At 47.0% G+C, this 72,089-nt stretch overlaps 1 protein-coding gene across 2 annotated transcripts; it reads right to left on the bottom strand.

Annotated features, from left to right (window-relative positions):
• Positions 1 to 5,540: 5,540 nt before the first annotated feature.
• On the bottom strand, positions 5,541 to 34,619 carry LOC137561132 (neuropeptide Y receptor type 1-like). 2 transcript variants are annotated; one of them, XM_068272394.1, is made up of 3 exons: positions 34,198 to 34,619; positions 13,146 to 13,215; positions 5,541 to 9,025 (listed from the first exon to the last, which is right to left on the bottom strand). In XM_068272394.1, exon 3 carries the CDS (start codon positions 8,991 to 8,993, stop codon positions 7,875 to 7,877), a length of 1,119 nt encoding a protein of 372 aa, XP_068128495.1. In that variant the 5' UTR covers positions 8,994 to 9,025; positions 13,146 to 13,215; positions 34,198 to 34,619; the 3' UTR covers positions 5,541 to 7,874. The 2 variants fall into 2 exon arrangements, with proteins under 2 accessions (XP_068128495.1, XP_068128496.1); XM_068272395.1 differs by lacking the exon at positions 34,198 to 34,619 and adding an exon at positions 23,714 to 23,754.
• Between the last annotated feature and the right edge of the window lie 37,470 nt (positions 34,620 to 72,089).

Genomic DNA, 72,089 nt, shown 5'->3' on the forward strand with positions numbered 1-72,089 from the left:
GCCCCGCGGCTTGCAGGAATCCGGCGTGTGTGTGCGCGCCTTAAGACCCATGTTTGTGCAGTATTGTCAACGCTTGCCAGCCCATGATACTCGGTGTGTAGGTATACATAAGTCCACATACAGCAGATTGCATTACCAGCTTTGTTCAGAGCTACAAGGTTAGTCAGCTTTCAGCCAAGCACAGTACGTTTTGTTTTTTAAAAACTATAGGCTATTTTTGTTTAATAACTAGGCCAAGATGTTGGCTTGATGTTTGAAATTAATCAGCAGCTTCCTAATTTGATTAGATCCCTGTAATGTTGCAGTTCAGCCCCCACAAATGTATGTGCCTGTTAACCACAATTTGCTGTTTTGTAGACTGAGATGATGCAGACCTCTCAAGTCTTGCCAGTGTGGACTTCCCCTAGCAGGGGGTTCATGCATTAAACATCCCCAATTTCCTTATAAGCACCTGTTTTAGCTCATATTTTCAGAATGTGACCGATTCCGATTTTTTTTCTCATGACTTCCTTGTATTAGACACATAGGAAAATAATGCTTATGTGCAAAACTGTATATAAACTATGATATTTGGTCTCACTGATTTAGGACAGCTTGTCAACTCCTGACAGCGTTTCACATACGAGGACTAACTTGAGACCTACAGGGAGAAAGTCCCAAACCTATACATTATTAGAACAGCCAAACTGTGCTAGATTTCTTTTTTTCTGTTGTTTGCAGTATATATATTTCTTTCCTTCTTCCTCTTCTCCTTTTACCTCTACACTTCACTATTGTGCTTATAGTTTGAAAGATAGGTATAGATTCCTAGAATTGGCTCAATTTTATGGACAAGGTCCTGTCAGTTTAGCCCCTTTCAGTCCAGAATTACGGTAAGTTCCAACCTAGCTGGAGATTGGACCTCACCAGCTCCCTGAAGCATTCTGAGTAAAATAACTCTATCCAACCGTAATTGTTCTAGTTAATGGGTAGTTGTCCTCACGAGTTCTGTTTTATAGTTGTATATGCAATGACCTTCCCTACATAAATTAATGATTCATTTACAATACAAAAGTTGTTTATAGGCCTAAAATGCTGCTATCCTATCTTTTCTTATTGAATCCTTACTGATGTGTCTGTATGCACCTGTATGTAACTAAAGATATTAAGGCTGTTTATATTCCTTATGTTATTATGAAATTGTGCCTTATGTTCTGTTGTTTTACTGCCTTTTTACTATTTGAAATCAATAAAAATTATTGAACATAAAAAAAGGAACAGTTAAGCAGGTCAGTAGCATGTGAATACACCATCTCCCATGTCTAAGCATAAAAGCTACCGGTAAGTGATCTGGAAGAAGAACATTGGGCCTGATTCACAAAGCTTTTCTGTTAAATTATCTCACCGTATTTATTAACTCACAATGTATTTCTCCTAAATGACTTAACTTAACTTGGTTTAGCTCTCCTTATGTGACATAACTCATGGTTTAGATCTCCTTATTTGACATAACTCATGGTTTAGCTTTCCTTATTTGACACAACTCATGGTTTAGCTCTCCTTATGTGACATAACTCATGGTTTAGCTCTCCTTATGTGACATAACTCATGGTTTAGCTCTCCTTATGTGACATAACTCATGGTTTAGCTCTCCTTATGTGACACAACTCATGGTTAAGCTCTCCTTATGTGACATAACTCATGGTTTAGCTCTCCTTATGTGACATAACTCATGGTTTAGCTCTCCTTATGTGACATAACTCATGGTTTAGCTCTCCTGATGTGACTTAACTCATGGTTTACCTCTCCTTATGTGACATAACTCATGGTTTAGCTCTCCTTTTTTTGACATAACTCCTGGTTTAGCTCTCCTTATCTATTTATCTCATGAATTATCTCTCATTATGTGTTTATCTCCTGCATTAGCACTCCTCACAGTTAAGGTGAAAAATAAGAAACCTTTGTGAATCAACCCCATTGTCTACAGTGGTGTGGGTAAAAGAGCTTATTTGAACAGTTTGTTATAGGAGTGATTGGATAGCACCGTTAACCCCAGCCCTTTATAACTGATACTCCCACTGGGCAAAGGAGCTGCTATTGGAGCTCCTGTGCCCAACAGCACTCAGCACAGTACTTTCCCATCCCCCTGCAAGCTCCCCTTTCTACTTCTGAAAGCATAGAAGGCTGGTAAACAGAGCTGCTTTCTCCCTACTACTTTCCAGACTCTCTGCATGGGCATGGGAGTTGATATAGGCTGGGCGGGCTACCTCCAAACTGTCACAGATGACAGAAACCCTGGAAAAAGCGCTCTCTCCATTGAGAAACTTGTCAAAACACACTTCACACAGGGCTATAGGTGTTACTTAATCCCAACAGTGCCTGGGACTGAAACCATACACCCTGTTGGAGGAACAAGATGCTAGGCACTTGGTAGAAGGCTCACATGGTCTCACAAACTATTGCCCTGCTCCCCACAAGATGCAAGAGGACATACTGAGTCTTGGACATATGTTAAATCATTAAATACCTATTAATTTTATCTTGTGAGCTTCTGTTGTCTCTCCACTGCTTCTGAAAGAGATATTGGCTATTAATGGCCACTTGCAATCCGCCTTTTGCCAAATTTTATGTCATATTGCAAGCCAACCCAGTCCATAATCTACATGTAGCATGGACCAATGCATGGAGCTGTATCCCTTTGTATACTGTGTTGTACATTGCTGCATTTGGAGTACATCCTACAGCTCATTGGGGTAAAAACTATAAGGAGACTTGCTATAGTTACAATTTAAAGCTCACTACCTCATCTGCTAACCCCTTTGTCTACTCCCCCAGTGTCTTTACCCCACTATCCTCTAGATCAGGGGTCTCAAACTCGCGGCCCGCGGGCCATTTGCGGCCCTCGATACAATATTTTGTGGCCCGCGCCGGCAAAAGCTTCCTTATAGTTCGCTTCAGCGCTCCCCAGTTATCCGCCGCATCCCCGCCACTAAACGAGGGCTGCAGAGCCCCCAAATCTCTCAGGGGGCATTCCGCCGGCATTTCCTGGAAGGGGCAGAGCTTTCAGCCTCAGCTCTGCCCCTCCTGACGTCAATCGCCGCACGGATCGCTGCCTCTCCCCGCCCCTCGAAGGGTGAGAGGGGCGGGCAGAGGCGGCGCCGCAATTGACGTCAGGAGGGGCAGAGCTGAAGCTGAAAGCTTGCCCCTTTCAGGAAATGCCGGCGGATTGCCCCCTGAGCGATTTGGGGGCTCTGCAGCCCTCGTATTGCGGCGGGGACACGGCGGATTACTCGTAATGGGAGCACTGAAGCGAACTATAAGGTAATAAAGACAAAATAGTTCGCTTCAGTGTGAATTTGATTTTGAAATAAAAATCAATGCAAGGGATGTGGGGGGGGGGAGCGTGAGCTGCTGATTTTGAAATCCCTTATGCGGCCCAGCCTCATCCTGCCTTTGCCTCCTGCGGCCCCCAGGTAAATTGAGTTTGAGACCCCTGCTCTAGATTGTAAGCTCACAAGAGCATTGTCCTCTCCCCTGTGTTTCCTGTTCCTGTGCATTTTATCAAATGAACATCTATCAGTATTTGTGATGTTTTTCAATTACACATCAATTGTATGTATCTGTTGATTGCCCTGATAGTACAGTAAGTTGAACTGCTCATGTATCTACGCTACCCATTATTGTATGTTTTTGTGCATTGTAAAGCACTACAGAAGAAGCTGGTGCTATGTAAATAAAAATAATCTTAATACTGTAATTGCATTCTGCTTTATATGACCTCATTATGTCTAAACCCTTATTGATGCGGTGGCTGACAAAATGCATTCATTTATCACAGTGTCCTCACTATGCAAACATATTTCTCAGCACAAGCTTTTTGGCTAACTGAATAGATTACAAAAGCAAGCTCAGAAAAAGCTGAGCAAAACAGATACAGTGTATAGGGCCGTACACACTCTCAACTGATGAGCTCAGGTCCTTTCCTCAGATAAGCCCCATACACACGCTCAACGGGCGTCTTTTACAGTGAGCGAAAATCAAACGTTTTGGGAAAATTGAACGACAGTCTTCACCTGTAGACGTGCGAATGACTGACCGAGAAAAGAGATAAGAAATGGCAAACGACAGATAACAAGAAGTTGAAACGTTCCGGTTGTCGGTTGAACGACGGGGAAAAGTCGTGGGAAAAGTCATTTGAAAAATGCAATGTGTACAGAAATCTAATCTAAAAAAAGACCTCTCCTTCGCATTAAGTGATATGTAAATAGTGTTTCTCAGCCAACAGTCACTCGTTTTATCGTGCAGTGTGTATGTCTGTCGTGTGCACGATAAGACGTATCTTGCCGCCATTTACAGTTGTTTAAATTTCGTCTTGTCGTTTTTACTGAGCGAGTTTGGCTGAACGTGTGTATGGGGCTATACATTGTATAGATCCGTAGACACTCTCAACTGATGAGCTAAGGTCTGTTCCTCAGATACAGTGTATGGGCCCATACACATCCTCAACTGATGTTGCCAAACGGGGACATCGCTAGGCCAACACATGCTACACGTTCTGTTGTAATGCGGGGGGGATGTTTGCAGCAGAGGGACAACGGAGCGGTGATGATGTCACTTCAAGCAGTGGGCGGGGTGAGTGTTGAGAACAGACCTATAAGCCGTCGCTTGGCCAAGTTGGTCCACCTAGTGGATCACTGGCCAAGCAGCGGGCGGGGGCTGCTGTACACCGGATTATCGGCAGAGGCTGTCGTTATCTGCTGCATCAACCGACTTTAATCTAGGGTGTGTACTGGGCTTAAAGTTTGAGAGAGATAGACCTGAGCTGTCTCAGGAGACTGCTGTTATGATATTACCAGTGGCTTACACAGTATAGAACACGCTACTACTCTGAGCAAGCTTTAAGTTTACAATCTGGTGTTGCTGAAAATAGTTTAGCACTCTCATATAAAATCACCTCTGGCAGCTGCCTGGCACTAACCTCTCAAACACTGCAAAGACATACATTTGTAGCCAGCACATGTACTACAAAGGCAGCATCAGGCTACCCAAGGCACGGAGATGACGGGACCTTGTACTGTATATAATGTGTACACTAAGATATTTCAGTTACAACATACATTTTAAACTCCAGATAGGGAATGAATAGTCTTGAATGGTAAAGTGCTAATCTAGCCTCCCCACACGTGTGCACAATCTATGATAAGACCCCTCTTGCAAGGTTCTCCCAATATTTAAAGCAATGGGAGCTGGTATTGGTTATGAAGCATTGCACCACACTTATGGCCTCAGCAGGTCACACAACTTGCATGATGGATCAGGATCAGTAAGGCTTAGGCTCCTTTAACACTTAATCCGCTGCGTTTGGCATGCGTTTGCGCTAGTAAGTGTTATTGCATTTTTTCCCCCAAATGTAATAAGAAAATATATTTGTTACAATCCCAACACACTGCCATCCACAAAAAAGAGTACTGTACTCTTTATTTTGCGGATGCCAGCGTGTGGGGATTGTAAGAAATAGGTTTTCTATTACATTTGGGGAAAAAACGCATACTAACACGTACCAACACGTACTAACGCAAACGCATGCTAAACGCAGCAGATCAGGTGTAAAAGGAGCCTTAGGAGGCAGAAGAGGGCAATGCTGTTTAATTGTCTAGTGTCCCTTTTAACAAACTGTGCATGCACGGTGTTCCAACAGGAGTGTTTGCCACTTGCCAGGCATCCCACTGCATAGCTGCCAATCTATTTCTGATAAATAGTGTGGGCTGCCTGCCACTGACACGCTCAGCTATCAACAGGTAAATGAGCGTATGCATTCACTTTTCATCTCTATGGAACGGTCTGCGGGTCATTTTATGCAGAGACATATCTGCCTGGGCAGGAGGCTGTGAATCATTACTGAACAGACAGACTAAATCACAGGATTAGTGATCCTTTGGCTTAGTAAATTAGGCCCAATATACTGATAGACATAATCACTGTCTAGGGGGGCAGCTGGTGACAAAACAAGCAGCCATGTAGTATGGCACAGGTGTGAGAATCACAAGATTGCATGAAAAGAAGGACAGGTAAAACGGTTCACTTGTATGCCTTGCATTGCACATTAGATGTCTTTTGCCTGCAGCAAAATCTCTTGACATGTTTTATTCACCATTTTTCCATTTTCTAGCTGCGTAGCTTGCAATATTCACGTTTCCCTTTTGAGTACGTTTAGTCCAAAAAATGACTAGCGGGGCCTCTACAAACCAATTCTTGTACAGCAAAATATAGACCTTCTCATGGACATGACGTAACGCACAGGTGTTGCACTCCAGTCCTGGAGGGACATATCCAGGCCAGTGGTAGGATGGACTGAGTAATGCGTTCTACCTGATGAATCGCACCTTTACTGATTCCGTCCCATCAATTAAAGTGGACTTGAACTCTTGCCCAGGACAGAAGAATAACATAGAGAAATGCACCCTGTGTGTTTTCAGAGAGAAGAGCCTGTCTAATTCCTCCTCATTTGTAAGTAACCACAAGTGTCATTTGATTTCTGAGCCGTGTCAGTACAGAGCTAATATGTAAACACATGATGTTAACTCTTTGTCTGCTTACATGAAAGCAGGAAGTAGACACACCACCGATTTATTGTAGGAGTTCTGTAAGCTGTAACAAAGAAATGTTTTGCTTTAAAGGTTATTATAGTGCTGCTCATCTTTTAGAGCAGAGAGGAGTTTCTGAGTTCAGGTCCACTTTAATTTGAGCTGTTGCAAAAGGGTTTTTAGGATCTCTGCCCTTGAGGACTGGAATTCGACATCCCTGATGTAGCAGAAAGCTTCATTTAGCCACCACAGACCACATTTGCCTGAATCTACAGTACCTCTTGTGTTGGATTACATGTTTGATAATATCAGTGGCAATACATACAAAAAGGTGAGGAATTCATTCAAAAATGGCTCATCTTTCCAGGCAAGTTTGGATGTACGCTGAAGTGGCCGAGGCCTGAAGTTAATAAAACATACCTGGAGGAGATGAGTCCATACATTCTCTATAGGAAATGAGGATATAAAAAAGGCATACAAACATATATTTGTGTATATGTAAACATCGATAGCAAAATTTGAAACTTTTGGATTAGTTAGCTGCTGTCTCGAAGCAGAATATGAAATTGTCAGAGCAGGTCCACACCGGAGGCGTGTGCAGATGATGGTAGACGGACTGAAGCATCTACTTGGTCTTCTTGATGCCCCCACATCAAGATCCATCCAAACAACTGATGCACCCCCTGTACTCGCCAGCTCTGTTACACTTCGTGGGTCTAGCAAAGTGTCTCCAGTCTAGTGCAAGCTGAGACAGAAATGGCTGCATTTGTGACATCAGGGAGAAATGTAGAAAACGAAAGATTTGGCACTACTGTCTTGTGAAAATTCAGACCGTCTTAGGGTCAAAGATTTGCAGCATTCTTCTCACTTTGCTTAAAAAGACTGTACGGTAATTAAAAGTGACCCTCCAATGAAAAGGCAAACAATAGCGACAGAAGACTAAACTATCATGAAGGTGGTAGATATTATAAAGATGATAGATTGTTATACCAGTTTTTTCTGACCAGAAATGTCTAAACCGTATGGAGAAGAACGTGATTGCAGACACCAGTGTGCATGGTGCTGGATGCTGACTCGAGACACCATAACATCATAGTGATAAAATACATTTCTTCCTTAGGTTAGGTCATCTATGTGTGGAGATGAGCAGAAACAGGAGTCATTGGCATGGTCTGAGCTCTGCATAATGAAAGAGAATTTCTTGAAAGCAGCATTTTGGCACATCTTCATATTTTAGAATCCTTATCTGATATATGGGGAAAGGTAAGATTCCTTCATAAGTCCAGCTGACCCACATATGGTGCCTGGCAGCTAGCCCAATACGTTGTTTCCATTGGTAACACTTTGTAGAGAAGCTTTGGAGATCTCAGTGCTAACGGTGGATAGAGGGAAACTTTCATATTTATCCTGTCCTCCTGTGCAGCGGCAACGGAGAAGCAAGGTCTTTACTTCTTTTTGGAAGTTACTGTTGAGGAAACCATACATGACGGGGTTGACACAAGTGGACGCCATAGCTGCCAAGTGGCAGAGGGAAAAAATGAGGTTGTGGTAGCAGGCAGAAATGCGCTCATGGTCCCAGTCAAAAAGGGCATTGAAAACAGTGAGGGGAAGCCAACATAGGCCGAAGGCTACCACAATGGAAAGCAGCATGATATTTACTCTGCGGTGGCCTCCCCTGCGTCCTACTGAATCCCCACCTCCGGCTCTCTCCACCACATCTCTCCTTCTACGCAGCCGTAGAAAGATGCGTAAGTAGCAGAGGAGGATAAGTAGAAGGGGTAGACAGTACTGGAAAAGCAAGAGGCAGGTGGTGTAAGCCAGGCGGTGATTCTCAGAAGGCCAGCTGTCGGTGCAAACAAAGTGGTCAATGAAAGGGTCAAAGGGCAATGAAAGGTTTTGGAAAGGGTGCTTGGTTAGAATACTGAACGAGAGGAATGGCAAGGAAATGAAACAGGAAATGGCCCAGGTTACTGCAACAGCGAGATAGGCATGCCATGGCAAAGGCTTCCAACCCGTTGGGTGAATGATGAGCTGATGTCTTTCAAGAGCGATAAGGACCAGCGACAGCACCGACACTGTGACAGAGATACACTGCACAAAAGGTGTGACTTTGCACAGTGCCTCCCCCAAGATCCATCGGTTCATAAGAGTGTAGATCACTGTGACGGGCAGACACACCAGAGCCATGAGTATGTCGGAGCAGGAAAGATTTGCAATGAAGATGTTGGTGACATTTCGCATCTCCCTCTGCCGAGCAATGACAAAGACCAGGCAAGAGTTTCCAATGAGTCCCACAGCTATGAGGGCACTGTACGCCACAACTAGGAAGGTTACATTGCCAACGGAGTCTGCACAAGGGTCCTCCCCTTCCCAGTTGGGGCCAAGACGTCCAGACAGGTTTAGGTAGAGGAGGCGCAGGTAATCCTCCATCTTCTTATACCACGTAGTTCCTCAGGACACACCTACAAAGCACAAAACTCATCTCATTCACAAATTCAAATTCATCACATCAACTCTTTATAAGTTAAATGGTTTTAGTGAATTAAACAGTCATTTAAAAGCAAACCTGAAGTGAAAATAAACTTATGAGACCATGAATTGTATGTGTAATACAGCTAAGAAACAGAACATTAGTAGCAAAGAAAAGAGTCTCATATTGTTTTTCAGTACATATTGTTTTCCCTTTAGATTGTAAGCCTCCGGCAGGGTCCGCCCCCCTAGAGTATCCAACCTGATCATGAACCCTCCTCATCGGGTACCCTTCCTGCGGACTGACTTGGACTTGAACTATGCAGTCTCTAAAGGTGGCCACTAACGGTCCAATTTCTAGCGAAAAATCATTAGAGCGATCAGAAATTCTGATCGGACGAAAAATCGTTCACTACACCATCAACTAACCAATCATTGCTTCCTATCTATCACGACCACCAAGAAAATCCAAATTTTCGTTCGACGAAAATTCATTCGGGCGACATTTTTTTCACTCATTCATAATCGATTGTGTCCACCAATGGAGATTATTTACAACCAATCCGATCAGAATTTCTGATCGCTCGAACGATTTTTCGCTAGAAATTGGACCGTTAGTGGTCAGCTTAATACTTAATCTCCGTTGCACGATCTTGTACCTTGTTGTCTCCATATTTATCTATTTTTCAGCTCTGGCTAATATGTTGGCGCTTTATAAATACAATAAATAATAATCAGGGGCATAACTACAAATTATGGGACCCACCAGCAAAACTTTGATGAGGCCCCCTTAAGTGCTCGTGACCTGTGGTCGGCACTTTAGCGCATTACACATCAGATGACGTGGATGCACGGCCACTTAGAAAAGCCGACCCTGCCGGCCGGTTGTGAGCATTACGGACGGCCAGCGGGGACACAGAGGACCACCGGAGCTGCGGCGAGGGACTGAGACGGCTGGTAGAGGCTGGAAGAAGCCTCAGCTGAGTAAAAATGGATTTTTGCCCCTCACCTTGGAAGTTCTTTAACCACTTAAGCCCACAGGCTTGTTTATTTTTTGCATCTGAGCAACTTTTACCTCCCATTCATTTGCCAATAACTTTATCACTACTCATCACAATGAATTGATCTATATCTTGGTTTTTCCAGCACCAATTAGGCTTTCTTTGGGTGGTACATTTTGCTAAGAATTAATTTATTCTAAATCCATTTTAACAGGTACTGTATATTAAGAAAGAAATGGAAAAAAAATCATTATTTCTCAGTTTTTGGCCATTGTAGTTTGAAATGAATACATGCTACCGTAATTAAAAACCATGTATTTTATTTGCCCATTTGTCCTGCTTATTACACCATTTAAATTATGTCCCTATCACAATGTATAAAACGATGTTGGAGGCTGGCACATCCAGTAGAAAAAAGCTCTTTATTGAAAAAACATTAAAAGCAGTGGTAATACACAATGTATGGCGCCAATATTTTATTTGGAAATAAAGGTGCATTTTTTCAATTTGTGTCCATCACTATTTACAAGCCCATAATTAAAAAAATTATATTAATACTAGTAGACTCAAGCCCATTTAAAAACGGGCTCTAGGGTCTTTTTCTCGCTGCCACATGTTACTGAGCGTGCAACCGACGCGCACGCGACTCACACGCTCGTGCACCCACCGGGTGCACACCCACCGCACACCCAGTCGCACGCTCACACGCCAGCCCGGCTCCCTGGCCCCATCCTCCTGTCTCTGTGAGGCTGGGTCCGTGCTGGGCACATGCTCAGTAGCAAAAAGCACGAACCAAGCTACACAGGGACAGCGTGGCGCAGGGACACAGGGGTTTTATTATAGAGGATACTCCTTTGACATGCATATTTAAAAAGTTCAGACCCTTAGGTAACTATTTATGTTTTTTTTTTTTTTAAATTGTAATTTTTTTTTTAATTAAAAATTGTATTTGGGTAATTTTTGGTGTGGGAGGTAAACAGCTAATTTTAAATGTAAAAAAATGTATTTATTTAATAAAAAATGGATATGGGTGTAGTTTTACTATTTGGCCACAAGATGGCCAAAGTCAAAAAATCCTGGAAGTGTGATCCTACGCTTCCAGGAAGCATTAGGAGGAAGGGAAACTTTTTGTAACTCAGGAAAACCGCAGCCTCTGATAAGAGGCTGTCGGTTTTTCTGCGGGGGGCTTGATCAATAAAGGGATCTATAATCCCATTCATTGATCACTGGGCTGCCGGCCGGCCACGGGAGCGCGCGCAGCCTATCTGGACGAGAATGTTCGTCCAGATAGGCTTAAGTGGTTAATTGGATTCACACTTGTCTTTCAGTTTTCTGCATGAGTTGTCTGACAGTGTTGCACTGCTGTTAATTGTTTTCCTGCATGGGAAAAATATATTCAAGTGTGAACTAGCCCATTGTTTAACCCCCTTGCCGTTCCAATTCTGTCGGCAAGGGGGCAGCGCAGCACTTTTTTTATGTATCGCTAGCTACATGATAGCCGCTGACAAGCGGCATCCTCCCATATATTTCGCGATCTTTGCAAGCAGGAAATCCCGTTCAGAACGGGTTTTCCTGCAGGGCTTCCCCCATCGCCATGGCGGAATGACGTCACCGATGTCATGGACGTCGGGACATCAGAGGGAATCCCGATCCACCCCTCAGCGCAGCCTGGCACTGATTGGCCAGGCTGTGCAAGGGGTCTGGAGGGGGGGGGGGGCGGCTCGGCGCAGCGGGTAGCGGCGAATCGGGATATGCACGCAGCTAGCAAAGTGCTAGCTGCGTGCAATAAAAAAAATTGTGAAAATCGCCCCAGCAGGGCCGGAGAAATCCTCCTGCGCAGGTTACCCCGAGCTGAGCTCGGGATAACCGGCAAAAACGTTAAAGAAGACCTGAACTCAGAACTTAATTTCAGCTCGAATGACTAGTTCACACTAGGGGCGTTTTCGGCCTTTTTTCAAGCGCAGGCGATTTTTAAAATCACCCACAAAACGTTTGTGCAATGAATCTCTGGGAGAAGGTTCATATCAGCGTGGTTTATGCGCTGTGCGTTCAGCAAAGCGCTACCTGTACCATTTTTGAGGCGATTTTGCCTCAATGGAAGGTATAGGAAAAAACGCAAATGCTCACAAAATCGCTTTGTGCAGCGATTGCGTGAGCGTTTTTAAGAATAAATACCTTGCATTTATTCTTTTTTGGGTCAAAGAGTTTACTTATTACTTCCTGACTTGCGTCAGGGAGTGAATTACAAAACCGGGGGAAGCACACAAAACGCTTTTAGTTGTGAATGAGGTCAAAAAGATACGCAACAGCATAATAACCTTTAAAGAAAAACATTTAAGCTGTTACAGCTAATACAAATCCTGCAATAAATCTGCACAGTTTCTACTTCCTGCTTTCATGGAAGCAGACATATTGTTAACATTCTGTGCTTTCAAATTAGCTTATCTGCCTTCTCTGCTGTGGCAGTCCGCTGACACAGGTGAGAGATGAAATTACACTTGTGATTAGACATAGACGAGAGGGTACTAGACAGGCTAAACTGTATAAATACACACAGGGTGCATTTCTCTATGTTTTCCTTCTGTCCTGTGCAAGAGTTCTGGTCCACTTTAACATTGGTTCTCAGTTTTTTTATACAGAAAGTACATAGAAAAACAAATGTGTGAATCCAGCCTAAATGAAAGGCTCAGGATGACAGCCACACAACTGGCATTTTTAAAAAGGAGATAAAGTAGGCAGCAGGGCCGGGCCGAGGCGAGAGAGGCTCCAGCCTCAGGGCGCAGTGTAGAAGGGGACACACGACTCACTCAGCTATCATTCTCTATTGTGTTTGAAGCAGAGAGAAATAAGAAAAAGTCATACATGGCAGTGACTGCAAGCCAGATAACTAGAGATTAAGGTGTTGGGGGCCCTGGGTCGCCTCTTACTCTATTAGCAATCGGTGTGTGCCGGCTGTGGTGGGAGGGATGAAGGGCGCACTTTGGTGTCTCAGCCTTGGGTGCTGGAGGACCTTGTCCCGGCTTTGGTAGGCAGTGTCTCTATTGCTTACTATAGGCTTCTTCTAAAAAAAGAAATAAAAAGCAGCGATTGGAAACATGACGTCAGTACTTACCAAGGAATTAAGAGTGACGTCTGTAGTGAATCATCATTTTATCTGCTGCTGACTAATTATCCAAAAACATCTAAAAGAGAAAACAGTGGTATCAGTGACATAGCATCTGAGACATGAGCAGTTGCAAATCTTATACCCCCCAGCATTGCATTTCTTACCCTCCCCCCTAGAACCTGCTTCCCATTGACTTCAGAGGTGAGAGATGCATGAATATGGAGTAGGGAACAGTTAGTGCGAATGGCATCCACTGTAACGGACGATGACATGCAAGTCCCTACAAACTACTTGATGCCTAACCCTAATTACCCCCCACCCACCCCCGTACAGACTCCCTACTCTGAGGCCTAACCTTAACCACCTGCACCCACGCCTAACCCTACCCTCCACCGTAAATCACTGCCCTCCACTGCAAAAAAAATGGATAATGTAATTTTTCAGGGGCAGCCACAGGCGCCCATTGATAAAGCGGCATTGAGGGCAAATTTCCACTCAATGCCACTTTTTCGTTCAATCTTCTGGGTGCCTAAATTGGTAAATCTTCAAGGTACTTGAGATAATATTACCAATAACAAGGGGTACTAAGCACAGGCTTTCATAGAAGGGGTTAATACCAAAAATAATGTTGAGAGCCTCTCTAGTACACAGATAGTACAGGTAGTATGGAAGAAGAAATAGCAGTAAGAAGGAAGTGACAGAAATCAGTGGCACTGGTCACATCCACCAAAACGCTGTCTGTATGATTTGAACAGGAGAATGTTATTTGTAGCAGAGTTCTGAGAGCTGAATATTCACTAAGACCTATTTAGTAAAAAAAATAATAGGTCGGTAAAGTACCGCATTTTGTATTTGAGGCTTTTTTTTCCAAATTCACTAAGATTTTCACACATACAGTAATAGTTCGGTAATAGCCCATAGCGAACTAATGGAAAAGAAGACTATTTCAATATAGCTCTATTTTCTGAATTATTATTTTTTATTTATTTATATTTTTATGGGACAGGAGTAAGGGAGCAAGTCCATATTACACATACAGGAACATGTCATTTCAAAAACATGAAAGCAAAACTCCAAGCCTAGATCAAAATACATTATACCATCAACTTAGTAAGCGAAGTACCCCACTGCAGCTGCTGCAGATATACTGTAATCCTGCTTTGTAAATGTTATTATGTAAGTGGAAATAGCCCAGCCAAAGGAGTTAAAAGCTAACACCAGCTACTTCTAGTAGTTACGGAAGTATGGATATTTTCCAGATGTAATTATTTTGTGTCAAGTGAGAATAAACGAAAGGCTCGTACACACGTCATACTGAAGCCAACGACAGGTCCTTCGGCACCTCCCGCTGGGCGGGTTTTCAGCAGACAGTACAGCGTGTGTACAGTCTGTCAGTGGACTGATTAGGCTGATTCTGAGCGATCCGCCGACAGACTGTACACACGCTGTACTGTCTGCTGAAAATCCGCCCAGCGGGAGGTGCCGAAGGACCCGTCGTTGGCTTCAATATGACGTGTGTACGAGCCTTTATGCTACCTGAATTATTTCCATCAAAGAGTACCTACAGTATAAAAGGCAGAGGCCATATGCAATTAACTTTTTCTCTAGAGTTTTCTTTTAGGATATATTTTTCAAATTATTTTTAAATAACTTTTTAACACTTTGCAATGGGAAAAGTACTAAAAAGTAAATGAAAAAGTATCTTAAAAATAATTATGAGTATTTTCTTGCTTGCTGGTGGTTTAAAAGGAATTTTATTGACAAGGTGTAAAAATGCCAATTAGGAGAAAACTCGGGAGAAATTCACTTTTCCTCCTAACTTTTCTTCCAGGTGATATTTTCACACCTTGGCCCATATGCAATTCACTTTTTCCCTTGACTTTTCTCCTAGGTGATATTTTTAAAATTGTCAATAAAATACATTTTAAACCACCAGCAAGCAAACCGATACTCAAAATAATTCTGATAGTACCTTTTTACCTACTATTTGATACTTTTTCCATTGCAAAATGCTAAAAAGTTATTATAAATGAAAAATGAAAAATTATCTCCTAGGAGAAAACTCAGGTGAAAAAGTGAATTGCTTACGGCCCCTTATCAATTAAACGCCTTTTAGGCCACCAGCAAGCAAGAAAATACTCAAAATATTTTTGATAGTACTTTTTCACCTACATTTTGGTACCTTTTCAATTGCAGAGGGCTGAAAAGTTACTTTAAACAGGAGATGAAACATTATCTCTCAGGTGAAAAAGTGAATTGAATAGGGCCATAGCCTCTTATGTCAGGCTCTATCTTGATGAATGATTGCAGGGGAGATCTCAGGGTTAATTATATACCTGATCGGCATTAATTCACTCATTCAGGTGAATGCTCCGCCCCCCTCGGAAATGTGGCCGTGGTGTTTTTTTTCCAAAGTTCTGCTGAGGCTCTGGCCACTCCCATCTGCGGTGCCGCGGCCTACCCCCCAGCTCGGCAGCCAGACCTTATTGGCAGCTGCCAAGCTGGGGGCAGGTTGAAACTACGCAGGCAAGGTTTCCAAAGAGCTTCAGCAGACTTCGGCATTGAGGAGAGGGCAGAGCATCATCTCTGTAAGGAATTACAGTATTTTGTGAGAGGTTGGTAGTTTGCCACCCTGGAAGTCACGCTTCAAGATATAGATGGTGATGTATTTAACAAACCAACACATATAATGTTTACTGCTGAATGACTACAGGACTAGAAAGCGTTTGTGTCTAATATGGCCTACATTTCTACTGAGAGGGGAATAGAAGGTGTCATGGATAACCTTTCAGAATAAAGATGGCACCCTCCATATTCCTCTCAATTCATTGCTTCTTTAAGCACACTTACATCTGTTTTCTCTATTTCTGTATATTCTTTCAGTGATAATCAGTTTGTTATTCGGTAGGAGAGCCCATCTCTAGAGCATGGCTGATGAACAGAAAAGCCTAGTGGAGGAGTTATGTGGGCAGCTGCTGTCTAGTATCTGCCAATGGCTCCCTACAGAAGTTATCAACCGATCTGTTCCTTCAAAACTTCGAGGGTTTACTAATTGCTTCCAATGACACAACAATCAGTGGGAAAGCCCGATTACTCATCAAAGAAGAAAAATCACCATGACTGTTATGTGCACGGTGCATTGGAAGAAACAAACACATATTTAGAAAGGCCATTCAAAATGAAAAGTTTGGCTGGAATGACTGGTATGCGCTGAGAGGAGACGAGAGTTTGACAAGACAGAAAGGAGAAAGCGAGCACATGGTGCAATGGTGGTATACGTATTATTAAGGCACTTAAATGGCACTGCTTTATTTCGGTGCTAGGCTTCAGAGTTCCTCCACGACCATTCCTGAGAGCTTGTTCTTACTGGGCAAAGCAGGTGACCACACAATTTACTGCAACATGCACCTGCATTACTCTCCATTGCTCAATAACAATGAATGTGAGAGCATTGCCGGCTACAATGCATGCATTTGCAGAAACATTGCTGTGCATTGCATAAGTGTGAATGTTAAGCTTGATTAAGGCTACTTTCACACTACACTATATCCATTGCATCGTGAGTCCTTGGCATGCATTGCGACCAATAGGGATGCAATATATCATTGTGGGAATGGCAACCTGCGGCACCGAGCGAGAGAAGGTGGAGCCTCTGCCAAGAATTTTGCCTGAGCACAGCTGCCGCGGATCCTTCTTCGCATGTTAGCAAGCGTTCTGCCTAGTGGATTGATACATCCAAAGGAGGGATCCACGGACAGGCTTACTGGAACAATGTGCCCTATATTGTCCCGGCACACAAATGCAACATCTGACCGTCTCAGATGACGATTGTTTAATGCTAGGTACACACTATGACATTTTCTGGTAGATTTACTGTCAGATCGATTATTTCCAACAGGTCCGATCTGATTTCCGATTGATTTCCTATTGAAGTGAATGGAAAACGGTCGGAAATCGATCGGAAATCAGATCAGACCCGTTGGAACAAATCAGTCTGACAGCAAATCTGCCAGAAAATCTCATAGAGTGTGGCTAGCATTAGGGCCTATCCGGTCCCCATTGTGAAGACATAGGCAGATAAACATATATGTTATGTATGTGTTTATCTGCCAATGCTTAGGAGCGCACGCCGCACTGCCAGGACTGCATATAGCGTGCACACACTACAATTAACTAGCGCTGACGAGGGTAATACCATTAGTGAATCAACCTGATAGCCACTTACACTCCATGCCCTGGGAGAGTCAACACACCTACCACCGATGCTGAGTCAACAGAGCCCTGACACTCATTCATGCAAGAAGTTGGTTTTTGTCAATGCAGCAATCCAGGTAATGAAAATGGATAATGCAAAAACGGTTTATGTTTTATGCAGAAAACTGAGAACTGCAAACTTTGATACATTCCACACAATGTACAGCGCTAAAATTGCTGAGCGCAGGCATCAGACAGGTAGTATTTAGATAGGTAGCATAGAGTGCATTGCGCACATAGTGTAACTCGCATTATGTACACAACCCTGCACTACTTCTGTGATGTATATTGCACATAAGTAAATTGTGATTCTTGAAGCACAACATTTTTTTCAGAAATCATGCTCTGGGATCACATTTTTTGTAGCTGCCATATAAAACACATATACCACCCAAAACAGAGCCATTCTCAAATATTCATTATTGTTTTTATTGTTACACATGCATCCATTTATCTGAAATGACAGTATAGACTGTTTTTTCACTCCTTCATAAATTATTATGCAGAAAGACAGCTACTGACTCCCTTATGGTTGCTATAGCTGCTATTATACTCCTGAGGTAAATACATTTATCATTTGCAGGTAGAACATTAGTCATACCCTATTTATATAGATGATATCATAAATTACTGTGGGCAACATAACCCAGCATCTGAAAGATCTATTATACAAAAACGCTCTTTCATGTTCAGGGGCATAACTAGAAATCACGGGGGCCCCCCTGCGAAAATTTGTATGCCCCCCCCCTCTCCCAGGTCCGTTTTTGGGGGCAGGAGGGGTCGCAGCATGAGGGTAGAGCATTGGCCACCTACGTCAGCTCCACAGATTGTGAATCAATTTCATAGTGAAATCGATTCAAAATCTGTTTGCAGTGTAGACAGCCAATAGATCCCTCTGTGATCAGATTAGATCACAGAGGGATCTATCTGCTGGTCGATCTGGTGGCAATCAACCAGTGTATGACTGCCTTTATTTGGAAATTGCACTGCGTTTTTCTTCTGGGGACTAGATATCACTATAGAATTGACCAAGCATTGATTGCCATATGTGGCTCTGCAATCCATTCATTTTCGACTGACGGTAGTTGGTATGTATATAGATCCCTAAGCTTTCAACACGTGGTAAACGTACCATAGGGGGTACTTATGTCGTGCTTAGGGGCTACTTGTCAAAGGTAAGTCAAAGGTAAGATTTTTTAAATTAAACAAACAACAAAGTATTTTTATTACTTACATGCATAAAACACTCTTTAAAAAGCAGCTTTACAATATTATGGCAGATCCCTTGGAAATGTATATGCATTAAAGGTTACCCGAGGTGACGTGTGACATGATGAGATAGACATGGGTATATACAATGCCTAGCACACAAATAACTATGCCATGTTCCTTTTTTTCTTTCTCTGCCTGAAAAAGTTAAATATCAGGTATGTAAGTGGCTGACTCAGTCCTGACTACATTGTGACCCTCACTGATAATAAATTCCAACTATAAAACACTTTCCTAGCAGAAAATGGCTTCTGAGAGCAAGAAAGAGATAAAAAGGGTCAATAGTTCATACACTTTAGCTCTGGCATACTTCAATAAATGTGTCATTGCGCAAAAACAATAAAACAGTTAAAACTTAAAGAGGAACAGTCGCAAAACTCTTAAAATTTAAAACACATACAAATAAGAAATACATTTCTCCCAGAGTAAAATGAGCTATAAATTATGTTTCTCCTATGTTGCTGTCACTTACAATAAGAAGTAGAAATCTGACATTATGGCTCATTTTACTCTGGAAGAAACATACTTCTCATTTGTATTTGTTTTAAATTTTAAGAGTTTGGCGAAAGTTACTCTTTAAAAAGTAGATTTAAACATAAAACTGTGGAATATCTTAAAAAGTCATTTTTAGTAGAAAGAAGATAGATACAATTGTTTATTTCATTAGTTTATTTTAGCCTCAGGTGTCCTTTAAAGCAGAGTGGTTCTCAAACTTTTTTGGGTCAAGGCACCCTTGATGACTTAAAAATGTTCTTGACAAAAACAATTACAATGCTTGCCATTTCATGCATTGTCCCCTGTGTCCTCCTCTGTCCCCCTTTGTGTCCACTTTCACCCCCCAGGAAATGCTGGCGGCGCATTAGGGTGCCGCGGCACCCAGTGTGAGAACCTCTGTATTATGGGATACTTGAGATAATGCTACCCACAGCAGGAGGACCATCTTTAATAAAATGTTGAGAAACGCTGGCTTAACCAAAAAAATCCTTGAGTCTGATTGGGCGTTCTGGGCAACTGCTCCGCTTTTGCTCCGATCTTCTTTTCCCTACCTCGATAAATCAGCTCCTGTGCGTCACTGTTGACTGCTTTGCCCCGTGTGTTCATACATGTAGTTCTATATATATAATGGTTACCTATTGAAGCTGGACACAAGTTGATCAGTAACCGGAGAAAGCTCTGAATGTTATGCAAATAGTTGTACCCAGGTCTGCACTACCTGTTTATCCCTCTTCTGTGATTATCCCTTTTGTATACTCCTTATCTCCAGCACAGAGCACTGAACATCTCTCTGTATGCAGATAGCTGAAATGAAATCTATGCAGGTGGTAACCATAACTACCCAGTTATTCCTTCTGCCTTGGAATAGGCGCATCATTCACACCAGCAAACACCATGTTCCCCTGCATTTACAGTGAAAGCTATTGATTGGTCCTTAGTGCTAATAACTGATATAACAAGCGTGAATGGATGTGAAGTGCTTGAGAGGGTTCCCATTACATTATGTGGCCTATTTATTCTCTACTTCAGATAGATTTTACTAATTACAGTTATATATTCCTTCTGCGCTCTCAGGTGTGTATCAATATTATCAAGAGGAGTTCTTTATTAAAAGTTGTAACTCATTTCAATGGAGCTTTTTAAGTAAATCTGAAGTGAGAAAAGGTCTGATACTTACCTATGTATAGGGAAGGCTCTAGATGCTATTGAGTCTTCCCTCTCCTCTCAGTCACTTCATTCCAGCGCTGTCACCCCCATTCCGTGTATTCAACCAACTGGAGTAATACGCCTTCAGGAACCCTTGGAAGGCTTCGGAAGCACTCGGGGACAGCTCTGTACTGCACATGCACTTGGGCTCCAGAAGCCTTCCGAGGACTCCCAGAATACATCCAAAAACGGCGCAGGGAAATTTGGGCGCATGGTGAAGCCAAAAAACTGCTCACCCTGCTCCTGCAAAAGTCCTGGTTAATTACTATTCCACCCTCCAGGCTGCTATTTGCTCAGGGGAGAGATACAATTTGGTTGCCAGCTATTGATGGCGGCCGATCTACACTACAAAAACTACAGTGTTTTTCTTGCCTTTTGTTGGCACCCAAATTACCCTCTGAGTGCTGCTATAACCATAATTCACATTACAACCTATGGAGGTGCCAAGCGGCACCCAAATGTCGTGCTTTTTTGCCTGCCTCGTCCCAGAGGAGGGGTAACTTTACCAGGGGACAAAGCTGGAACGAGGAAACCGAGAGGGGACAACAACAGCTCAATAGGTTCCAGTGTTTTTCCTCTCCACAGGTAAGGATCTGACTTTTTGCTTTAATACTTTGGAGTGGATAGATTGATGTTCATTTCCAGTGGGGCTTTTTTTGCTAACCTATTCCTACTGACCTCATGCCGCCTCCAGCTATCCTAGCATATAACCTCCTGCTCCCCAAACTCAAATACAGGGTTCTCAGGGCCACATGACCTCACTGTCTGTTTGGACTGCATTTCAGCCTGAAGACACTCTGAGAGCTGTGCTGTCCTGACACCTCCTCCTCCCACAACCACAGCCCCGTATCTCAGGAATGCCTACACTGCTCCCAAAGTGCCCTATCACTGGCCAGGTCAGTGGCAGCAGCAACAGTCACACCTCCCCTCCAATCAGTGGCACAGAGTGGAGCAGGAAGCGGTGTGATTACCACAACCATCCCCAACCATGACTGGAGGAAGTCAGGACATTGCAATGGACAGTGACCCACCTTCATAAGCGGGAGAAGACCCAAACAGAAGCCTCAGCATGATGTCATCACTGGAACTTCAGAGGTCCAGCTGAGTAAAATGGGTTAGATTATAGTGACCCTCCTTAGTATTAGCTAGGGAAATTAGAGAGGGGCAAAAACTTTTAAAATGTAATCTTCCATGTAGGTGGACTGAAATTCAATACCTCATTCATCATTATAAAACATTTCATCATACAGTAGACTCTCAGTTATCCAGAACTCTCAAGCAACCAGAAAAAAAATCCCAGCCTTGCAGGATGCACAAAGTTACTTTTACAGTGTGTTAAACGGTAATAAAGTTGTGTTACATTCAGTTAAAGTACACCAGAAGGGAACTTTTATCTTTCATGAACTAGTTCGTGGAACAGGGAATGAGGGGACCCCGAAAAATTCATTTCGTAAATCATCAACATCCCCCAGCACTCATGTTTTGGAGTGACGTGAGTGATCTCACCGACCGAAGCCTGTGAGAGTCAGTTGGTTCCCGTCTACCAGTGGTGAGGGGGGGAACCGGAATCCGCACACTCTGCTTCATTGCGCCGTGGTCTCTTGCTTATTTTCAGCCTGAGTGCAGCTGCGCAGCTCTGAGTCCTCCTCCAGCCCAGTCATGGTACCTGGCAGTCTCGCATGCTTTATGTCCACAAGACTGGCGGGAGCCATGAGGGGCTGGAGGAGGACTCAGAGCTGCGCAGCCGCACTCGTGGCGATGAGAACTGCGCAGGCGGGGCAAGACCTGGCAGCCATCTTTAATGGGGCTAATGTAGACGACCAACGCCTATGAGAGCCGATCGCCGTGATTGGCCGGCTGGGGGGTGGGAGGGGTTTTTGAAATAAAAAAAAAAAGTAAGGAAGCAAAATTTATTAATAAAATATTAGTGTAAATATTTATTGAAAAAAAAATAAATGCTGTGGGGGGGATCAGACCCCACCAACAGGAAGCTGTTGGTGGGGAGAAAAGGGGGGGGGGGAATCACTTGTGTGCTGAGTTGTGCGACCCTGCAGCTATGCCTTAAAGCTGCAGTGGCCTGGCCTTTAGGCGGGTTTAGCACTGCAGTCCTCAAGTGGTTAAACCACTCTAGAAGCCTAATAACACAGCTAAAGATAAAAATAAACATATTTATATATAAACAATGCCAAAAAGATATGTTTAGACTGTCTGCATGGTCCAGGTGTGTATACACACACAATTTAATCGATCCTGCAGACCATACTGTGGGGCCCCAATGCTGTACATCGTTAGACAACAACCAATCCACAATTGACCTCGAAGGAATCCGCTTACTGGTCGATCTGATAAAATCTCCAATCTTCATTTATCAAACTGAAGACAATCAAAAACTGATAAACTCATGCGTATCAGAGTGAACCCCCCCCCCCCCCCCTTAGTCATAGCTGAGTTTTGTCAGAGGCCGGTTGCATAACTTAGGAGGCAGGAGCTCTGAGCCCCAGTGCGAGTTTGACACTGGGCCCCCTCAAGCGCTCTATATATAGCAATTGATATGGAGCACCAAAACCTGCCAAGGACAGCTGCAGTGTCAGATAGGTGTAGGCTGGAGAGAGGAACCGTCTATTAATGGTTACAATAATCAAAACACATATAAAGGTGATCATTCTAGCCAATAAACAGCTAATAAAGCGGTTGAAGGAGGGCCCCTACTGGGCCCCCTGTGGTCTGCATCCCCTATTGCTATGCCACTGAACATAGCTGTTTCCTGTATAAGGCAAGTTACTTTGCTTGTGTGATCCTTGCTACATAGATAGTGTAATGCTCTCTGTACGCAAGTACATTTTACCAATGTTTTATGAATGTACTCCAGTGTTTCTAACAGAAACTGGCAGATAGGTGTGCCTAAAGCCTGGTAGACACACCCAATTTTAATTGGCCAATCATTGGCCAACTTTACCACTGCCATGTAGTATTATTGATTCATGTAGCGCCAGCATCTTAAGTGGCACCCTCATACTACCTGGTGGTGGTAACATTTGCTAGTAATTGGCCAATCAACATATGGCTGTGTGTATGCAGCCTAAGGCCTTCATATAGGCAGACCTACAGCCAAGTGGTTACTCAAACCAATTTATAGATCGGTTATCAGTTGGATGGGAAGAGCAAGTCAAATACGTGTTGTTATTATTACTGATGATTTATGTAGCGCCCTCATCTTCTGTGGCATTGTACAACATAAGAAACAGAGAGGGGTGCATAATACAGGCAATGGCATAAATGGTACATAGTATAGAGTTAAAAGACAACATAAATGTTGCAGTGACCAAAAACTGAAAGGGAGACAGCCCTACCCTTGGAAGCTTACAATCTGAAGACATAGGGAGGAAATAATAGGTATGGCAGAAGAAGAAGCAGGGAGTGCAGTGATTGGCCCCAGTGACGGAGTCGTTGTCCCGCCCTTAAGACAATCAGCTCTAATAAAGAAGGAAGCAGTGAGCGGCTGTCTGGGGCAGCGCCCCCCTCCCGATTGGTGCATGGCTCCCCAAAGCTGTGCGGTAGCTTCCTATTGATTGGTGCTGTATGGCTGTATGTATGTATTTTAGACACCGGAGGACAGAGGAAACTGGACAGAGGACACGGGGACACCTGAGGAAACAGGGGAATGGAGGACACGGAACAGAAGAAGGGGTACAGAGAACAAGGCACTGGACACGGGGACAGAGGAAGCAGGGGGAGGGGCAGAGGACACGGGGACACTGAGCTACATGGGACAGAGGACACACGGGGATGGAGGACACAGGGGGACAAAGGACACATACTTTAGTGCAGGTCCGAATATGTATTATTTGGCCTATAAGACGCACTAACCCACACACACACTTTTGGGGGAGAAAAAGTGCGTCTTATAGTCTAAAAAATACTGTATATTGTCCCATGTGTGGCCAGCATTAAGCTGTGTATACTGTACGTGTTCAATTAATGTCACCCACGGGGATTGGGAGCCCATGCCTCAGGCTGTGCAGACATGTTGCTTTGCAAATGAGGGAAGTGTCCTACTCTATGGGGGAGTGAGAACAATGTAATCTCCCGTCGCTTGACCGAAGTCAAGTGATCCACCAGGCAAATCACTGGCCGAGCAGTAGAAGCATATAGGGCAGGAGCTGCTGCACACACACTGTAGTCTCAGCAGAGGCGGTCGGTATCATGGTAATGGTACAATTTTGTGGCCGATTGAACGTTTCCGCAGTGGTAATTGATTGGAATTGATTGGTCGTCCCCATTAACAGCCGAATTCTCAATAGTCAATTCAATTATTGGAATTGATCCTTTTTTTGGGATAATTCCTATATATGTAATCCATCCATCCCAAACAATCGATTGGCTGCAAAATTGTACCGTTAATGGGCACCTTAACTACTCCAACTGCATTTTCACAAACTGGTAAACTCTGTATGTAAAACAGTTTCCTTAAAAGGAACCTGAAGCAAGACGTATGGTGGTTGCCATATTTATTTCCTTTTAAACAATATCAGTTGCCTGGCTGTCCTGCTGATCTTTCTGGCTGCAGTAGAGTCTGAATCACACACCTGAAATAGGCATGCAGCTAATCTTGTCAGTTTTTTGTCGGAAACACCTGTGCTTGTTCAGGGTCTATGGCTAAAAGTATTAGAGGCAAAGGATCAGCAGGATAGCCAGGCAACTGGTATTGTTTGAAATTAAATAAATATGTCAGCCTCCATATCCTTCTCACTTCAGATTATTTTTAATGTCCATAGCACCTTGGCCCTCATTAACGTGCCTGTGACACAGAGGTACCTTGGACCTCATCCCCACAGTATCTGTGGCAAAGAAGCAAACTGGATCTTACCACCAAAGACTCTGCCACAGGGATGAGCAGAAACTACGCCAGTGCGAATTTACGCATCGTAGTTTGCATCTACGCATCGTAGTTCGTAGGTGAAGTTGCAGAACTACGCTTACGAATTTACGCATAGCGAAGTACCGCTACGCGTAGCTTACGCTTACTATGCGTAGTTAACATGTGTATTGCGTAGTGAACTACGTATGCATTACTCGCGTCTATTTTTCCGCGTACGATTGTATGCTTACAAATTTACGCATTGGAAAGGGGAATGTATGCATAGAAGAGTTACCGGGATAAGCATCTAAAGAGGAATTAATGCGTAAAATTTTCTGCCTACAGGCATAAGCATCCGCATACACTACGCTTTGCACTACGCGTAATTGCGTATTTTAACGCGTATTCTACGAAATGCATACGAATCAAATATTTGATTTCGAAGCCGTAGTTTGGCGAAGTGTAATTGCGTAAAACTACGCGTAGTTCCAGCGTAGCGAAGTTGGCTGACTACGACCATCCCTGCTCTGCGACACACAAAGCACCTTGGACCTCATTACTGAAATCTGTGTGACCCAAAGTCTGTGTGACACAGAAGCACCTGGGACCTTACCATCAATGTCCCTGTGGCACAGAAGCACCCTGGACCTCATTATCAAAGTCTGTGTGACACAGAAGCACCTTGGACCTTACCATCAATGTTCCTGTGGCACAGAAGCACCCTGGACCTCATTATCAAAGTCTGTGTGACACAGAAGCACCTTGGACCTTACCATCAATGCTCCTGTGGCACAGAAGCACCCTGGACCTCATTATCAAAGTCTGTGTGACACAGAAGCACCTTGGACCCTACCATCAATGTTCCTGTGGCACAGAAGCACCCTGGACCTTATTATCAAAGTCTGTGTGACACAGAAGTACCTTGGACCCTACCATCAATGTTCCTGTGGCACAGAAGCACCCTGAACCTCATTATCAAAATCTTTGAGAGACACAGAAGCACCTTGGACCTTACCATCAATGTCCCTGTGGCACAGAAGCACCCTGGACCTCATTATCAAAGTTTGCGTGACACAGAAGCACCTTGGACCCTACCATCAATGCTCCTGTGGCACATAAGCACCCTGGACCTCATTATCAAAGTCTGTGTGACACAGAAGCACCTTGGACCCTACCATCAATGTTCCTGTGGCACAAAAGCACCCTGGACCTCATTATCAAAGTCTGTGTGACACAGAAGTACCTTGGACCCTACCATCAATGTTCCTGTGGCACAGAAGCACCCTGGACCTTATTATCAAAATCTTTGTGAGACACAGAAGCACCTTGGCCCTCATTAACGTGCCTGTGACACAGAGGTACCTTGTACCTCATCCCCACAGTATCTGTGGCAAAGAAGCAAACTGGATCTAACCACCAAAGACTCTGCGACACACAAAGCACCTTGGACCTCATTACTGAAATCTGTGTGACCCAAAGTCTTTGTGACACAGAAGCACCTTGGACCCTACCATCAATGTTCCTGTGGCACAGAAGCACCCTGGACCTCATTATCAAAGTCTGTGTGACACAGAAGCACCTTGGACCCTACCATCAATGTTCCTGTAGCACAGAAGCACCCTGGATCTCATTATCAAAGTCTGTGTGACACAGAAGTACCTTGGACCCTACCATCAATGTTCCTGTGGCACAGAAGCACCCTGAACCTCATTATCAAAATCTTTGTGAGACACAGAAGCACCTTGGACCTTACCATCAATGTCCCTGTGGCACAGAAGCACCCTGGACCTCATTATCAAAGTTTGCGTGACACAGAAGCACCTTGGACCCTACCATCAATGCTCCTGTGGCACATAAGCACCCTGGACCTCATTATCAAAGTCTGTGTGACACAGAAGCACCTTGGACCCTACCATCAATGTTCCTGTGGCACAAAAGCACCCTGGACCTCATTATCAAAGTCTGTGTGACACAGAAGTACCTTGGACCCTACCATCAATGTTCCTGTGGCACAGAAGCACCCTGGACCTTATTATCAAAATCTTTGTGAGACACAGAAGCACCTTGGCCCTCATTAACGTGCCTGTGACACAGAGGTACCTTGTACCTCATCCCCACAGTATCTGTGGCAAAGAAGCAAACTGGATCTAACCACCAAAGACTCTGCGACACACAAAGCACCTTGGACCTCATTACTGAAATCTGTGTGACCCAAAGTCTGTGTGACACAGAAGCACCTTGGACCCTACCATCAATGTTCCTGTGGCACAGAAGCACCCTGGACCTCATTATCAAAGTCTGTGTGACACAGAAGCACCTTGGACCCTACCATCAATGTTCCTGTAGCACAGAAGCACCCTGGATCTCATTATCAAAGTCTGTGTGACACAGAAGTACCTTGGACTCTACCATCAATGTTCCTGTGGCACAGAAGCACCCTGGACCTCATTATCAAAGTCTGTGTGACACAGAAGCATCTTGGACCCTACCATCAATGTTCCTGTGGCACAGAAGCACCCTGGATCTCATTATCAAAGTCTGTGTGACACAGAAGCACCTTGGACCTTACCATCAATGTTCTTGTGGCACAGAAGCACCCTGGACCTCATTATCAAAATCTTGCTTTTAGTGATGGCTAACACAGTATAACACTCTACTGCTTCTACTATCAAAGTCTGTGTGACACAGAGGCACATTGGACTTAATTAGCAAAGTACCTGACCTGTGGCACTGAAGCACCCTGGACCTCATTATCAAAGTCTGTGTGACACAGAAGCACCTTGGACCTTACCATCAATGTTCCTGTGGCACAGAAGCACCCTGGACCTCATTATCAAAGTCTGTGTGACACAGAAGCACCTTGGACCTTACCATCAATGCTCCTGTGGCACAGAAGCACCCTGGACCTCATTATCAAAGTCTGTGTGACACAGAAGCACCTTGGACCCTACCATCAATGTTCCTGTGGCACAGAAGCACCCTGGACCTTATTATCAAAGTCTGTGTGACACAGAAGTACCTTGGACCCTACCATCAATGTTCCTGTGGCACAGAAGCACCCTGAACCTCATTATCAAAATCTTTGTGAGACACAGAAGCACCTTGGACCTTACCATCAATGTCCCTGTGGCACAGAAGCACCCTGGACCTCATTATCAAAGTTTGCGTGACACAGAAGCACCTTGGACCCTACCATCAATGCTCCTGTGGCACATAAGCACCCTGGACCTCATTATCAAAGTCTGTGTGACACAGAAGCACCTTGGACCCTACCATCAATGTTCCTGTGGCACAAAAGCACCCTGGACCTCATTATCAAAGTCTGTGTGACACAGAAGTACCTTGGACCCTACCATCAATGTTCCTGTGGCACAGAAGCACCCTGGACCTTATTATCAAAATCTTTGTGAGACACAGAAGCACCTTGGCCCTCATTAACGTGCCTGTGACACAGAGGTACCTTGTACCTCATCCCCACAGTATCTGTGGCAAAGAAGCAAACTGGATCTAACCACCAAAGACTCTGCGACACACAAAGCACCTTGGACCTCATTACTGAAATCTGTGTGACCCAAAGTCTGTGTGACACAGAAGCACCTTGGACCCTACCATCAATGTTCCTGTGGCACAGAAGCACCCTGGACCTCATTATCAAAGTCTGTGTGACACAGAAGCACCTTGGACCCTACCATCAATGTTCCTGTAGCACAGAAGCACCCTGGATCTCATTATCAAAGTCTGTGTGACACAGAAGTACCTTGGACTCTACCATCAATGTTCCTGTGGCACAGAAGCACCCTGGACCTCATTATCAAAGTCTGTGTGACACAGAAGCACCTTGGACCCTACCATCAATGTTCCTGTGGCACAGAAGCACCCTGGACCTCATTATCAAAGTCTGTGTGACACAGAAGCACCTTGGACCCTACCATCAATGTTCCTGTAGCACAGAAGCACCCTGGATCTCATTATCAAAGTCTGTGTGACACAGAAGTACCTTGGACTCTACCATCAATGTTCCTGTGGCACAGAAGCACCCTGGACCTCATTATCAAAGTCTGTGTGACACAGAAGCATCTTGGACCCTACCATCAATGTTCCTGTGGCACAGAAGCACCCTGGATCTCATTATCAAAGTCTGTGTGACACAGAAGCACCTTGGACCTTACCATCAATGTTCTTGTGGCACAGAAGCACCCTGGACCTCATTATCAAAATCTTGCTTTTAGTGATGGCTAACACAGTATAACACTCTACTGCTTCTACTATCAAAGTCTGTGTGACACAGAGGCACATTGGACTTAATTAGCAAAGTACCTGACCTGTGGCACTGAAGCACCCTGGACCTCATTATCAAAGTCTGTGAGGCATAGAAGAACCTGGGACCTTACCACTTATGTACCTGTGACACAGTCGCACCCTGGACCTCATTATCAAAGTCTGTGAGGCACAGATGCACCTGGGACCTTACAACCGATGTTCCTGTGACACAGACGCACACTGGACCTCATTATCAAAGTCTGTGTGACAGAGAAACACCTTGGACTTCATCAGCAAAATCTCTGTGACAAAACATTGTATTGGACCCCATTACCAGACCTCTCTGTGCAAAGAAGCTTGTAAATAATTCAACCTATTGACACTGAGCTAAAACTGCTTGGTGCGTTGTCCTTGAACTTGAAACAACACAATCCAATTTTAAAGCAACAGATATACACAGGCTACCAGTCTGCTCTGTCTGCCATGATTGTGACCCCTGCACAAGCATACAGTTAGTGGAGCCAGAACACCTGATGTGCATGCAAGTTTTGTGGCAGTGAAATGGAAAATACTGAAAGCAGAGGATTGGTACAACTGCCAGGCAAGGTGGATTTTTGTCTGTAGGAAATAATACCCCCCCCACACACAATCCTTTCACTTCAGGTTTTGAACAGGTGTCCAGGTGCACCGATCTAGAAAGATAGCAGATGGCAAGTTTCTCAGATGGCTGAGCTTTCATTCTGTATTACAGCACATTCCAAATGTTTTGCTGATGTACAGGACAGACAGAGATGGCAGTGAGAGTGTTAATATAACCATAGGAAACAGGGACATGATTGATGAGAAGTGCCCAGAAGATTTAATGCAGGGCTTTAACTGGTGAGAGGAGCCCAGAAGATGCAGGGGTTAGGACGGTAATAAGAGCTGCCCAGCAGAGACGGGGAGGTGAGAGGTGCCCAGCAGATGCAGGGGGTAATAACAGGTGCCCAGCAGATGCAGGGGGTAAGCTAGTGAGAGGTGCCCAGCAGATGCAATTCAGGGGGTAAGCTAGTGAGAGGTGCCCAGCAGATGAAGGGGGTAAGCTGGTAAGAGGTAACCAGCAGATGATGGGGGTAAGCTGGTGAGAGGTGCCCAGCAGATGAAGGGGGTAAGCTGGTAAGAGGTAACCAGCAGATGATGGGGGTAAGCTGGTGAGAGGTGCCCAGCAGGTGATGGGGGTAAGCTAGTAAGAGGTAACCAGCAGATGATGGGGGTAAGCTGGTGAGAGGTGCCCAGCAGGTGATGGGGGTAAGCTGGCGAGAGGTGCCCAGCAGATGCATTGCAGGGGTTAAGCTGGTAAGAGGTGCCCAGCAGATGAAGGGGGTAAGCTGGTGAGAGGTGCCCAGCAGATGCAATTCAGGGGGTAAGCTAGTGAGAGGTGCCCAGCAGATGAAGGGGGTAAGCTGGTGAGAGGTGCCCAGCAGATGCAGGGGGTAAGCTAGTAAGAGGTAACTAGCAGATGATGGGGGTAAGCTGGTGAGAGGTGCCCAGCAGGTGATGGGGGTAAGCTAGTAAGAGGTAACCAGCAGATGATGGGGGTAAGCTAGTAAGAGGTAACCAGCTGATGGGGGTAAGCTAGTGAGAGGTGCCCAGCAGATGATGGGGTAAGCTGGTGAGAGGTGCCCAGCAGGTGATGGGGGTAAGCTGGTGAGAGGTGCCCAGCAGATGGATTGCAGGGGTTAAGCTGGTAAGAGGTGCCCAGCAGATGAAGGGTGTAAGCTGGTGAGAGGTGCCCAGCAGATGCAGGGGGTAAGCTAGTGAGAGAATGCCCAGCAGATGCAGGGGGTAAGCTAGTGAGAGAATGCCCAGCAGATGCAGGGGGTAAGCTAGTGAGAGGTGCCCAGCAGATGATGGGGGTAAGCTAGTGTGAGAATGCCCAGCAGATGCAGGGGGTAAGCTAGTGAGAGGTGCCCAGCAGATACAGGGGGTAAGCTGGTAAGATGTGCCCAGCAGATGCACGGGGTACGCTGGTAAGAGGTGCCCAGCAGATGCAGGAGGTAAGCTTGTACAAGGTGCCCAGCAGATGCAGGGGGTACGCTGGTAAGAGGTGCCCAGCAGATGCAGGAGGTAAGCTTGTACAAGGTGCCCAGCAGATGCAGGGGGTACGCTGGTAAGAGGTCCCCAGCAGATGCAGGAGGTAAGCTTGTACAAGGTACCCAGCAGATGCAGGGGGTATGCTGGTAAGAGGTGCCCAGCAGATGCAGGAGGTAAGCTTGTACAAGGTGCCCAGCAGATGCAGGGGGTACGCTGGTAAGAGGTGCCCAGCAGATGCAGGAGGTAAGCTTGTACAAGGTGCCCAGCAGATGCAGGGGGTACGCTGGTAAGAGGTCCCCAGCAGATGCAGGAGGTAAGCTTGTACAAGGTACCCAGCAGATGCAGGGGGTATGCTGGTAAGAGGTGCCCAGCAGATGCAGGAGGTAAGCTTGTACAAGGTGCCCAGCAGATGCAGGGGGGTACGCTGGTAAGAGGTGCCCAGCAGATGCAGGAGGTAAGCTTGTACAAGGTGCCCAGCAGATGCAGGGGGTACGCTGGTAAGAGGTGCCCAGCAGATGCAGGAGGTAAGCTTGTACAAGGTGCCCAGCAGATGCAGGGGGTACGCTGGTAAGAGGTCCCCAGCAGATGCAGGAGGTAAGCTTGTACAAGGTACCCAGCAGATGCAGGGGGTATGCTGGTAAGAGGTGCCCAGCAGATGCAGGAGGTAAGCTTGTACAAGGTGCCCAGCAGATGCAGGGGGGTACGCTGGTAAGAGGTGCCCAGCAGATGAAGGGGGTAAGCTGGTAAGAGGTAACCAGCAGATGATGGGGGTAAGCTGGTGAGAGGTGCCCAGCAGGTGATGGGGGTAAGCTAGTAAGAGGTAACCAGCAGATGATGGGGGTAAGCTGGTGAGAGGTGCCCAGCAGGTGATGGGGGTAAGCTGGCGAGAGGTGCCCAGCAGATGCATTGCAGGGGTTAAGCTGGTAAGAGGTGCCCAGCAGATGAAGGGGGTAAGCTGGTGAGAGGTGCCCAGCAGATGCAATTCAGGGGGTAAGCTAGTGAGAGGTGCCCAGCAGATGAAGGGGGTAAGCTGGTGAGAGGTGCCCAGCAGATGCAGGGGGTAAGCTAGTAAGAGGTAACTAGCAGATGATGGGGGTAAGCTGGTGAGAGGTGCCCAGCAGGTGATGGGGGTAAGCTAGTAAGAGGTAACCAGCAGATGATGGGGGTAAGCTAGTAAGAGGTAACCAGCTGATGGGGGTAAGCTAGTGAGAGGTGCCCAGCAGATGATGGGGTAAGCTGGTGAGAGGTGCCCAGCAGGTGATGGGGGTAAGCTGGTGAGAGGTGCCCAGCAGATGGATTGCAGGGGTTAAGCTGGTAAGAGGTGCCCAGCAGATGAAGGGTGTAAGCTGGTGAGAGGTGCCCAGCAGATGCAGGGGGTAAGCTAGTGAGAGAATGCCCAGCAGATGCAGGGGGTAAGCTAGTGAGAGAATGCCCAGCAGATGCAGGGGGTAAGCTAGTGAGAGGTGCCCAGCAGATGATGGGGGTAAGCTAGTGTGAGAATGCCCAGCAGATGCAGGGGGTAAGCTAGTGAGAGGTGCCCAGCAGATACAGGGGGTAAGCTGGTAAGATGTGCCCAGCAGATGCACGGGGTACGCTGGTAAGAGGTGCCCAGCAGATGCAGGAGGTAAGCTTGTACAAGGTGCCCAGCAGATGCAGGGGGTACGCTGGTAAGAGGTGCCCAGCAGATGCAGGAGGTAAGCTTGTACAAGGTGCCCAGCAGATGCAGGGGGTACGCTGGTAAGAGGTCCCCAGCAGATGCAGGAGGTAAGCTTGTACAAGGTACCCAGCAGATGCAGGGGGTATGCTGGTAAGAGGTGCCCAGCAGATGCAGGAGGTAAGCTTGTACAAGGTGCCCAGCAGATGCAGGGGGTACGCTGGTAAGAGGTGCCCAGCAGATGCAGGAGGTAAGCTTGTACAAGGTGCCCAGCAGATGCAGGGGGTACGCTGGTAAGAGGTCCCCAGCAGATGCAGGAGGTAAGCTTGTACAAGGTACCCAGCAGATGCAGGGGGTATGCTGGTAAGAGGTGCCCAGCAGATGCAGGAGGTAAGCTTGTACAAGGTGCCCAGCAGATGCAGGGGGGTACGCTGGTAAGAGGTGCCCAGCAGATGCAGGAGGTAAGCTTGTACAAGGTGCCCAGCAGATGCAGGGGGTACGCTGGTAAGAGGTGCCCAGCAGATGCAGGAGGTAAGCTTGTACAAGGTGCCCAGCAGATGCAGGGGGTACGCTGGTAAGAGGTCCCCAGCAGATGCAGGAGGTAAGCTTGTACAAGGTACCCAGCAGATGCAGGGGGTATGCTGGTAAGAGGTGCCCAGCAGATGCAGGAGGTAAGCTTGTACAAGGTGCCCAGCAGATGCAGGGGGGTACGCTGGTAAGAGGTGCCCAGCAGATGCAGGAGGTAAGCTTGTACAAGGTGCCCAGCAGATGCAGGGGGTACGCTGGTAAGAGGTGCCCAGCAGATGCAGGGGGTACGCTGGTAAGAGGTGCCCAGCAGATGCAGGGGGTAAGCTTGTACAAGGTGCCCAGCAGATGCAGGGGGTAAGCTGATGAGAGGTACCTGCCAGCAGAGCAGATGGTAAGCTGGAAAGTGATCACACTGGCATGTGGTACAGCATGGATGATATAAGGGAAGAGGAGTCACTTACATGTCACATAGAGGAGAGGCGGCAGCAGCAGCAGGTAGGTTTCAGGTGTCCAGGGAAGATGGTAGGAGAGACCTGACAGATATCTGCACACAGCTCTTCTAGTGTCCCCCACCCACTGCTGTCTCAGCCCACTCTTTACCTCTCTCCCTGCTACCTCATGGTGTCATCATTCCCATTCCTTAGTTAACCCCTGGCCTTAGTCGTATCTCCACATTCTCAGGAGCTTCTGTCTTAGCGCCCCTTTACTTGTTCCTCTACCTTCTATCCCTGTGTCTTGTCAGCCCCTGCACTCGCCCCACTGCTCTCCTTCCTCTCTCGCCTCCACTCTTCCCCCGGCTGACACTCCTCTTAGGGGGGCCAGGATTGTAGGGGGCATACCCCCAGCAGCCCCAGGAGATTTCTTTCACTGGAGAAAATCACGGAGCTTCTGCGGGAAAAAAAATAATGAAGAGATCTCAGCAGACGGACAGACTCATTATGGGAAAATCAGCTGCTGTTGCTAGGAAACCAAATTCTTTTTTATCTGGAATCTGCCAGCAACAGAAAACAAATTATTCGGAATCCTTGTGACAGCGCGCAGCTCGGCACCTTCTGGTGTTCCCGGGGCACGCATGCCCCTCTACAGCTGCTACTGCTGTGCTCCAGCATTGCTGGGTCTCCAGGAGCTCGGCTATTCCTGCTCACTTATTAATGACATCTCTGCTATTTCTGACTGGGCACTCAGCCTTGCGCTGCTTCCGCCTCCTGCATAGAGTACATAAAAGCACGGAATGTAGAGGAGAGAAACACGAGGCGGTCCATCTATTCAGACTGGTCATCTCTTCTGCTCCATATCAGACTTCAGCAACCAGGGATGTAACTACAAGTCATGGAGCTCCCCATGCTAAACTTTAAATGGGTCCCCCAATGTTTGCACTGTTTCCCTTGCCTACCCCCATTGACTCTTAGAGCCTGGGAGCCCATCCTGCAAAAGACATAAAGCAAGTGTGACCATCATAATCTTCACACCCATTACTAGTGTAGCCACAAAAACACCTGATCTGAAGGATAGACCCCAGAGTGAAGTTGTATTTGGGGCCCCCTTACAGCTCTGGGCCCCTTGTAGTTACACCCAGGGACCGAGGGACGTAACTAGAAATCACTGGGCAGTGGGCCCCCCTGCAAAACTTTGGATGGGGGCCCCCTATCACTGAACCTCCATCGCAGGGAACGTGGAAAAAGTCCATGTTCCCTGCTTGCTGCCGCTGCTGTCATTTCTGGATGGGGGAAGCGCTGAAGGGGGAGCCCGAGGTGGGGGGGGGAGGGGTCATTCACCTCTCCCCGCCGCTCCCCCTTCCTGCGCTGTGTCCCCTCCTGCCCCTACAAATGGGACCCTAGAGCCATGCCTCCCCCTCCCCTCAGCCTTCTTCCCCCAAGGGAAGCAGGGGGCCCATGGCTCAATAGCAGCAGGGGCTATTGTTACGCCCCTGGTTACACCCCTGTCAAGTCATAATGCTTTAATTTATGCTTTTTTACCAAACCACAGTGCTAAAAAAAATTAACATAGGACCCCTTATGTTTTAGTGCTGTTGTGGCTTTTGCAGCGGCACAAGCTAAAATTGTTCAGACAATTAAAGTAGGCCTGGGACGGTGGAAACAAATTCTTTTTTACTTACCTGGAGCTTCTTTCAGCCCACCCAGCCTTACAGGTCCCTTGGTTTCCTCCTCTTCTGCTCCGTTGTGCCACTGTGTGTTCCTCTGACAAATTGCCAGTAGCAGGCTATTGCCTAGAAGGCTCCCAGCTATGAGCACGTGATCGTGGAGGCACACAGCCTGGGCTGCGCATGCGCAGTACCCTACAACTAGTCTAGTCAGCAAGCTTTTGGAGGGGCACAGCAGTACAATTGCATGCCTACACGCATTGAAACAAGTGTCAGCAAAATGGCTACAGGGGGGCGGGGAGAAGCCCCAGGTAAGTAAAATAGAACCTTTTCCCCTTCTTGGATATATTTTAAGTGATAAACCTAAACAAAGAAAAGCAGAAATCTTATTGGCTCAAGTACGCACTTGCCATAAACCAGGACTTGATTCCTTCAGTGTGTTCTAATTAAAAGTGCCATGCAGCCACAAGGTGATTGGCTGCATGGCGGCAGCATAGAGGAGTGAGGAGGACCTGTCCTGTTGCAGACGAGGTAAAATATGAAGCTCCTGCTGCTACTCTGCAACCCAAAACAGCCTCCCTACCCCCACACGGGGTGGCACGGGTCCTTGGGGCATCTCTGACTGTAAGGGTAATCCAACAAAAAAAAAAAAATACGTTACATTCAAAACTTTGAAAATACTTAAAGGATGATAATTGCATTTAGAGTCAATTTAAAACATTTTTCAGGAGAAAAATATAAATATTTACACAGATCTGTACCAACAGTCCTGAAAGAGGGATAAATTAGGACAAAAGAATGACAGAAGGATTAAGATCCCAAAGATGGACTGTTCCATAAAAATAAAAGCAGTGTTTATAAAATAATCATAAATGAAGGCTCATTTCAAAAATCTTTATTTGACCAATCGAAAGACATCACTGGTGAAAGGGCTGCAGCAGTTACCTGCAGATCTTCCTCCAGTCTTCCCTGGGTGGGGCAAGCCCTGATGGACTTGTGAGCAGTTGGCATGGCAAGTCAGACTTATTTGAGCCCTGGCTAAACAGCACCCATTGTTGTTTGCTCAATTCAGTCTCAGTATACTGTCTGCCGTGTTGGCATGCTATCCCTTTGTTCCTAACCCTGTCCTATCAGCCAATTAGATCAGTCTGCAGCTTGTTACCCTTCACCTTATGGGTGACAGCCTGTTAAAGGCGTTCTCTTGCACTTTAAAAAAACAAAAACTGCCACTTACCTGGAGCTTTTATCGGCCCCCTGCAGCTGGAATGTCCCGTGCCGTCCTCCTCCGATCGCCCGTTCGCCTGTTATTCGTCTAACTAGACTAATTGCAGTGCGTCTGTGCGGCAGTGGCCGCGCGTGCTCGCTCCCGCGCTCGTCAGTGGGAGCTTTCTGCACAGGTGCAGTTTAAAGTTTTCCTGTACTGCGCCTGCGCAGTAAGCTCCCGCTGATGCGCGCACACTTCTATTGGTCTAGTTAAACGAATAATTACACCGGTGCCGGCGGCGGGGAATGGGTGATCGGAGGAGGATAGTGCAGGACATTCCAGCTGCAGGGGGCCGATAGAAACCCCTGGATAAGTGGCATTTGTTTTTTTTTAAAGTGCAAGAGAACCCCTTTAAGACAGCTGTCTTTATTTGAGCGACGAGCAATCTCTTCCACAACCTTGGGATGTGGGTACAGGAATGCAATTGCACGAAAGACATTTAGGAACGCACAGCATTAACGACCCTCACGGCAGATTGGATCTTTAAAGAGACTCCGTAACAAAAATTGCATCCTGTTTTTTATCATCCTACAAGTTCCAAAAGCTATTCTAATGTGTTCTGGCTTACTGCAGCACTTTCTGCTATCACAGTCTCTGTAATAAATCAATGTATCTTTCCCTTGTCAGACTTGTCAGCCTGTGTCTGGAAGGCTGCCAAGTTCTTCAGTGTTGTGGTTCTGCTATGAATTCCCCCTTCCAGGCCCCTCTATGCACACTGCCTGTGTATTATTTAGATTAGAGCAGCTTCTCTCTTATCTTTTACAAGCTGGATAAATCGTCCTCTGAGCTGGCTGGGCTTTCACATACTGAAGAATTACAGACAAGGGCAAAGCTGTTTGCAAGAAAAAAAAGAGCAGCCTGAAACTTCAGTGCATGAGAACTGCAGGGAGAAAGAAACACACAAATGATCTCTTGAGATTCAAAAGGAAGGCTGTATACAGCCTGCTTGTGTATGGTTGTATTTTCTATGTGTGGACATACTGTACATCAACCTACTTCCTGTTTTGGTGGCCATTTTGTTTGTTTATAAACAAACTTTTTAAAACGGTTACTTTTTAACCACTTTTAATGCGGCGAGGAGCGGTGACAGAGGGTAATAGGAGATGTCCCCTAACGCACTGGTATGTTTACTTTTGTGCGATTTTAACAATACAGATTCTCTTTAAGATCCTTGACGACTCCTGTGCAAAGTGCCGCCATCGCCGGAACTCTCGTTTGTGCCCTTTGCGTGCCGTCGCATGACGTCGGGGTACCCACCGGCAGGAACATGGATTGGGGAATGCTCATCATCGGGTGACGTCTCTGTGATCCATCTTCCTGCGTCGTTAGGTGAGATCTGCAGCTTACTGCCTATGACCCTTGGAACGTTCTTAAAGAGAAACCAGAACCTAGGATTGAACTTCATCCCAATTAGTAGCTGATACCCCCTTTCCCATGAAAAATCTTTTCTTTTTCTCAAACGGATCATCAGGGGGCTCAGTATGGCTGATATTGTGGTGAAACCCCTCCCACAGTGTGATGTCAGCACCAGGGTCCTGACATCACACTGTTGGAGCCTTGCTGCATTGTGGGAAATTACAGCTGTTTCCAACTGCCAAAAAAGCATCATTTCTTTCCAAAGACACCACCTGCCAGCAGTAAAAATGTCGCTATGTGATAAATGCCAGAATCTAAATCAGGGAAAGGAAAGATTTTACAATGGGCAAACACTGACTAAATCATTATTGTAAAAATTAAGCACTTTTTTCATTACGATATTTTCACTATAGTTCCACTTTAAGTTTGATGTGCAGTGATTTATAGACCGGTTTACTCCTTCTCATCTTTACTTCTGAGAGACTCACCTTTTGACTTGTTTGTTTTTGCCCTATACTGCTAATTATTATATTTTGTTGTGAGATGTTCCACCATTTTTATTTTTTTTTGCATGACAAAACTGTTCTAGTCTTTTGTTTCCTCATCTTTCCTTTCTGCAACACGTTGCTGGGCTGGCATGAAATTTAAAATAAACATATATTTTTCATTAGGCAATAACATTTCTCAGTGTTAACATTGGATATGTTCTCTTTGTACTATTTTCAGTTGAATAAAATATTTTACATGACTTGCAAATTATACCTAACGCTGAACAATCCCTTATGTTCTACTGTATGTGAACATGAATGGAAAACATTTTCACACTGAAGACATGGCATCAGTATTCTGTATTTTTTAGCAGTGTTTAGCAGTGAAACTTCTGGTTTGTAGGACCAGGAACCACCAAATCATTCTTTTATTCATGTCTTTGTTGTTGGCTATCCATTTTAGTGGGGTATGGTCGGTAATGAAGTCAAAGCGCCTCCCCAACAGATGGTACCTCAAAGAATCTAAATCCCTTTTAATGGCTCAACACTCCTTCTCAAGCACTGCATAATTTATTTTATGATCATTCAGTTCTCTGCTCATGTAAGCTACAGATTGTTCCTCTCCATTCTGCACCTGCAACAACATTGCCCCTACCAGCCCTACATGTGATGCATCAGTTGGCATGACATACTCCTTCAAAAACTCTGAGAATGTTTTTTTTTTAAGGCCTGAATATATAAAGAGATGATTTGCATATTGAGAGTTTTGCCTCTAGAATCTATCCCTGGAAAAGAGGGGGGATAAAGCAATTAGAACACCTATAAGAGACAATATAGAGGGGCACACGGACAGGCTGCACAGTTGCACATGACTCTTGGATGAGTTGCGCGTTAACGGAGCCTTCAGCGGGAGAACAGAGGGAGCCCAGAGGATGCCAATGTACTTCAAATACTACGGGGGGTTGGAGGAAACCCCAGGTAAGTTCAGTATGGCATTTGTTTCATTCTGTTCAGGGTCTTTAGTGCCTTTAAGGTTCATTAAATTTAGAAAATGACATTGGGGAAGCACACGCGGTAGGCTCAGCTGCATCCCATGAAACAAAAGAATAGAAACAGGCAAGGAACAGGCCACAACATATTAAATAAATTGGAATAGAAACAGTAGTCACAAAGGCAGAACTAAAACATATCCAACAAGATTTTTCCATAAATTTGCAAAATACAGTTGGTAAACAGTATCAAAAATACAATAGCAACAGAAGTACAGACGATTAAAGAAGCAGTGGTTAACAGGGGCGTTGCTAGCCCGAAAGATCAGTGTCACATGCCCAGGATCTATTCTGGGGTGCCCAGCCCCGGATGTCCCCCAGACAGCAGTATTCACCTCCTGCCGCTTGGTCTCCAGGTTCTGCAGACATCTTCTCTCCTGGGCTTTCTCCACCTTCTCCAACTGGTAGTTATGGTGTGTTTTTCAATAATTTTTGATAAATAAAGTATAATGATTTTCTAAGCTGCGTTTGTAGTTATTGGCACATACCAACCACCATTTATTTCCCTTCCTAATTGTTTTTTTCTTTCTCCCCCTTCTCCACCACAACACCCAGCATGCCCCATAGAGGCACCACAGCCATGCTGGGTGCTGTGATGCCTTCATGGAGGCATGCAGGGAGCTATGGTTCCTAAATGGGTGCATGCTGGGAGTTGTGGTGCTTCAACAGGAGGCCTGTGGGAGCATGGGAAGGGGTCCACTAGATAGAAGGTCAGGGAACGGAACGCTATTGGGGTACTGCCAGACAACCTGGCAGCAGGCCAGACCAGCCAGCAAAGATTTTTTTGTTGTTGGATACCTGTAAATGTAGAGGGAGACTTCATCCAACATTTTGAGGGGCATGCTTACTAGGGGCGTCACTAGGCCCCACCGGGCCCCCCTGCAGAAATTCTGAGACCCCCCACCCCCGGGGCCCGCTCGGGGCCGTTTTGGGGGGGCTGGAGGGGATGCAGCATGAGGGGAAAGCCATGGCCACAGTCGGTGGGGAGGGGGGACATTCCCCCCCCCCTCCCTCACCTCGGGGCTCTCCCCTCTGCGCTCCCCTCCAGCTTAAATGAGTGTCCGGGCAGCGGCGGGCAGCGGCTGATACATACAAGGTATGAATCAGCCGCTGCCCGGGCACTTATTTAAGCTGGAGGGGAGTGCAGAGGGGAGAGCCCCGAGGTGAGGGAGGGGGGGGAACGTCCCCCATCCCTGCCGACTGTGGCCATGGCTTTCCTCTCATGCTGCGTCCCCTCCAGCCCCCCCAAAACAGCCCCACGGGAGCAGGAGCTGCAGGCCCTATTGTTACGCCAGTGATGCCTACTTTGATCGCTGTTAAGTTCATGTAAATTTTCCAATTTTCACCCATGACCACACCCACATTCTGGTACATGGCCACACCCATTTTACAACTGAAGTGCCCACAACTGCCCCGGATCTCTTAGGATTCTAGCAACGCCCCTGGTGGTTATTATTAGTAAAATGCTGGATGCACTAGAGTCAGATATAGGACGGTCAGAGAAAAGATTGGAGCATTAAGTTCACACTTGCGTTTCTCTGCCAAACGGACCGGATGACCTGACCGGATCGGATCTGGATCGGAACCGTACGTTTCTGATCCGGATCCGGTCATATTGCATCAGGTATACATCAGGCTGCGATCCGTTTGGCAAAAGAGAGTACAAATAAATACAAATTTGGGGGTCTGGGAGGTCAGCAGAAGGTGCACCTGTGGAATCAGGTCCTCCGCTGTTTAGGCCTCACCTCCACCTCCGACATACTGCCAAACAGCTCCAGCACGTTAAAGTCACTGCTGCTCCACTCCAAAATGCTTCCCATGTGTCCCCATCCAAAATCGCCGCTAGAATACGCATAGGAAGTGGGGTAGAACGTCAGGTGTTTGTAGCCAGTGTGTTCTGTGCTTCCATTTCCCATTGCTTTCTATTTCCGGATGGTGCAGCCAGGCTCCGGTCCGGGTGCGTGGGCCGGATGATCCGGACCGAAAAATAGCGCATGTTGGAAAAGGGTCCGGAGTCCGGATCCGGCCCCCTCCGTACTGTGCGGAACGGACACGTATAGAACGTCCGCATAGCCTTTGCATTGCTATGCGGAACGTACGTTCCGTTTGTACAGTATACGGTCCGGATCCGGCCTGGCGAATCCGGACAGGGAACGCTAATGTGAACCGGGCCTAGGCGGAGGTCCTGACAGACCATGCAGGAAAGGTTAGAGAGCTGGCCTCGCAAGATTGATCATCTGAAGAATTGCAGCCGCAGGAACAATATAAAAGTTAGGGGGATCCCATCATCGGTGCCAACAAAATATTTACAGCAAATGACTCAGGGGATTTTCGTCCTGGGCAACGAGGCACCAACGAAAATAGAGTTGGACCGTACACACAGGATAGGATGAGAAAGAATGATGGGTCAAACTAAATGTACAGATGTCTTGAGCAGAGTTCATTTTCTTCAGACTAAAGAACAGATTTTGAATAAAGCAAAAGTCTTGGGAAATGTTACACTTCAAGATAAATCTATTACGTGATCTCTCAAAGTGCACAATAAAACATTGCAGAAGGCTCAGACCAATATTGGACAGATATTGTGGAAAACTCACATTAAAAAAGGGGAAATTCCTAAATCTTTTGACAAAAGATTTTAAGAATTGGATTATTAATGTAAATAATAAAAGAAGACATGCAGAGTGGCATTTGTGATTATATCTTTCGAGATAGAGATCTACAAAGATGTGAAGGCGAGATAACTAATTATGTTGGGAGAGTCATGGGTGTGCAGGTAACACCGGCGCGTAGTTATGTGCCAAACAAGGGACAGGATTGACACCTTGTCAACTTTTTAAAAAAGTTAATAGTTTGATAATTTGGGAAAAATCAGAATAATAATAGGAGGCAATTTTAATATAATCTTAGATCCTGCCTTTGATTCCTCAAAGGGAAAAAGTAGCCTGTCAATAAAAGACATAGAAGAGGTTAAATCGGCCCTGAAAAATAATGATTTGGTGGAAATTGGACGTTTACACAACAAGTGTTTAAGACTACTATAGCCCTTATTAAATTCACTTTTTCTCCTAGGTAATTTCACACTTAACTTTATCAATAAAATGCCTTTTAGGCTCCGTTCACACTGCTAAGTGCTTAGCAATTGCAATTTTGCAATGTGATTTTCAGAGCGAAAATTTAAACCTTTCTGCCGGTACAATTTTTCAGAGTGATTCTGCTTAAAGAAATGTGCAAAAACACACATTCTGTTAAGCAAAATTGCTCTGAAAAAGGGTACCTGCAGCAAGATTTCAATTTTGTAAAATTCGAAACGCTGCTGCAAGAACACCCTCATAGGGTGACACTGCACTAGTGCTTTACTGATTGCTGGCAATCGCCAAGTGCAGCGCAATTGCCCTCAGTGTGAACCAGCCCTTAAAGGGAATATCCAGGCAGCTAAAAAGTAAAATGACATTTACTTTCCCGGGACTTCCTCCCGCCCTTTGCAGCCGACATGTCCCTCATAGCAGCTCCGCTCCCAGCCGCTGGCCCGGGGTCCCCACAGGTGCAGAGTCCGACCTCGCGAGGTCATCCTCTACTGCGCCTGCGCGAGCGCCGCTGTCAATCACTCGCACGTGGTGTGGCGTGTACTGCGGCTGGGAGCGGAGCTGCTGCAAGGTGTGCGTCGGCTGCAAGGGGTTGGAGGAAGCGCCGGGTAAGTTAATGTCATTTTTTTAGCTGCCTGGACATTCCCTTTAAGCCACTAGCAAGCAAGAAAAAATTCAAAATAATTTTGACAGTACTATTTCATCTACGTTTTGGTACTTTTTCAATTGCAGGATGCTGAGAAGGATTTTTTTTTATTTAAAGAAAATATGAAAAATTATCCCCTAGGAGAAAACGTAAGAGAAAAAGTGAACTGAGTAGGGGCCAATACCATTTACTCGCTGACTCATAAAATGTACTCTAGACTAGACATGTTTTTTGGCCCGCAATCTCAAATCCTAAAAATAGTAGAAGTAAAAACTGACTGCCATGCTTTTCCTGATTACGCCTATTATACTATACATTAATTGGACAGATCACGTAGACCGTAAACTATGGAAATTAGATGCAGATCTTTTACAAGATGTGGAAGTCCGAAAGAACATAGACAGCATATAGGAATTTTATCAGATAAACAGAATTACAGACACTTCAGAGAAAAATACTGTGGGACACTGTTAAATGTGTCTCGAGGGGGATTCTCATGCAGATTAAGAACAAAAAACATAAGGAGAAGCTATGCAAAATATCTATTCTACTGGACACATTCGAAGGTGAAGAGAAGAAATATAAAGTAATCCTTCCCAAGAAAATTTGTGGACCCTCAATGCAATAGGGTCAGAAGTCAACTCCTTATTAAACGAACGGTGCTCTAAAGAATTATAAAAATCAGATTGAAATCTTAAAGGGCAGCAATAGATTGGGTAAAATAATGGCAGGACCTCTTCAAAAAGAAAAGAGATCATAGAAAAAAGTCAAGGATGGAAAAGGGAATGCTGGATTCAGTACACAAGAAATGAACGCAATTTTTGCAGAATATTATCAGAATCTGTACAACTTAGATTCTAACAATGTACAAGTTCCGATAAACACTTAAAAAAAAATGCTGAACTCCCCTCTATAAGCACAGAAGGTAAAAAACAACTAGAGGTCCCAATCTCAGAGGAAGAGTTGGAGGAAATAACATTAAAGGGACAAGCGAGACGACGAAATAAAACTACCGTATCTTTATGTACCTGGGGCTTCTTCCAGCCCCTACAATGCACGTGTGCCTCTCAGTATGCTCCTGGTGACGTGGGCGTGTCCGAGCGCGGCGCGGGTGCACATCCGTGCATGCACAGACGACGTCGCACCATTGGTGGTCGGCAATCTTCAGAGGCTGCCAGCAGGAGACGGTAGAAGATCGGAGCTGCAGCAAAGGACACACGTGTCTTTTAGAGGCTGAAAGAAGCCCCAGGAAAGTAAAGATAGTTTTATTTGATCACCTAGCTTGTCCGTTAGCTCCAAAAAAGGGAAAAACCCAAGCCCCAATGGATATGGAACAAAATTGTTTGCCAACAATTTGTAAAAGAGACTGCCCCTCAGTTTTTTAGCTATGATTAAAACGTAAAGAAAATAGAGAGATATTTTCAAAATCACACAGCAGGGAGCAAGTACCAGCTATGCAGGGATGGGCTGGCTGGCTCTCTCTGTACGCAGCTGGGCCGGTTTTATATGCGCCACCCTGTGTATCATAATTATCTGTAAAGTGCTCTGAAAATGTCAGCGATATAAAAATACAAAATAATTATAATTAACGCGTAACATATGCTGCCAGTAGGTGGAGTCACAGCAGTTATTTGACTGTACGTATATGGTGAGATCCGATTACTTCATATTTAAAGGCTGATGATTCATTCCAACCTTCCATGAACTGCCTACAAGTGCTGTTTATTCTGCATAGCTGTACTTAAAGAAATGGTTTAGCTAATTGACGAGATAAGTCATTTGGGCAATGTAAAAGACACATGCCAGTCCCTGTGATGTGAGATGCATCTTGCGACAGTCATTGTGTACTTGGCATTGTCTTGCCTTCACATTTCTTGTTAATATTCTGAAACTGCCTATTGTGTTGTTAATCTGCTATTCATGTTATTAACATATTTTAGATTACGCGTGATTTTTTTTTTTTTATTGTTTTATTTTTTTTAATGGAAAGTCATATAAAAGGTTTGATTTTATCTGGGAGTCATCCGTAACCCATCCTTGAGCCAATTCTACGCCACTAACTATATCCCCATGCAGGTCCGTATTTACATCACAGGAGCCTATAGGCACAGATGTCCTGGCACCCTAGACTTTGCCCTCCAGGAACCTACAAACCCCCAAGGAGCACTGTTCAAGTGATCATTCAGAAATGGAAGGAGTATGGCACAACTGTAAACCTACCAAGACAAGGCCATCCACCTAAACTCACAGGCTGAACAAGGAGAGCGCTGATCAGAAGTGCAGTCAAGAGGCCCATGGTGACTCTGGACGAGCTGCAGAGATCTACAGCTCAGGTGGGAGACTCTGTCCATAGGACAACTATTAGTCATGCACTGTACAAAGTTGGCCTTTATGGAAGAGTGGTAAGAAGAAAGGCATTGTTAACAGTAAGCATAAGAAGTCCCGTTTGCAGTTTGCCACAAGCCATGTGGGGGACACAGCAACCATGTGGAAGAAGGTGCTCTGGTCAGATGAGACCAAAATGGAACTTTTTGGCCAAAATGCAAAACGCTATGTGTGGCGAAAAACTAACACTGCACATCACTCTGAACACACCATCCCCACTGTCAAATATGGTGGTGGCAGCATCATGCTCAGGTGGTGCATCTCTTCAGCAGGGACAGGGAAGCTGGTCAGAGTTGATGGGAAGATGGATGGAGCCAAATACAGGGCAAACTTGGAAGAAAACCTCTTGGAGACTGCAAAAGACTTGAGACTGGGGCGGAGGTTCACCTTCCAGCAGGACAACGACCCCAAACATAAAGCCAGGGCAACAATGGAATGGTTTATAACAAAACATATCTATGTGTTAGAATGGCCCAGTCAAAGTCCAGATCTTAATCCAATCAAGAATCTGTGGCAAGATCTGAAAACTGCTGTTCACAAACGCTGTCCATCTAATCTGACTGAGCTGGAGCTGTTTTGCAAAGAAGAATGGGCAAGGATTTCAGTCTCTAGATGTGCAAAGCTGGTAGAGACATACCCTAAAAGACTGGCAGCTATAATTGCAGCAAAAGGTGGTTCTACAAAGTATTGACTCAGGGGGCCGAATAATTACGCACACCCCACTTTGCAGTTATTTATTTGTAAAAAATGTTTGGAATGATGTATGATTTTTAATCCACGTCTCTCATGTACACCACTTTGTATTGGTCTTTCACGTGGAATTCCAATAAATTGATGCATGTGTGTGGCAGTAATGTGACAAAATGTGGAAAACTTCAAGGGGGCCGAATCCTTTTGCAACCCACTGTAAATATCAGCTACAAAATGCCTCTCACTTAAGGTGTGCTTTAGCTTGTTGACAACTCCCCAGTTTTATACTTGTGTTTTTCCCACATTTGACAGGGATTTGCCATAGAAGCCACTCATCCAGAAGGCATGGACGGGAGAGATTCATTACAGGAATGTTTCTCCCAGGCCAGGCCTGTTGCTCAAGCAGAACGTGGATTTTCAATAGAGTGGGGCCGAATCTCCGATTTTCAGTTCGCGAACCGGGTTCGCGAACTTCCGCGGAAGGTTCGGTTCGCGTAAAAGTTCGCGAACCGCAATAGACTTCAATGGGGATGCGAACTTTGAAAAAAAAAATTATGCTGGCCACAAAAGTGATGGAAAAGATGTTTCAAGGGGTCTAACACCTGGACCCCCAGGTGGAGGAGTGGGATACATGCCAAAAGTCCCCGGGAAAAATCTGGATTTGACGCAAAGCAGCGTTTTAAGGGCAGAAATCACATTGAATGCTAAATGACAGGCCTAAAGTGCTTTAAAACATCTTGCATGTGTATACATCAATCAGGTAGTGTAATTAAGGTACTGCTTCACACTGACACACCAAACTCACCGTGTAACGCACCGCAAACAGCTGTTTGTGTAGTGACGGCTGTGCTGGACTGGTGCGCACCATGGCGAGAGTGCAGGTTTTGGTGGCTTTACAGCCCATATGGTCGCCTGGCTGATGTAGCTGAATGACAGAACAGTGACTGTCCAGCTGATCAAATTTGGTCTGACCACAATGAGGCAACGACCTTATTATCGTAAGTGTGCCCCCCGAGACACTCATTTAGGCGCCGGTCATTGCTTCATTGTGATACGCAAGCCCCTTCACCACGGCAAGGTAATGATCACGAAGGGGAATGGGCGCATGTACATGCCTTTTCTTTTGTTGTTGCAGCTGCCCGCAGTGCAGCCAAAAAATTAGGCAGTCATGTACACGCACCAGAAAAATTATTACAGCGGCCGCTGCTAGCAGCGGCCTAAAAAATTCAGCAATCCGCCTGGAGTCCCGGACCCTGTTGGTGGTGGCGGAGAAAGTAGTCAAGCGGCCTGCAGGCAGACATGCTGTGTGGAGGGACTGGGAGCGACTTAGTCTTCTTGGGGCAGGCCAGGCAGCCAGTCACACGGCATGCAGGCAGAGATGCTGTGTGTGCGGGGACTGACTTAGTCTTGGGGCGGGCAGCAGCCCTCCGGGATCCATGCCTCATTCATTTTGATAAAGGTGAGGTACTTAACAGTTTTGTGACTTAGACGACTTCTCTTCTCAGTGACAATGCCTCCAGCTGCGCTGAAGGTCCTTTCTGACAGGACGCTTGCGGCAGGGCAGGAGAGAAGTTGGATGGCAAATTGGGACAGCTCTGGCCACAGGTCAAGCCTGCGCACCCAGTAGTTCAAGGGTTCCTCATCGCTGTTCACAGCAGTGTCTACATCCACACTTAAGGCCAGGTAGTCGGCTACCTGCCGTTCCAGGCGTTGGTGGAGGGTGGATCCGGAAGGGCTACGGCGAGGCGTTGGACTAAAGAACGTCCGCATGTCCGACATCACCATGAGATCGCTGGAGCGTCCTGTCTTTGACTGCGTGGACACGGGAGGAGGATTAGTGGCAGTGGTACCTTGCTGGCGTTGTGCTGTCACATCACCCTTAAAGGCATTGTAAAGCATAGTTGACAGCTTGTTCTGCATGTGCTGCATCCTTTCCACCGTCAGGTGAGTTGGTAACAGGTCCGCCACTTTGTGCCTGTACCGAGGGTCTAGTAGTGTGGCCACCCAGTACAGCTCATTCCCCTTGAGGTTTTTTATACGGGGGTCCCTCAACAGGCAGGACAGCATAAAAGACGACATCTGCACAAAGTCGGATCCAGATGTACCATGCATCTCCTCTTGCTCTTCCTCAGTGACGTCACGTAAGTCAACCTCCTCCCCCCAGCCGCGAACAATACCATGGGAAGGTTGAGCAGCACAAGCCCCCTGCGACGTCTGCTGCGGTTGTTCTCCTGCCGCCGTCCCCTCCTCCTCCTCCTCCTCCCCCAAAGAAACACCTTGCTCATCATCCTCTGAGTCTGACTCGTCTTCTGCACACGACTTCTCTTCGTCCTCCTCCTCCCCCCTCTGTGCTGCCGCAGGTGTTGAGGTAACAGCTGGGTCTGATGAAAATTGGTCCCATGCCTGTTCCTGCCGTAACTGTTCCTGGTCACGCTCATTCGCAGCTTCATCCGCCACTCTACGCACAGCACGCTCCAAGAAGTAAGCGTAGGGAATCAAGTCGCTGATGGTGCCTTCACTGCGGCTCACCAGGTTGGTCACCTCCTCAAACGGCCGCATGAGCCTGCATGCATTTCTCATCAGTGTCCAGTTGTCGGGCCAGAACATCCCCATCTTCCCAGACTGTTTCATTCTACTGTAGTTGTAGAGGTACTGGGTGACGGCTTTCTTCTGTTCTAGCAGGCGGGAGAACATGAGCAGGGTCGAATTCCAGCGAGTCGGGCTATCGCAAATCAGGTGTCTCACCGGCAAGTTGTTTTTCCGCTGAATTTCCGCAAAGCGTGCCATGGCTGTGTAAGACCACCTCAAATGCCCACAGAACTTCCTGGCCTGCTTCAGGACATTCGCTAAGCCAGGGTACTTTGACACAAATCTTTGAACAACTAGATTCATGACATGTGCCATGCAGGGTATGTGTGTCAGCTTCCCCATATGCAAAGCGGCAAGCAGATTGCTGACGTTGTCGCACACCACGTTGCCTATCTCCAGGTGGTGCGGGGTCAGCCACTCATCCACCTGTTTCTTAAGAGCAGCCAGGAGAGCTGCTCCAGTGTGACTCTCCGCTTTGAGGCAAGACATGTCTAAGATGGCGTGACACCGTCGTACCTGGCATGCAGCATAGGCCCTGCGGAGCTGGGGCTGTGTAGCTGGAGAGGAGAACTGCCACTCAGCCAAGGAGGAGGAGGACAGCGAAGAGCATGTAGCAGGAGGAGAGGAGGTGGCAGGAGGCCTGCCTGCAAGCCGTGGAGGTGTCACAATTTGGTCCGCTGCGCCCTGCTTGCCATCGTTCACCAGGTTGACCCAATGGGCTGTGTACGTAATGTAGCGGCACTGCCCGTGCTTGGCAGACCAGGCATCCGTGGTCAGGTGTACCCTTGACCCAACGCTCTTCGCAAGAGATGACACCACTTGCCTCTCAACTTCACGGTGCAGTTGGGGTATGGCCTTTCTAGAAAAATAAGTGCGGCCTGGCATCTTCCACTGCGGTGTCCCGATGGCCACAAATTTACGGAAGGCCTCAGAGTCCACCAGCCGGTATGGTAACAGCTGGCGAGCTAACAGTTCCGCCACGCCAGCTGTCAGACGCCGGGCAAGGGGGTGACTGGCCGAAATTGGCTTCTTCCGCTCAAAGATTTCCTTCACGGACACCTGACTGCTGCTGTGGGCAGAGGAGCAGGAAGCGCTCAAGGGCAGAGGCAGAGTGGAGGGCTTACATCTGAAAATGGCGCCTGAGAATAATGGCGCACGGTGTTGCCGCTAATCCGTTTGCCGCTTATCGCTATTTAATGTTAAAGCCTTATTGTTATTTAGCGTTAAAGCCTTATTGTTATTTAGCGTTAATACACAGAACCCTCTCTGTACCTACCCCTAACCCATAAACCCCCCCTGGTGGTGCCTAACCCTAACCACCCCCCTGGTGGTGCCTAACCCTAACCCCCCCCTGGTGGTGCCTAACCCTAACCACCCCCCTGGTGGTGCCTAACCCTAACCACCCCCCTGGTGGTGCCTAACCCTAACCACCACCCTGGTGGTGCCTAACCCTAACCACCCCCCTGGTGGTGTCTAACCCTAACCACCCCCCGGTGGTGCCTAACCCTAACCACCCCCCTGGTGGTGTATATTGTACTGTAACTATACCTAACTTTACTCTCACACAGAACCCTCCCTTTACCTATCCCTAACCCTAAGACCCCCCTGGTGGTGCCTAACCCTAAGACCCCCCTGGTGGTGCCTAACCCTAAGACCCCCCCTGGTGGTGTCTAACCCTAACCACCCCCCTGATAGTGCCTAACCCGAAGACCCCCCCCCCCCCCCCCCCCCCCCGGTGGTGCCTAACCCTAACCTTGACAGTGTTACATTAAATCCATTCACCATTTTGCAGTTAAATAATGTCTGCGGTTTGGCTTATGTAGGGGGCTATTGATAAATAACGTTAGTGTGTGCCACTATTGATAAATAACGTTAGTGTGTGCCACTATTGATAAATAACGTTAGTGTGTGCTACTATTGATAAATAACGTTAGTGTGTGCCGTTTTTCTTCTTTTTTCCCTGTGCGCCATTATTATGCAGTACTAACGATAAATAGCGATAAGCGTACCTTTTTAATGCGGCGCCATTTTTATGTATAGGCACTGTGCGCCATTATTCACTGATCCGAAGTGGAGGAGGGTGCCTGTGAAGGTGCAAGGGAGAAAACGGCAGAAGCAGATGATGCACCTGAAGGAGGAAGAGGAGAAGGAGGGTGACTTTTCTTTTGTGTGCTGCTGCTGCTTTTGCTCAGGTGGCCATCCCATTGCTGTTTGTGCCTTTTCTCCAGGTGCCTTCGTAAGGCACTTGTCCCTACGTGAGTGTTGGCCTTTCCACGGCTCAATTTTTGTTGGCAGAGCGAACAGATGGCTTTGCTCCGATCTGAGGCACACACAATAAACAATTTCCACACCGCTGAGCCACCCTGGGATGTGGGCACTATGGGGACCTCAGCAGCTGATGCTGAAGGGCAAGTTGGCTGGCTGTACATAGGTGGCGATACATGGTGCCGGACACTGCCACCAGCTGTTTCTGACGAAGAGCTGCCCCAGCTTCTTTCAGCAACTTCTCTCCTCCTCCTACTCTCTGACTCCCCCTCTGAACTGTCCCCCTCTTCATCTCCTCTATTGGGAACATACATAGGATCCGTATCATCGTCATCATCGTAATCATCCTGCCCAGCTTCGCTTGCCTCAGAAAAATTCAAACATGCACCATCAGTAGGTCCTTCATCCTCCTTACACGTTACATCCATAGTGTTGCTGCGAAACTCAGACATATGAGCTGGTGAAAATTCATCTGGCTGTAACAACAATGGCTGTGCATCAGTGATTTCACCACTAAATAATTCTTGCGAAGTGTCAAATGCAGCGGAAGTGGTGCTAGTAGTAGCGCTGGTGGCTGAGCAAGATGAGGTGTTCTGTGTCGCTAAATACTCAACCACGTCCTGACAATCTTGGGAGGTGATGGGACGTGCCTTCTTCCGAGCACTGTACTGTGGGCCAGGTCCACACGAAATTACATTTACACGACCTCGCACAGACCTGCCGGGTGGCCTTCCTCTGGCTCTGGCACTACCTCTTCCTCTACCTGTTTTGTCCATATCGGGTATGCACGGAGTGGTATATCACACTGTGTGCACTCACGTAGGTAGGTGGGTTCACTGAACAGAACAGGTATGCAGTGGTGGGTTCACAGAACAGGTATGCAGTGGCAGGTTCACAGAACAGGTATACAGTGGCGGGTTCACTGAACAGAACAGGTATACAGTGGCTGGTTCACTGAACAGAACAGGTATACAGTGGCGGGTTCACTGAACACAACAGGTATGCAGTGGCGGGTTCACTGAACAGAACAGGTATGCAGTGGTGGGTTCACTGAACAGGAATACAGTGGCGGGTTCACTGAACACAACAGGTATGCAGTGGCGGGTTCACTGAACAGAACAGGTATGCAGTGGTGGGTTCACTGAACAGAACAGGTATACAGTGGCGGGTTCACTGAACACAACAGGTATGCAGTGGCGGGTTCACTGAACAGAACAGGTATGCAGTGGCGGGTTCACTGAACAGAACAGGTATGCAGTGGTGGGTTCACTGAACAGGAATACAGTGGCGGGTTCACTGAACAGAACAGGTATACAGTGGCGGGTTCACTGAACAGAACAGGTATGCAGTGGCGGGTTCACTGAACAGTACAGGTATGCAGTGGCAGGTTCACTGAACAGGTATGCAGTGGTGGGTTCACAGAACAGGTATGCAGTGGCGGGTTCACTGAACAGGTATGCAGTGGTGGGTTCACTGAACAGGTATGCAGTGGTGGGTTCACTGAACAGGTATGCAGTGGTGGGTTCACAGTACAGGTATGCAGTGGTGGGTTCACAGAACAGGTATGCAGTGGCAGGTTCACTGAACAGGTATGCAGGTATCCAGTGGGCTCACTGAATAGAACAGGTATGGTGGGCTCACTGAACAGAACAGGTATGCAGCCAGGAACAAGCTAAGCCTAACTAATCTTTCCCTATGAGAGACAGTCTGCAGCAGCTCGCCCTACTCTCACTAACGCAGGCACACGAGTGAGCTTAATGGCCGCCGCTGCCTGCCTTTTATTAGGGGGGGAGTGGCTCCAGGGGCTAGTGTAGCCTAATTGGCTACACTGGGCCTGCTGACTGTGATGTAGAGGGTCAAAGTTGACCCTCATGGTGCATTATGGGGCGAACCGAACTTCCGCAAAACTTCGCCTGCGGGACGCGAACGCAAACCACTGAAGTTTGCATGGAACCATTCGCAGGCGAACCGTTCGGCCCAACTCTAATTTTCAATGAAGAGCCCACCAGCCTTCATATCTACACCATAAATAGCAACGAATTATAATTTTGTTTGTACTGGGCAGACTCCAAAGAGAATTCTGGCTTATTGAATCAGGCCGAATTGAAACATTCTCAGATTAGAGATGGCCCGAACCTCCGATTTTCCGCAAAAGTTCGGTTCGCGCGAACTTTCGCGAACCGTAATAGACTTCAATGGAGAGGCGAACTTTGATAAATAGAAACACTTATGCTGGCCAGAAAAGTGATGGAAAAGATGTTTCAAGGGATCTAACACCTGGGGGGGGGGGGGGGGGGGGGGGTGGCAGGCATCGCGGAGTGGGATACATGCCAAAAGTCCCGGGGAAAAATCTGGATGTGACGCAAAGCAGCGTTTTACGGGCAGAAATCACATTGAATGCTAAATTGCAGGCCTAAAGTGCTTTAAAACATCGTGCATGTGTGTACATCAATCAGGGAGTGTAATTAGAGTACTGCTTCACACTGACACACCAAACTCACTGTGTAATGCACCGCAAACAGCTGTTTGTGTAGTGATGGCCATGTTGGACTGGTGCCCACCATGGCGAGATTGCTCTTCCTCAGTGATATCAGGTAATGTCTGACTGCCTTATCAACTTTCAATGGTTCTTTCTCTACCATTGTTAAAGCTTACATCTATTTTTTTTAATTACATTTTCTGCTGGCTGTTCAGTACCTGTAACGAGAATCTGTTATGGAGGGCAAGTCTGCCATTGTGAGTGACCACGGGTAATGGCCGGGGAATCAGGGTTCGATTCCGGTCCATAGTGGGAGCCTGAGAACCGGCTACCACCAGCACACATCCAAGTAAGGACCCATTTGCTGTATAAGTAATGTACCTGCCCTGACTGTGCTTTGCAGACCAGGCATCTGTGGTCAGATGGACCCTTGACCCAGCGCTGTGTGCCAGAGATGACACCACTTGCCTTTAACGAGAATGTGTTATGGAGGGCAAGTCTGCCATTCATTTAACTTTGGATAGTACTTTCTCAGTAGCATGGTGACCACAGGTAATGGCCGGGGAATCCTGGTTCGAATACGGTCCAGAGTGGGAGCCTAAGAAACGTCTACCACCACCACACATCCAAAGAAGGCAGCAGGCACGCTGTGGGCAAAGGAGCAGGAACGGCTACCACACATCCAAGTAAGGCATGCACGTCCCGAGGTAGTGACCAAAAATAACAATACAGGAGGACTTTCGAGGCCCTGCTGTATATGAGATGAATCAACTTTAAATCCTTTAACGAGAATCTGTTATGGAGGGCAAGTCTGCCATCCATTCAAGTGAAAGGTATGCACTGACTGCCAAGTATAACACAATGTGCAGTCAAAGATGCAGTGAAAGGTATGCAGTGACTGCAAACAGCTGTTTGTGTAGTGACGGCCCTGCTGGACTGGTGCACACCATGACGAGAGTGCAGGTGATGGTGGCTTTCCAGCTCATATGGTCGCCGGGCTGAGGTAGCTGAATGACAGAACAGTGACTGTCCAGCTGATCAAATTTGGTCTGTCCACAATGAAGCAACGACCTTATTAGCGGCCTTAAATATTCTGGAATCCACCTGGAGTCGTGGACCCTGTTGGTGGTGGCGGAGAAGGCAGTCAACTGGCCTGCAGGCAGAGGTGCTGTGTGGGGAGCGACTTAGTCTTGGGGTGGGCAGTAGCCCTCCGGGATCCATGCCTCATTCATTTTGATAAAGGTGAGGTACTGAACACTTTTGTGACTTAGGCGACTTCTCTTCTCAGTGACAATGCCTCCAGCTGCGCTGAAGGTCCTTTCTGACAGGACGCTTGAGGCAGGGCAAGACAGAAGTTGGATGGCAAATTGCGGAGCCTTATCCCCGCCGCAGCGGTCCACGAGGAAGCTACTTTAGTGAAACAATTGTTGACCGGACAGGTCTCTATGGGTGGTATTATCCGATGGAATGTATTGCGATTGGATACATTCTACTGTACAATGCTGTCCTTTGAATTGCAAACCTTGCTATTAAATGTGGCAGTTTAACACCAGCTGGTGCCCAATTGAGGACATTGTTTTAGATGGCAAATTGTGACAGCTCTGGCCACAGGTCAAGCCTGCGCACCCAGTAGTCCATCGCTGCTCATACTGTCGATGGTTCTTTCTCTACCATTGTTAAAGAAAGCGCACGGCCGGGGAGTAAGGGTTCGATTCCGGTCCGGAGTTGGAGCCTGAGAAACGGCTACCACCACACATCCAAGGAAGGCAGCAGGCATGGCATGCAAGTCTCGAGGTAGTGACAAAAAATAACAATACAGGAGGACTCTCGAGGCCCTGCTGTATATGACACTACAAATCGACTTTACTACCTTTAACGAGAATCTGTTATGGAGGGCAAGTCTGCCATCCATTCAAGTGAAAGATATGCACTGACTGCCAGGTATAATACAATGTGCAGTCACAGATGCAGTGAAAGGTATGCAGTGACTGGCATTACAATACAATGTGCAGCTGTCACACAGGTGCAGTTAACAGGTATGCTCGGAGTGGTATATTACACAGTGTGTGGTCACACGGTACTGTGAACAATTATGCAATGATTACAAATATGCACCTGTCAGACACACACAGGTACCGAACAGGCACAGTGACACTGCGTGCGCTCACGTAGGTAGGTGGGTGCACTGAAGTGAACAACAGGTAGTAGGTGTATGCAGCGATGGGTATTACAATGTGCACTTGTCACGCACACAGATAGTCACTGAATGTGCTGGGCCTGGCAGTGGCACACACAGTAGGAATTACCAAGTGTCAGTGGGACACACACACAAAAAAAAAATAGATCACAAGAACAAGATTAGCTCTCAAAAGAGCTGTTGAGGGGTGCTTTTTCTAGCAATAAGAATCAGCAAGGCGCACGCTAGGAAGCCTACAAGAGCCTAATTAAGCTTTCCCTATGAGAGTCTGCAGCAGCTGTCCCTTCTCTAATTAATGCAGGCACACTAGTGAGTGAAAAGCCTGATGCTGCCTGCGGTTTATAAGGGGGGGGGGAGTGGCTCCAGGAGGGAGTGTAGCCTGATTGGCTACAATGTGTCTGCTGACTGTGATGTAGAGGGTCAAAGTTGACCCTCATGATGCACTATGGGGGCGAACCGAACTTCCGCAAAAGTTTGCGGTTCTCCGCGATTGCGAACCCCGGAAGTTTGCTGGGAACCATTCGCTGCCGAACCGTTCAGGCCATCTCTATCTCAGATGTGAATGTGTCAAAGTGCCTTGTGTTTAAAGGGTCCCTAAAGCGAAATTTCAAGTTATCTGGGGCTGCTGATCAGCTATCAGCCCTGCTGATCCCTCGCTGTCATTCCGTGCTGCTCTGTTCAGTCACTGTCCCGCTGGAATCTGGCCGACTCGGCCAGTTGTGGGCCACTGCTTGGGAGCATTCGGCACATGCACAGTAGCAATTTTTACTTACGGCACAAGTGCAGAACTGCATACAGATTACGGAGGGGCAGAGTGGCTGAATAGAGCAGCGTGGAATGATGGCGAAGAACCAGAACGACTACAGAGGCTGGAAGAAGCCCAAGATAAGTTAACCACTTGAGGACCGCGGTGTTAAACCCACCTAGTGACCAGGCCATTTTTTACTAAATGGGCCACTGTAGCTTTAAGGCCTCGCTGCAGGGCCGCACAACTCGTCACACAAGTGATTCCCCCAACCCCCCTTTTCTCCCCACCAACAGAGCTTTCTGTTGGTGGTGTCTGATCGCTCCCCCAATGTTTATTTATTTATTTTTTTGTAAATATTTTCTTCTTTTTTTAAAAATAAATTTACTTATTTTTTTATTCATTTTCCCTCCCTCCCAGTAAGCCTATCACAGTGAATGGCTGTGATAGGCTTCAGCCTATCACAGCGGATCGCTTCTGTGTCCCCCAGGGGGACAGCCGTGTCACAAGGCTGTCCCCAGTACAGCGCTGCCTTCGGCCTCGTTCACATCAGGGCCGTTTCTGTGCGCTTTTTACAGCGCACTGCCCTGTGCGATCAGCAAGGTATTTACTTTCCCATGTAACTAAATGTAGCTGGTTCACATCTATGCGCTGCGCTGAGCAGCGTTACAGAAACGTAGGGTTGCATGCATTTCTGTGCGTTGAGCTGGAAAGCGCACAGCAATGCAAGTGAATGGGTCCACTTTTTTAGCGCATAGAAGCGCGTACAAACGCATAGAAGCGCATGCGTTTTTTACCCCTAATTGGAGAAAAAAATACATTTACATACAAAAACAAAGTTTTATTGACAACTGCTGCTGGTACAACAAGCAAAACGTGCTTTAAAGAAGCGCAGCGCAACGCACAGAAACGCGCACTAAAGCGCGCACAAGCGCATGCGTTTTTTACCACGCGCTTTCACACGTTTTTAAGCGCAGCAGATGTGAACGAGGCCTTAGATCACAGCGCTTTACATAGTTATTAGATGGTGGATTTATTGAAGGTGGACGGAGCTCTGTCATCCAAGCTGAGATGCGCACGCATTAGCGCGCATGCTCTCCTGCAATCCCCATAGCAAGCCATTCACGCCAATCGGCGTGGAGCGGTCGGCAACAGGTTAAAATGGCAAGACTTAAAGGACAACTAAAGTGATAGTGATATGGAGGCTGCCATATTTATTTCCTTTTAAGCAATACCAGTTGCCTGGCTACCCTGCTGATCCACTACCTTAATACTTTTAGCCATAGACCCCGAACAAGCATGCAGCATATCAGGGATTTATGCTATTTTTACCAAATCTGAGAAGGTTAGCTGCATGCTTATTTCAGGCGTGCCGCGTGTGATTCAGACACTACTGCAGCCAAATAAACCAGCAGCTCTGCCACACAACTGGTATTGCTTAAAAGGAAATAAATATGGCAGCCTCCATATACCTCTCACTATAGTTGTTCTTCAATTCTCTTTAGGTTCCGTTTCCAGGATAGTTACAGTAGCTGTAAAGTGCTGCGGAAGATGTCCTTGCTATATGAATACGTTATAATAACAGGAATCACTTTTTTCTTTCAGCCTGTAGATAGCAATCTTGGCTTCTATAGGCAGATAGGTTGCACTTGAAGATCCTGTTACATTTCTGTACAGTACACATTGCTGTCTGAATACTGCGCACACGCTGCTAATATAGTACATCCTACCCACCAACTGTTACCATAGCTTCACTCATGAGGCTTATGTTTGTACAGGATGTGAGAGAAAAACCGTCTAACAGACCAGCTACTATTGTTGCCCTCAACGACAATCAGATTTTCCTTTTCATGGATTCTCAAAAGAGCAAGAGCAGTTCTTTTATACCCATTATCAATATGCTCTTTAATTTAAGCCCTATACACATGGATGTTGACTGAGAGCAAATGGTGGACATCAAATGCTCAAAGCAGACCACAATTCAGGATTTGTGAATGCAAATGCTGCAGTCCTAAGTTAGGCTCGCTTCACATTAGCTATTGCCAATGGAACCGGCTGTATGGTTCCATGCGTGGTCCGTTCCGCTGAATGGACAAAAATACAGCAGGAGTGCAGGACCCAATTTTTGCTCAGCCGAATGGAATTTTTTGCAGCACAATAGGAACCTATGAAAAACGGACGTGTTACAGCACACTGGCTGTAAAAACGGACCGTCTTCAAGGATCCAGATGGCCAGATCCGCAAAAAAACGCAGATGTGAACTGGGCCTTAATGTACATTTCTTCCTCTGTGGTTTATTGGCCTCTCCAAGTCCTGGGTTTGTGAGCACTTTATTATATACACAGGCTATATGCTGCTGGTAGGTAGGCTGAGTATACACATATGGTTGATCCTCACAGTCACCATGTTTTTCGGCTCAGCATGCAACATGAGGAGAGTGAAGTGCTAGCACTATAGGGAGCAGGAGAGAGACAGACAGGCACATCGCTGGACTCCTGCAGGTAGGCAAAAGCACAGTTTCTGCTGCACTATGCTCTGCATTTACACACTGGGCTGGGGGAGTGCAGTAGGGGGACAGGGACAGAAGAAGGCACAAGGAGACAGAAGGAGGCACAGGGGGACTGAAGGAGGCACAAGGAGACAGAAGGAGGAACAGGGGGACAGAAAAGGCACACAGAGACAGAAGGAGGCACAAATGGGGACAGAAGGAGACACAAAGGGGGACAGAAGGAGACACAAAGGGGGACAGAAGGACGGAGAAAGGGGGAAAGAGGGAGACACAAAGGGGACAGAAGGCGGCAGGGTTGGACTGGGCCACAGTAGTACAGTTTTTTCCCTCGGTGGGCCCCCCTCCAGGTTTCTGGTGGCCCCCCCCCCTCCTTGTCTGACAGAGCTCCAATTGCTGCCTGCAGCACAAAAATTCTCTTCTCAGTGCTGTAATCACTAATGCTGAGAGCAGTGGCATAGCTAAGGAGCTATAGGCCTCGATGCAAATTTTACAATGGGGCCCCCCAAGCACTCTATACATAACAATTGATACGACGCACCAAAACCTGCCAATGGCAACTACAGTGTCAGAGATGCAAGAAAGGGATGGGAAATAGCTTGTTAATGATTACCACCAGGGCCGGCCCGCTCATGAGGCGGGGTGAAACATTTGCCTCAGGCGGCAAACTTCTAAGGGCGGCACCCGCCCGGGGGGGCCGGCTGCCGAGCCGGAGGGGTAGCGGGCAGGTCGGGGGTATTGGGCCTAGCGGTGGGGAGGGGGGTCGGACACCCCCCTCCCTCGCCTGGGTCCCCCGATCTGCGCTCCCCTCCAGCCTGTAATTAGGAAGCCGCTGACAGATCGTAAGAGGCACGGGCGGGGAGGACTCACCTTTTCCGCGTTCCAGCGAGCGCTCCACAGACGTCACTTCCTGCATCGCCGCCCACTGTATTGTAAGTGGACGGCGATGCAGGAAGTGACGTCAGTGGAGCGCACGATGGAACGCGGATAAGGTGAGTCCTCCCCGCCCGTGCCTCTTATGATCTGGCAGCGGCTTCCTAATTACAGGCTGAAGGGGAGTGCAGATCGGGGGACCCAGGCGAGGGAGGGGGGGTCCGACCCCCCTCCCCACCGCTAGGCCCAATACCCCCGACCTGCCCGCTACCCCTCCGGCTCGGCGGCCGGCCCCCCGCACCCACGGACGGGGGGGGGGGGGGGCGGCTTTAGCAGCAGCTCTCTCCTAAATTTGCCTCAGGCGGCAAAAAGTCTAGGGCCGGCCCTGATTACCACTGTTCAAAGTATCTATAGAAGTGATTATTATGAGCAAAGGACCAATAGAGAGGTCCCTTTGGCCCATGGGCCCCAATGCGGTCGCAACCTCTGCAACCTCTGTGGTCGCAACCTCTGATAAGTAGGACATTACTTTATATTGAAGGAGGGGACTCTATGCAAAGTTTTGCTGGGCGGCAGTGTCTCTGAATTACAATGCTGCTAAGATCATGTACATTTGGCCCTGTCCATAATACATCATGACCACGCCCACCTTCCGGTGCATGGTCACGGCCTTTTTACACCGCAATCATGGGATGTGTGGGCCCCAGGTTGAAATTTCTTTGGTGGGTCCCCAGTGTCCCAGTCCGACCCTGGAAGGCGGCACAGTGAGACAGAGGGATGTGCAGGGGGAAGAGGTAGCACAGGGTGCCAGATGGATGCACGGGGGGTGAGGGGTGGGGTGGGGAGAGGTGGTAAAGATGGACACAATGGAGGCTGCCTGCAACTTACACTATACGGACCATGTGATGTCTGCTCTCCAGGGATCGGCAATGCTGCTTTTGAGGACTCCAAACTTCCTGTTGCTGCACACATGCAGCAGAAGCAGGTGATTGAACACATGGTGGGTGGTGGGGCTTCAATCCGGGTGTAGCTCCATTTGGGGGCGGGGCTTCATTCAGAGTGGGGGCTTAAGCTAGGCGCCCCCCCCCTCGGGACTAGAGATGGCCCGAACCTCTGATTTTAGGTTCACGAACTTCCGCAAAAGGTTCGGTTCGCGCGAACTTTTGCGAACCGCAATAGACTTCAATAGGGGTGCGAACTTTGAAAACTAGAAACGTTTATGCTGGCCACAAAAGTGATGGAAAAGATGTTTCAAGGGGTCTAACACCTGGAGGGGGGCATGGCAGAGTGGGATAGACGCCAAAAGTCCCGGGGAAAAATCTGGATTTGACGCAAAGCAGCGTTTTAAGGGCAGAAATCACATTGAATGCTAAATTGCAGGCCTAACGTGCTTTCAAACATCTTGCATGTGCATACATCAATCAGGGAGTGTAATTAGAGTACTGCTTCACACTGACACACCAAACTCACTGTGTAACGCACCGCAAACAGCTGTTTGCGTAGTGACGGCCGTGCTGGACTGGTGCGCACCATGGCGAGAGTGCAGGCCATGGCGGTGTTCAAGCCCATATGGTCACCGGGCTGTGGTAGCTCAATGAGAGAACAACAGTGACTGTCCAGCTGATCAAATTTGGTCTGTCCACAATGAATGAGAGTCTGCCAGCAGCTGTCCCTTCACTAATTACTGCAGGCACACGATTGAGTGTAAAAGCCAGCGCTGCCTGCCTTTTATAAGGGGGGGGGGAGTGGCCCCAGGAGAGAGTGTAGCCTAATTGGCTATAATGTGCCTGCTGACTGTGATGTAGAGGGACAAAGTTGACCCTAATGGCGCACTATGGGGGCGAATCGAACTTCCGCAAAAGTTCTCCTTCGCTGGCGAACGCGAACCACTGAAAGTTCGTCTGGAACCGTTTGCAGGCGAACCGTTCGGGCCATCTCTACCCAGGGCCAATGTCACTCCAGGCAATGGCCTGGAATGCCTTTGCCTAAATAAATGGCCCTCCCTGGAGGAGATACGTTTCCACCACAGGCTTCTTTGGGAAATGGATCCGCTGTTCAGCATTTGTCATGCAAGTTTGATTTGTGAATTGTGGATCCATTGTGGACTGACAAGTGTGAATGGGCCCTATTAATACATAAGATCAGTTTAACTGGCAGTTTTTGTGATGTGTTGCAATCACGCAAATGTACAAAAAATGTCCATTTTGCATTGCAGAGTGACACTGAGGTACACAAATGGGTACGGAGCTGCTGAGGTGCCATACTGCTAACAGTCTCACAAATGCTTCTAGGTGCCCATAATTACTCAGCGGCTCCACAGAATTTGGGGCACACTTTGTGGGCATTGGAAAAATAAGTCACACTACAAGTGGAATTGGAAGGCTGGGGCAGACTTGGGACACTAAAAAGCTGGGAAACATTTTTGAGGTTTACTGGAAAGCTGGAATTTATCTGGGCGAAGCAGGTAATAGCCCAGGATAAAGGAGAAAGATGAGAAGACAGGACACAGAGCACCAAGCAGAGAGGAAGCTGTGGCAACCTAATGCTGATGTGTGTGTGGAGGGGGAAGAAGGCAACTTATTTGGTATCATGATCATGATAATTTGTGGATGGGATGATCGTATAATCCCCCCCCCCCACACACACGCGCCATAGAGGGAATACAGTGTATTCTGGCTTATAAGACTACTTTTTAACCCTTGAAAATCTTCTGAAAAGTTGGGGGTCGTCTTATACGCCGGGTGTCATTGATGCCGGGTGATACGCCCTATCCTGTTACCGCCTCTCAGATCTCGCTGCTGAGGACTGTAGTGAAGCGGCGCAGGCGCACATGTGCGAGATCTGAGAGGCAGAGAAGGAGGTATATAGGATACAAGGGCGGGGCAGACAGGTGAAAGAGGTGTGTTTTATGGGCACAGTGCAATCTATTCTTCCATACCGCTCTGATAAGCAGATAGACAAGGAGAGCTGACCAATCCACTTATGGAGAGGGAGAGTTGACCCATCCAACCATTAAATCGCCTATATACTGTTATATACTGGGTACCACATCCAGTACAGCACCAGTATCTGCTCATACATAGCACCAGTATATGATTTTTTTACATTTTTATTTGGTGTGCGTTGGAAGAGGGGTAGTCTTATATGGCGAGTATATCCCAAACTCTATTTTAACTGGAAAATTTGGGGGGGGGGGGGGGGGGCTCGTCTTATACACCCGGTCGTCTTATACGCCGGAATATACGGTACTCTAAAGAAAACTTATTGGGTGCTCATAAATATGTACAGTGCAAACATACACGAAACCCTCGCCCAGTTTCACCCCGAAGGGCTTCGGCAATCTTCAGGAGCTGCTATAAAACAGTGTTGTGCTATATACAGTATATACAATCCCCCCCATCAGCTGTACAACAGACAGTGTCCCCCAGCATCATAAAAAGTCCAAGTCAAAGCTCTATTATATTTATGAGCACCCCATAAGTTTTCTTTAGAGTGTTTCATCTTCCTAGTCTGTTACTATACAGAGATGGGGCAGTCCCACCATACATAACGATTCATATTACAGCATACTGCCCTAGTATCTCTGTAATGATTGTTTTTCACGCACACTGGATTGAGTAACTGGGGAATAGCTACACTCCACTCCATTACACATCTGGAGTATTGGGGATAAGCACAGGGCCAGTTCAAGTAACAATTGGGCCCTAGGGCAAAATTATCCTGGGGGCCCCCCAACAGACACCCCCCTTCCCCCGACCAAAAAGTGTCATTAGAGGCCCTTTGTTGCAGCCAAATTTCCCTCCTCGGCACCTGAGCTGGCTACTGACCCTCCCCCAATCACCTCCCAAATTAACAGACTGCAGAGTCCCTGGGGGCAACAGTTAATATGGGGAGGGACACCTTGGGGGCCCCTACAGGCTCTGGGGCCCTGGGGCAATTGCCCATTTTTTCCTATGGTAGCTCTGGCCCTGGATAAGCAAAGACCGACCTTTGTGCCATCAAGCAGTCTTGCTGTGTATGTAACAGACATTAACAGAGAGGTATCCACATACTGACACTCTCTATTGTATGATACTTTTAACAAATAAAGTTAACTCTTTTACTATGTACAGTGAGGTGCGAAAGTTTGGGCAACGTTGTTAATCGTCATGATTTTCCTGTATAATTCGTTGGTTGTTATGATAAAAAATGTCAGTTAAATATATCATATAGGAAACACACACAGTGATATTTCAGAAGTGAAATGAAGTTTATTGGATTTACAGAAAATGCAATAATTGTTTAAACAAAATTAGGCAGGTGCATAAATTTGCAAAAAAAAAAGAAATCAATATTTAGTAGATCCTCCTTTTGCTGAAATTACAGCCTCTAAACGCTTCCTGTAGGTTCCAATGAGAGTCTGGATTCTGGGCGAAGGTATTTTGGACCATTCCTCTTTACAAAACATGTCTACTTCATTCAGGTTTCATGGCTTCCGAGCATGGACAGACAGCTCTCTTTAACTCACACCACAGATTTTCAATTATATTCAGGTCTGGGGACTGAGATGGCCATTTCAGAACGTTGGGTCACATTTTAGCAGAAAATAAACGCAATTTGGACCACATTTCAGCAGAAAATAAAAACAATTTGGGCCACATTTTAGTAGAAAATAAACGCAATTTGGGCAACATTTCAGCAGAAAACAAACGCAATTTGGGCAACATTTCAGCAGAAAGTACATGCAATTTGGGCCACATTTCAGCAAAAAACAAACACAATTTGGGCCACATTTCAGCAGAAAATAAACGCAATTTGGGCCACATTTCAGCAGAAAATAAACGCAATTTGGGCAACATTTCAGAAAAAAAAAATGTACTCACCTGACAGAAGGCTCCTCTCCCGGCTGGCCTCCGGCGTGCAGCTCCCCGGATGATCCTCCTGCAGTCTCCCACGCTGACAGGCAGAGCAGGGCTATGGAAAGATGGCGCCTGAAGCCCTGTACTGGAGACACAAATAGTCTCCAGTACAGGGCTTCGGACGCCATCTTCCCGTAGCCCTGCTCTGGCTGCCGAAAGAGTATGGAGGCTGGAGCGGGGCTGCGTGCTATGAACTGGCGCGGCGTCCCGAGGCCGGGACGTCCCGCGGTTAAAAGCGGGACATTTCCCGGGGCTTCATGCACCCTGGGACAGGAGACCCCGAATCCGGGACCTGTCCCGGGTAAAGCGGGACGTATGGTCACCGTAGTTTATGTGTTTATCAGCATGATAAGCACATGTAGCCTGGAGAGTGGCAGTTAGTGGGGGCGGAGTGTGTGTCAGGTCTTCTGGGCCTATAGGCTCTAAATCCTGTTGTGAGAATCCGCTCAGCTGCCTGCGCAGGCAGGCAGCCTTTTGACCATTGTTTAGGTTTGCATGCTGCAGGACTCTGGAACAGAGACCTGTCTTTCCATTGCAAGTTCTGGTCTGTTCTCTCGCTGGGGAATTTGCATACATTCGTTATGCAAATCCCCTACCTGCCTTCTTTGATGACTGGCACTATAAGAGCTTTATGTTTCCCAGAAGGCTTGGCTGGTCATTTCCCTTCCATGGTCTGTTCCTGATGGACACTGCTGGAGTGTCAGCCGTTGCTATCTAGTATAGTTAATTCCTGGGGGTTGCTTTAGGCTCCCCTTCTAGCCCAGTCAGGTTGTATTATCTGTTTGTTTGTTCTGTTGCCATTGTCCTGTCCCAACGGTGGTCGACAGGAAATGGTTCTGATCTCTGTTCTTGGAGTATAGCTGGTGCAGCGGTTGCTACCAGCTATCTCTTCTGTTCTGTCTCCTGGGATCGCGCTAGCTACTTTTCGCTAGCGCTGGGGATCCTTCTGTTCTGTCTCCTGGGATCGCGCTAGCTACTTTTCGCTAGCGCTGGGGATCCTTCTGTTCTGTCTTCTGGGATCGCGCTAGCCACTTTTCGCTAGCGCTGGGGATCCTTCTGTTCTTCTACTCTGTACCTGGATCGCGCTAGCCACTTTTCGCTAGTGCTGTGGATCCTATCTCTCGCTTGTCCCTGTTTTCGTGTGTCTGTCTTGTCTGCTACGCTTGCTGGAGGCTCGGTGAGGTAACCGTTAAGCAAGCGCTCGCGTCCTCTGTTTCATGTTTGTCTGTTAATGGTTAGGTAGGCGTGCTTGTCTCTATTGTGCTTATCACGTGGAGACTGCGCATAACCGCGTGCACTGTTGCAAATGAGTGCGGTGTTCGCGGTTAGCTAGCGTTTGTTATTTTCCGTATCTCCTTATTGTATTATTTGCTGTGCCTTTGCTACCCTCGTGCCCTGTTTTGCTCAGTCTTGTGTCTCTGTCGGCAATCGCCATTCTTGCGATTGCATTCCCACTTCGTTTCCGCCGTTGTGTGTTCACCGTCGCTAGGTGGCGACTAGTTTGGTGGACACACATTGGTTCTGTCCCTTTGCTCGGTTTCTTGTGGGCTATCCAGCCCTGCCTGATCGTACCTTGTCCTGGATCTGTACAATTCCCGTCTGGCATCTGTGGCTGTGCAGCGACTGTGTTCGCCTGCACTCCACAGCGCCATCTGCCTGGAGGGAATTGCCCTCTGCGGGTGCATAGCACCTAGCCTGGGTGTCCTCAAAAATACGCTTGTGGAGGAAATCCGCCGCGTCAGCGCACGTCTGGTGCGCTGACCGCGAATATGATTCCACAATCGTTACACCTGTCCTGTGTGTTATTAGTAAGGAACACCAAAGATTGCTTGATTATCTGGTTATAAATGGTTTTATGCAATGTTTTGTAATCATGTGATGGAAGGAGGTTTATGAATTGATAAATATACTTAACATGTGGTGCAATTCTTATGCCAAATTGCTTCCCTGGTTAGTTCCTGCCAGGCAGAAGAGGAGAAACATCAGTTCTCCTTCCCCACTTCTAGTTAACAGCAATACACTCCTCTCCCGGCGCCTCCCTCCAATCAATAGAAAGGATAGAGGCAGCCCCGCCCCCGCAAAGTTCAAGGCAGCAGAAGCCAGCGTTTAGGCCCGGTTCACATTGCGGTTTTGAGCCAAACGGATCCGGTAAGCGAATCCAGTCTCCGCTTCACCGGATCCCGATGGCTCTGGGCACACTTTAAAATGGTAAGTGATAACGGATCTGATCAATGATTGATCGGATCAGTTTTCACTCAGTTTCGGCAGCAAATACATACCTAATGCTCTGTAGCAGCCGGCGGTAGAGGCTTCCTCTTCTTCCGCTGTGACTACACAGTGCACTACAGACAGTGGCGTAGCTAAGGAGCTGTGGGTCCCGATGCAAGTTTTACGTTGGGGCCCCCCAAGCATTCTATACATAACAATTGATACGGCGCACCAAAACCTGCCAATGGCAGCTACAGTGTCAGAGAGGTGCGAGAAGAGGATGGGGAACAGTTTGTTAATGATTATTACTATTCATAGTATCTATAGAATATATATATATATATATAGTGGGTTGCAAAAGTATTCGGCCCCCTTGAAGTTTTCCACATTTTGTCACATTACTGCCACAAACATGCATCAGTTTTATTGGAATTCCACGTGAAAGACCAATACAAAGTGGTGTACATGTGAGAAGTGGATCGAAAATCATACATCATTCCAAACATTTTTCACAAATAAATAACTGCAAAGTGGGGTGTGCGTAATTATTCGGCCCCCTGAGTCAATACTTTGTAGGACCACCTTTTGCTGCAATTACAGCTGCCAGTCTTTTAGGGTATGTCTCTACCAGCTTTTCACATCTAGAGACTAAAATCCTTGCCCATTCTTCTTTGCAAAACAGCTCCAGCTCAGTCAGATTAGATGGACAGTGTTTGTGAACAGCAGTTTTCAGATCTTGCCCCAGATTCTCGATTGGATTTAGATCTGGACTTTGACTGGGCCATTCCAACACATGGATATGTTTTGTTTTAAACCATACCATTGTTACCCTGGCTTTATGTTTGGGGGCATTGTCCTGCTGAAAGGTGAACCTCCGCCCCAGTCTCAAGTCTTTTGCAGACTCCAAGAGGTTTTCTTCCAAGTTTGCCCTGTATTTGGCTCCATCCATCTTCCCATCAACTCTGACCAGCTTCCCTGTCCCTGCTGAAGAGATGCACCCCCCGAGCATGATGCTGCCACCACCATATTTGACAGTGGGGATGGTGTGTTCAGAGTGATGTGCAGTGTTAGTTTTCCGCCACACATAGCGTTTTGCATTTTGGCCAAAAAGTTCCATTTTGGTCTCATCCGACCAGAGCACCTTCTTTCACATGGTTGCTGTGTCCCCCACATGGCTTGTGGCAAACTGCAAACGGGACTTCTTATGCTTTCTGTTAACAATGCCTTTCTTCTTGCCACTCTTCCATGAAGTAAAGAAAAAATGCATTGAAACTTAATGGGCCCCGGGGCCAGTACACATGTCGCGCACAGTAGGAGCCGGGCCCGGTCGCACGTGTGACCCCTGCGACCTCGGGCCCTACGCCGCATCCTCTATAATAAAACCCTAATGTCCCTGCGTCTATCCGTGTGTCAGTGCTTTTTAGCACTGCGCATGTGCAGGGACAGATGCAGAGACACTGTGGAGAGCTGGAAGAGGACGGGGCCAGGAGGGACAGGTGTGTGCATCGCGCGCAGCTGGCGAGCGCGCGATGGGTGCGCGGTGGGCATTAGGGACAGACCTAGCCCGTTTTCAAACGGGTTAAGTCACTAGATAGGTACATATTTTACCCTCCCCCCCCCCCATGCCCAGCTGATGCACCCTCCCTCACCCCCCGTCGCTCATGTTCGCATCATCACATGCTCCCATCACCCGTGGAACGGTCCGTTTCTTCACGCTAGTTCTGTTTTCCATTGCCCCAATGCTGCAGCATTTTTGTCCGGATCCGTTCCGCTGGGCAGAACGGTCCGGAAAATTAGGGCCTGCGGCAATTTTTAGATCCGGGGACCGGAAAGTACGGAATGTATCCGTACCAACGGAAGCATGTGAATGGTTCCATAGGGCCTCCCCCCGATCCACGCACAGGAGACAGCCTGTAGTGAGGACACGGCAGGAGGAGCCCTAGAACTGCGCAGCCGCACTCACGTCTATTCGGACTGCAAAGCCGAGGCAAGGTACGGCAGCCATTTTACCTGTGGCATGAGGGCCCGACCTGGGCGGTGGGGGCGGGAGCCGACCGGGGGTCTGGCAATAAGCGGGGGACCCGGCGTAAGTAAACGGAGGGCATGGATGGCGTCCTCCGTCCATACAGAATAAAGACAGGTACTGAACTTTTTTTTTTTTTACAAATGTCACCTCGTAAGTCCTTTAAGTTCGGTAAGCCACGGTACAAATCTGTAATTCCTCTCATACCCACTTCCAATGTCAAATGGTCCTCAAAGATAAGCAAATAGATCAAGTATAATGTAGAATTTCAGTATTCTGAACTTCAGCTGTCACCCACACAGCACCTGCTAGCTGAGTGGATAATGTATACACAGGTTATACTCCTGCACCCTTGCAGCATCCAGCAAACACAGGAATAGCGTGGTCAGGGGGAAAAAGCAGCTGTCTCCAAACACTTTAGCACTCCAACAGCAGTGTCCGAGTCTCTCCAGTTCTATAAACTCAACTTGTTCACACCGAGGGCATTTTGCATCTCTTTTTAAGTGCCAGCGGTTTTCAAAATCGCTCTAAAAGCGCTTGTGCAATGATTCCCTATGAGAGTGTTCACATTTGAGCGGTTAGATTCCGATCCGCTCACCAAAGCGCTGCCTGTACCATTTTTGGGGCTATTTACCTTAATGGAAGGTATGAGGAAATCGCAAAGCGCTTGAAAATACGCTTTATGTAGCAATTTCCCCAGCGCTTTCATGAATAAATACATTGTGCTTGATTCACTAAGACAAATAGCATGCCTTATCAGAGTTAACATGTTTTATCAGAGTTATCATGCTTTATCAGGGTAGCATGGTGAGCGATACGAACTTATGCCTGCTAATTAGCAATGACGAGAGCTCCACTCGTCCTGCCCTGAGCCCCTGCGGGTCCAATCACTTAAAGGACATTATCCCAGCACTTTGATTGGCCCAATAGGCTGCCTGTCACTGGACAGGCAGCCTATTGGGCCAATAAACAGGACCGGTTCTAGACTTTTTGCCGCCTGAGGCAAACTAGTGAGGATGCCCCCCCCCCCCCCCCCCGATTTGGAATGATCACACAGCACCCAACAATTTACTCTGCTTCATTTAATGTTCATACATGACATGCTGCAGCTCAACACAATAGCACGCTGGCTGGCTGTGAGTCTGTGACAAACAAGCTGCTCACCCTCAGCCACTCCATTCCTCCTGAGGAAGGTACACACAGTACAAAAATGCTGCCCCTGAAATCTCTGCGCCTGATGCAAATGTTTCACCTTGCTTCATGAGAGAACCGGCCCTGATGATAAATAGGTAATGCACCCACATGTTAGAAGATAAAATGTTCTTTTTCAAAAAACAAAACAAAAAGAAAAGCCAAAGATCGCCACTTCCATCTCTGTGGAGTCTGGGAGGTGGACTTGAGCTACCAGAGAGGCTTAGGCAGATAAGAATGGGTTTTACACTATTAGCATCACCTTGAGTTTATAGAACTGGGGCGACTGGTGAATCTGACGCTGGTGTACGTCAATGAAGAGAAGCTGGCGGAGCTATTACAATATTATTTGGCTGATCTGTGATGGGACAGCATGGCCATCTGGTGAGTGAGCAGAGTGCTTGTGTGTTTGGAGATGGCTGCCTTTTTAACTTGATCACGTTATTATTGTGTTTGCTGGTTGTGGAGTCTTTTGCGATAGTACCCAGTGATCCCTGTGTACAGTATGGCTGCAGTTGTTGCAATGGTGCAGGGGTAACCTGGGTACACACTATCCACTCAACTAGCAGGTGTTGTGTGGGTGACAGCTGCCATTCAGAATACTGAAATACTACACTATAGTTGATCTGTTTGTTTATCTTTGAGGATCATTCAACATTGGAAGAGTGTATGAGAAGATTTATAGATTCAAACAGCCACAACTGATTAGTAAAATATTAGTGTGGACAAAAGTGAAAAAGCATTCACTGATGTGATGTGACTTGGGTTAGAAGAACATTCATTTAGACTGCTTTCACAGTGGGACGTTACAGGCGCACGTTAGAGTAGCATGTAATGTAGCCCAACTCACAGCAATGAAAAATCAATGTGCTGTTCACAGTGCCCACGTTACGTTGGAGTATAACGCTGCACGTTCAATGAAAGTGCAGCGTGCTGTGTGTTATACTCCTATTTGGCTGCGTTCGGATGTTTGCACATGCTCAGTACTGTTCTTTTTTAATTTGCCGCATGCGCCGTTTTCGTTCGATAGTATGCGTCAAAAAGTACGCATCACGAACGCATCAATAGACGCATAACGTGGCTCTATATAACGTCCAACTTCAAATCTAACATGCGTTGCGTTAGGGGCACGTTAGGGGCACAACGTCTTGGTGTGAAAGAGCCCTTAAGGTTCAAAGACTGAGCGCTGTGCTATGTACATGATTGACTAATATGTACTGTATGTATAGCAATCGGTGAGGGGTTTTGCTGGGATTATGAAATGGTTTGTCTTGCATCTTGTGGAAATAGGTAGTACAATTTGTTTTTATTTAA

The sequence above is a fragment of the Hyperolius riggenbachi genome, chromosome 3 (genome assembly GCF_040937935.1).
Source record: "Hyperolius riggenbachi isolate aHypRig1 chromosome 3, aHypRig1.pri, whole genome shotgun sequence".
Lineage (NCBI taxonomy): Eukaryota > Metazoa > Chordata > Amphibia > Anura > Hyperoliidae > Hyperolius > Hyperolius riggenbachi.

Bases quoted from the DNA above. Each gene is read 5' to 3' on its own strand.
- LOC137561132 (XM_068272394.1), bottom strand. From the start codon at position 8,993: ATGGAGGATTACCTGCGCCTCCTCTACCTAAACCTGTCTGGACGTCTT.